This window comes from Propithecus coquereli, unplaced genomic scaffold (assembly GCF_000956105.1).
Source record: "Propithecus coquereli isolate 6110/MARCELLA unplaced genomic scaffold, Pcoq_1.0 Scaffold89, whole genome shotgun sequence".
NCBI classification, from domain to species: Eukaryota; Metazoa; Chordata; class Mammalia; order Primates; family Indriidae; genus Propithecus; species Propithecus coquereli.
In genome coordinates, this window is record NW_012155173.1 from 173,919 (window position 1) to 244,525 (window position 70,607).

The following is a 70,607-nucleotide window of genomic DNA, read 5'->3' on the forward strand; positions in this document are numbered from 1 at the left end:
GATGGCTCATTGTGGTTTTAATTTGCATTTCCCTAATGACTAACGATGTTGAGCATCTTTTCGTGTACTTATCAACTGTATTTTGCTTTTTAACAAGGAAAAAACCCTGTATATATAAAATCAGAGGTCCAATGAATGAGTATGCATCCCTGTCTGATGAGTGAAAGCTCTCCCTGCCCCTTTCCTGCCTCCCCCTCCCTGCCCCACCCCAACACCGGCAAACGCCCCATCTGGCTAGGGGAGGAGGCCAAGGCAGACCCAACAACGCCAGCACCTGTTCCCCAGCACAGGGACCCTGGAGGCTGAGGCTGATAATATAACGGGACCCTCTGCCCTGCCCCAGACTCTCTCCTCCTTCTGGGCACCTGCCCAGGGTCACCCAGTGGGAGCCCAGGGGATGCCATCTTGGAAGGTCACGGAAAGGGCGCCAACCCCTGGGGCCACTGTGGTGGTGCCCAGATGGAGAGTTTGGCCTAGTTGCCTCCTTCCCTCCATCCCGGGCCAGCAGCTCTACACTCAGGGTTGGCTCAGCCTGCAGCTGCCTGAGCCCACCCGGGGCTGCAGGACCCTTCAGGCAGGCACACGGGAGGGAACCGGAAACAGGGTGTTACAGGCAGGGTCATGCAGGGTCTCTGGAGGGATGCCTACCTGCGCAGGTGTGTGTGCGGCATATGGCGTGGCGGCAAAGAGCCAGACGACACATCAAACCCTGGCACTGGGCCCTGAGGACACAGAGAGGAAGGACATCCTGTCTGTCCCTCAAGAAGCCCCCACAGTGCAGCAGTCAGTCGCTGGTCCTCACAGGCTAGGTCCGTGGTCCCCAACCCCCGGGCCTCAGACTGGTACCAGTCAGTCTGTGGCCTGTGGAACCCGGCCGCACCGCAGGAGGTGAGCGGGAGAGCGAGAAGCTTCCTCCGTATTTACAGCTGCTCCCCAGGCCTCACATCACCGCATAAGCTCCGTCTCCCGTCAGATCAGCCGCAGCGTCAGGTTCTCATAGGAGCGAGCGCAGACGCTGCTGGAAACTGCGCATGCGAGGGATCTAGGCTGCGCGCTCCTCACAAGAATCTGATGCCTGCTGATCTGAGGTAGAGCTGAGGCGGTGATGCTAGCGCTGGGGAGCGGCTGCAAATACAGATTATCATTAGCAGAGAGGTCTGACTGCACAATAAATGCAATGTGCTTGAATCACCCTGAAACCATCCCCACCCCCCACCGGTCCTGGAAGAATTGTCTTCCATGAACCCAGTCCCTGGTGCCAAAAAGGTTGGGGACCACTGGGCTAAGTGACAAGTGCTAGGACAAACTGTACCAGGGGCCTGGGAGCACAGGGCAGCAGCCAGAGCTGCAATTCACTGAGGGCCCTCAGGGCTGGGCGAGAGACATAAGTTGTTCCTGATCATCCCAACAGCCTTGCTATGTGGGCCCAGGAGAGGTCAGCTGAGCTGACCTGCACTTAAACAACTTACTGCACTAATGGCTGCTCTCCAGGCCTTGAAAACATGCAGATGCTACCCCAAAATGCTGATGGCTCAAGCTTCTAGAGCATTCTCTACCCTGCCCAAGCTCTCCTCCCACTGACTGAGCTGTCAGCTCCCAGAATCAAGAGATTTTATACCCACAAACCTTTGGCCAATTTGTATTTATTGTTGTAATTATATAATTTAGCTAAATAAACAAAAAATAATGAAATCCAACTACAAAAACAAGTAATGTTTTGAGAAAAACTAAGTCTAATGCTTTGGAAATATGCAATAAAGACGAATTGCTAAAAATAAATCTGTTGATTTGGTTCTGGGAGAGGTTCAGGGTAGGAGGGGATAGTAACAATGTAGAATTCCAAATTCAAATTGCTTCCCAAGTGTCATTGCATTCCACTTAAAAAGAAAAAAAAGAACTGAAAATTGTTAGCAGTGCTCTGTGGGTGCGGTCAAAACCAACAAAGAACTCCAGCCAGGGCACTTGAACTCAAAGCAGCAGCTTTGGCCTAAACTGATCATTTTATGTTGGACCAAAGGTTTAAGGTCTGTGAATGTTTATGATTTCCTTTCTCTGCCAACCTTTAGTAAACTGATTAACTCTCTGGAACCAGTCAGGTCAGCCGAGAGGTTTCTACAAGATCAGTGTGCCCATTTTACAGATGAGGAGAGTAAGGCTGAGAGAGACGAAGTGTCTTATTCAAGATCACACAGCTGAGATATCCTGGTACTGAACCCCAGCCTGGGTGGGCACTGGGCCAGGACCTTCCCACCCAACTCGTGGCCTCTGGAATGCGGGTGTATGAGCGTGAGGCCAGACTGCATGTGAGGCCGTGGGTGACAGCGTGAGAGTGTGAGTCTAGGGTGTGTTAAGAGTATGAGGCTCAGAAGCCAGTCCTGGGCACGCCAGCACAGCCTCTGTCCCGTGGCCCTGTAGCACCTGATCTGTGCAGAGACAGATCAAAGTAACCCTGTGGCCGGAGCCGCAGAGATCTGGGCTCTAAGGAGGAGGCTTGCACATAATTAGGGCACAGCCCAGAAATGACCCCAAGAGAGCAGGAGATAGTCACCCTGGACCAACCCTAAACCCTAAGGCTGCCCATGTGGGTCCCACCCTTCCAGGTGGTAGCCTCACCCTTTCCCAGAGGGCAGGGGGTCTACATTCTGTCTGGGATTCCTGCAATTCGGAGCCCCTGAGCTCTGCAATTCTCCCCTAGAACATGAAGGACCTGGGGCGAAGTGGGACGGCGCAGAGGAAAAGGTCGGCCAGCTGGGCTGGAATTGCCACTGCTCACGCATGACCTGGGCAGTCTGGGCACTTGTCTGTCCTCTCCAAGCCTCAGTCTCCTCCTTTGTGGACTGGGAGTGGTACCATCCACCTTACGAACGGCAGGAAAGGCTCACACACAGGACTACCTGGTTCCAAACCCTTGTTCTGACACTTTCTGCCTGTGTGAGCTTGGGCAACTGACTTAACAACTCTGTGCTTTAGTTTTTCTCATCCACAAAATGGAGGAGCTAACACTACCTATCTGATAAGGTGCTTATGAGGCTTCAATGAGTCAGTATATGTAAAAGCACTTAGAAGATAGCCCACAAGAGGCATAAGCTCTCTCTGTGTCTGCTATTGTTATTCCTTATTATCACCGTTTGAACCTGGCGGGGTTTGAGTGAGCGTGCGACGGACTGCGCCAGCACAGTGCCCGCCGGAGCCCAGGTCATCGCCGCCCCTCCCAGCCTGGGCAGGAGGTGCAGACTGTGGCTAGACCTGGGCACCTCCCAGTGACCGTCCCAGCCTCTACATGCCTGTCCCGCCCACAGGCTCAGCTCTGTCCGCTGTGAGCACATTTACATCGCCCAGCTCGTCTAGTCTAGTGGCAGACCTCGGATGGGAGAGGGATTCTCATCCCCATTTTGCAGATGGGGTAACTGAGTTTCCAGGGTGTTTTACTGCCCCCTGGAGTTTGGAACGACAAACATTCACGTCAGAGAGACCCTGAGGTCTCAGCCACCCCAGGGATGGTTTCTTCTTTCTTGAGGCTGTGGCTGACTGGTCCCGGAGACATGCTGAAGCAGGAATTTGAGGCTACATGGGACCTCAGACAGAAAACGTGCTGCGATTGATTAGCGATGTCTTCCACAGATGCAGGAGTGTGACGTGGGGATGCACGACACCGTCCTCATCCATCCCCCTCACCTAGTGTGCGGCAGAAACGGGAGCCACTTGCTCATGTCTTGAAGGAGACAGTGCACGGTGGGGACAGACCCTACCCAGCCCAGGCCCTGCCCCCACCTAGCACCTGATTGGTTCTGCTTTCCTGGGGAAACATCGATGGTGTCTCTGCCATCTGTGGTCCTGGCTTCCAGGAAGCAAGTCGTTCAGAGTGGACTGAGGAGTCAGTGTGTGGGAGGCAGCCCCTGGCCCTGGCCTCCCACTGTGGAGGTATTTGTGTCGTCCAGGAAACTCCAGAGCTGCCCCAGGCAAAGGCAAGAAGAAAGCAGGTCTCTGATACACCATCGAGCTGTGTTCGTCACCCACGGTCACTGGGTAAAAACCCAACAAGGCTGCTCCCACGTCACCAAGGGGCACCACAACAGCTTATACAGCATTAGATGCTGGCCAGGCGGCCGGGCAAGCAGGAACGTGGGAAATGCACACACTCATTGAACAAATATTAGAAATTCACATATGCGCACAGGTGCATATATGGTCACAGATACACACTCAACAACAACAGAGAATCCAGACAATAAAATGTAAAAAATGCCCACGCACTCACCACCAGAGTTAACAAATGTTGACAGTTTGTTATTTTTGCTTTAGACTTTTTTTATAAAAGAAACAGATGTTGAAAATTTTGAAATCGAAGTCCCTTTTGTACACCTCCCCAGTTTCATTTCCCTTCTTTATACAGAAGCAACTATCATCAGAAATTTGGTATGTAACCTCCCAGCTCATTTTTTAAATCCATAAACAATATATAGCATTGCTGTTTGTGTGTTTTAAAATTTTACATAAATGGTGTCATATTATACTTTTCGACTTCCTTTTGTATTAGTTTCCCAGGGCTGCTGTACCAATATACTAGGTGGCCTCAAACAACAGAAATGTGTTCTCTCATGGTTCTAGGAGCTACAAGTCTGAAATCAGGTGTTAGCAGGGCCGTGCTCCCTCTGGAGGCTCTGGGTAGAACCTTTTCTTGCCTCTTCTAACTTCTGGTTGTGGCCAGCAACCCTTGGCATTCCTCAGCTTGCCACTGCGTCACTCTAATCTCTATCTTTGTCATTCCGTGGCATTCTCTGCTGTGTGTGTGTCTGCGTCCAGATCTTTTTTTTTTTTTTTTTTTTTTTGAGACAGAGTCTCACTCTGTTGCCCTGGCTAGAGTGAGTGCCGAGGCATCAGCCTAGCTCACAGCAACCTCAGACTACTGGGCTCGAGCAATCCTACCGCCTCAGCCTCCCGAGTAGCTGGGACTACAGGCATGCGCCACCATGCCCGGCTAATTTTTTCTATATATTTTTAGCTGTCCAATTAATTTCTTTCTATTTTTGGTAGAGACGGGGTCTCGCTCTTGCTCAGGCTGGTCTCGAATTCCCGAGCTCAAACAATCCACCCGCCTCGGCCTCCCAGAGTGCTAGGATTACAGGCGTGAGCTACCACGCCCGGCCCCAGATATCCCTTTTCTTACACGGACACCAGTCATATTGGATTAGGGCCCACCCGAAAGACCTCATTCATCTTGATTACATCTGCAAAGACCTTATTTCCAAAAAACGTCACATTCATAGGTACTTGGGGTTAGGACTTCAACATATCTTTTGGGGGATATAATTCAACCTATAACATTTTTAAAAATCAAAATTATACTTCTTTATAATTATCCAATGTTTATAAATAGAACTCAGGACATTTAGTTTACTGTATGGTGTTCTATTTTATAAACAGGCAACGCTGATTTATTTAGTTACTCTACTGATAGACATGTGGGTTATTTCCAACTGTAACATCCATAATGTTTCCTTCACCAATGTGCCAGGGTTTCTCCAGGGTTCATTCTTAGAAGCAGAACTGCTAGTCACATGGTATACATATTTCCAATTTTTGCCAAAGTCGGAAAGTGCCGAATTACAGTATCTGAGAATTTGCATTTCCCAACATCCTCACCAACACATAATAGTGTCAAACCTTCCAACTTTTGTGAATCTGATGGGTGTGAAATAGAATCTTTGTTGCTCAATCTGTATTTCTCTGATAAGTAGTGAGGTTAAGCATCTTTGTTTCTGCTTATTCACTATTCCTGTTTCCTTTTTTGTGAATTACTCATATCTTCTGCCCATTTTTCTATTGGGTTGTCTTCTTCTCATTGATTTACAGGAGCTCTTTATATATTTTGGACATTAGTCCTATATCTGTTATGTATGCTGCAAATGCCTTCCCATAGACTACGGCTGGAATTTTAGCTTTGCAAGTGGTATCTTTTATTGTACAGAAGTATTTGATTTGGTCGAGCTTAAACTTAACAGTATTTTCCTTTATGATTTCTAACTTTTGTGACTTAATGATTAAGGACTCTTTCCCTATCCCAAGCCATAAGGGAATTCTCCTATTTTCTTCTGTAAGTTTTTAAGATTGCTTTTCACATTTAGGTCATTAATTCTTCTGAAGTTTATCTTTGTGTATGGTGTGAGATAGGATCTAAGGTTATTTTTTCCATAGGGAAAGCTACTTGTCTAAACCCCATTTTTAAATAGTTCATCCTTTCCCTCCAGAGATTTATAGTGCATTTTGATCATACACCAAGGTCCCATATCACTTGGGTCTATTTCTGGGCTCTCTTTTCTGTTCCATTGATTTATTTGCCATCCGTGTGCTAATAACCAGGATGTGTTCATTATCAAAGCCTTATCATAAATTAGGATATTTTTTAGGACAAGACCCCCTACCTTGTTGTATGTCGGAATTGTTATAGCTATTTTTGTACTTTTACCCTCCTGTGCAAATTTTTAAAACAGTTTAACAAGTTTAATGAGAAATTTTATAGGAATTTTAATTGAGATTACATTGATTTAATGAATTAATTTGGGAAAAATTAAAGTATGTATTTATGATATTGCATCTTCTTTTCTACGAACATGGTACATATCTTCATTTATTCTTGAGGGTATGTGTGTTCTTCCATAATACTTCATGGAGTTATTAGACATCTTTTGTTAGTTGATTACTAGGCCTTGACAGTTTTCAAATCATATCTTTCTTACTGTTACATTTACATTTTCTAATTGGTCATTGCTGGTAGATGAGCACACTGTGGATTTCCTAGGTTGATTTCGTATCCAGCATCACCAGGTTCCTCACTTGCTAGTTTCAGCCAGAGGGGAGGGAGCTTGGAACTTGGTGAGATTACAGAGTTTCAAGGCAGGATGAAGTCTAGGCTAGGTATTTAGAGCATGGACTTTGCCATCTGACAGGTAAACCCGGGTTTGAATTCTAGATCTGCCACTGACAAGGTGGGTAAGTTATTTAACCTCTCTGAATTAATGATGATTAATTAATTAATCATCAGGTTATTGTGAGGAGTCAGGAAGATAGAATGTACACAAATGTCTAGCATGGTGCATGGCATGGAGAAAGTATTTAATTGACACTGGTTCTTGTAATTATTACTAACTGGCTTTTCCTGCATGACTGGTGAAATAATTATCTGTAGTAAAAGAAATCAGTTCCTGCTTCGATTCATCATGAAGAAGCTACGCAGAGTTGCCGGTGATCAGAAATTAACACCCATGTTAAGTGACTGCCCCGGCGACTGCCAATTTGGAGCTCACATTGGAAACCCATTTGTTTTCTCTGTCTACGCCATCCTAATACACATGGCCTCACAATCAGCAAGCTAATAGCCTGTCATTGACCAGTGATTTGAGAAACCCTGGAGGACCCCTGCCTGTCTCCTTCACCCTGCCCTCTGCTGCCACATCCTGAACCACTCCTAGTGACGTGGTGGACACCAAGTCAGATCACACCAAACATACCTCCAAACTGTTCACACAGCGACTTGCTCATGATGTGGAATCGAAGGGGCAAACAGAAATTAACTGTATTTATATTATCAGCAGTTTCACTACGACTTCTAATACACACTAATTACCTGTTTACACAGGGCCCAAGTCCAGCATCTCTGAAGCCCAGTGCCTAGAAAAGAACTTGGCAGTGGGCGTGGTCAATAAAGGGAGGGCGGAAAAACAGGAGGAAGGGATCTGGGTGTGAGTCGGGGCTTTCTACAACGCAGCCACGGGAGGGCCAGAAAGTACACTCTCGAAGGAGTCTGCAGGCTCAGGTAATGTTTCAAGCCACGAATAAAGCTCATGCACTGTGTTCATAGAAGCTGTCCCCGGCCAAAGCCCCTTCTCCCGGGATTGCCACCCCAAGGGCCGTGGCAATGCAGCAACAGGATCTGGAGGTCGGTAGATGCTGCTGAAAACCCACCGTGTGTCAGACACGCGCGTCAGCTCTTTCTCAGCACTATGGCTTTGCGTCCTCCCAACACTCCACAGAGGGAGTGGATATTTCTACAGAGGAACCCACGGCAAAGAAGGGCCGGGGCCAGGATATGAACTCAGACCATCACGAGGTCTTTAGTTCAGTTTCTGGGCTGTTTTCTCCCCAAATGAATGAATGCTACCGTAGGCTGATGAGTATCACTCCAGGTTTAGTGAGTAACTTCAGCCGGCCCTGTGAGTGCCGCCACTGGGCAGCTGAGTCATTCAAACACACTCCTGAGTGTTTTCACCAGCCTGAGTCTTACTTGACTGGGCTGGTAAGTACTTCTGCTCAGCTGCTGAGTATGGGGGCAAGGCCTGAGCTCATCGGGGGGTGATTTGATCACCCAGCCGTGGCCAGGGCCCTGGCGCTGGCTTTTCCCTTGGGGTACCCCCCTGGCAGAACAACAACTTCCCAAACTCTGGGCAGCAGCTGCTCTGACTTCATGGAAATAGCCGAGGCTGGCACACCTCTTCTCCCCCAGTTCCCAGGGAGCCTGAGGCACAGCTGGGGCCAGGGTGGGTGTGGGAGGGGACCTCTGGGACCCTCATCACAGAGTTCACCCTAGCAGAAGCACTGGGGCTCAGGGATCTTCCCCCACTCCTCAAAGGCTGCCGGAATTAGTTGTATGGCCGCACATAGCACTGTGGGGGCAGAGGAGAGGGGCTGAAAGAAGAGGCTCTCAGGCAGATGCCAAAGACCACCAGCCACTCAGAGGCCATTGAGTGCTCCAACCCACTGCACAGGTGAGGAGAATGAGGCCCCCAATCAGACTCTACAGGAGTGCCTATCAGACCTGCCCTTGGGGGTAACATCTTGGCAAATCTTACCCTCCTTCTGGGGGAGGGGGCCTGAGAGGGCCCAGGCACAGCCCCTCCCCACCCCAAAATGCCTGCGCTTGACTTCTAAGATACACACTCTGGAAGCTGGAACTGTGGCCCCAGAAGCTCTGGGCTCACCTCCCACACAAGCCACTCAGAGGAGCATTCAGCCACCAGTGGTTAGCAACTGGGCCTTCAGCCTGTCTCTGTGCTCTCCAGGGACCCTACAGCTTAGAACAAAGCAGGAATCCCACACCCCAAATTAAGATCACCCAGGAATCCCAAAAAAGAAGGGAGGGAAATAGAAAGTGAAAGTGTCCCCACTTCCTGCTTTTTATACCTCCCATGATGGGGAGCTCACTATCTACTAGGGCTGCCTCTCCCCTCCCTAGTTGGTCCTGACTATGAGAATCCTTGCTCACACAGAGAGGAAATCTGTGGCTTATGGCTCCACTGCTGGGATGATCAACTCATCCCAGTTTGGCCAGGGCTTTCCCAACTTTAACACTGAAAATCCAGTATTCCAGGAAACCCCTCAATCCCGAGCAAACCAGAACAGCCAGTTGCACTGTCCCACCCCTGCCCTCACTCTTAGCTCCACCCTCTGGGTCACTTATGAGGAATTATCTCAGGGCTCTCCTTAGCGGGTACCATGTCCAAGCCCAGCACCACCACCCCCAGCCTAGTTGTGTAGCATTTTTTCATTCATACAGTTACTGTATTTATAACCATTCAGAATGACCTGGAGACTTAAAAGCCTGAGGCCTAGAGCCAGACCAACCTGGGTTCCCATCCTGGCTGTGTGACTTTGTACATGTTAGTTAACCTCTCTGAAATTATATTTGCTTACCTCAAGGTGGAGATAATAAGCCTCTACCTCAGAAGGTGGTTGTAAGTATTAAATGAGATAATGAATGGAAAGTACTTAGCACAGGGCCTGGCACCTAGTAAGTACCTGGCAAATGTTAGCTTTTGTTCATATTTATCATGTGTTTACACTATTTGGGCCCCAGTCTAGGCACATAGGAATAACCCAGACATGCCATGCCACATACACACAAGATGCTCCCAGGCTGGCACAGAGAGTCGAGCGGGACGCAGGCCATTATAGTTGAGCATGAAAAGGGCTGTGAGGAGACAAGATAGAGGGGAGAACTGCCCGGGACAGTTCCCAGAGGAGATGACATTTTTCTGGGCCTTGCCTGAGAGAAGTCGGGGGAAGCGTACTCCATGAAGAGGGGCCGGCATAGGTGATGGCTAGAAAGCATGAAACAACACGATCCACTCAGGGAGGAAAGAGAAATTCAGTACTGCAGAGTCTGGGCTGTGCATGGAGAAGGCCAGAGAAGGAGACAGTTTAGAAAGAGCTTGTTTTATTTTTCCCTAATAAAATAGGAAAATATTTAAACACAATGAAATGTATTTATTTCAATCTAAAAGCCAGCATCATGCTTAAAGGGGAAACACTAAAGGCATGCCCATTACGATAAAGAATAAAAGTGTGTGTCTGTTTTTAACATTATTATTTAACATTGTCCTGGAAGTACTAGCCTACACAATTAGATAAGAAAAAGAAATGAGAAGTATAGTCCGGGCGTGGTGGCTCACGCCTGTAACCCTAGCACTCTGGGAGGCCGAGGTGGGAGGATTGCTTGGGCTCAGAAGTTCAAGACCAGCCTGAGCAAGAGTGAGACCCCATCTCTACAAAAAATAGAAAACTTAGCCGGGTGGGTGGTGCGCACCTGTAGTCCCAGCTACTCAGGAGGCTGAGGCAGGAGGATGGCTTGAGCCCAGGAGTTTGAGGTTGCAGTGAGCTATGATGAAACCACTGCACTCTACTAGGGTGACAGAGTGAGACTCTTGTCTCCAAACCAAAAAAAAAAAAAGAAATGAGAAGTATAAAAATTAGAAAGGAGGAGTAAAATTATTATTTACAGAATCAACTGAAAAACCATCATAAATAGCACAAGAACTCAGTTGGGTGGCTGGGTGCAAAATGAATACATTGAAATTAACAGCATTAATATAAAGAACCAGTTAGAAGAGGTCATTGAAAGAGAAGTTCCTGTATTCAAAAGCAGCCAAAAAAATAAAATATTGAGAAATCAATCTAACAAAAATAAAATGTACGTGATTTATTGGGAATGAACTTTAATAAACTGCTGAGGGGTATAAAAGAAGACCTGAGCTTGTAAGATGGTTTTGGATAGGATGACTCCACGTCACAAATACGCCAGTGCTTTCCTAGTTTGTGTATGTGTATGTATGCATTCAGATAAAAATATCAATAGGATTTTTAAAAATAAGCAAACTGATAAGCTGATTCTAAAGTCCACATGTCAATATAAACAAGGAAATTCTGAAAATTCTGAATTAAAAAGAATAATGAATATGGACTAGGCTTGCCATATGTATCCTATATTACAACATAGGATAAATCTATAATATTTTGAACACTGGTGCATTTTAGATAGATGGATCAATAGAACAGAAAATTTGGAAACCTACTTGTAGTAGGCAGAATTGTGTCTTAACCCCCAGTACTGTGAATGTGACCTTACTTCAAAATGCGATCTTTGCAGAGGAAATTAAATTAAGATGAGGTCATGCTGGATTAGGCCCTAATCCAATGGTGGTGGCCTTATAAGACACGTGGAATTTGGACACAGACATAAACAGAACGGAGAAGGCCACCTGAAGACAGAGGCAGAGTTTGGAGTTAAGCTGCCACAAATGCCAAGGACTGCTGGCAACCACCAGAAGCTAGGAGAGATGAGTGGAATGGTTTGTCCCACCAGAGTCACCAAGGGGAGTCTGTCCCTGCTGACGCCTTGATTTCAGACTTCCAATCTCCAGAACTTTAAGCTAATAAGTTTCTGTTGTTTTAAGCCGCTCAATTTGTGGTAATTTGTTAGGACAGTCCTAGGAAACTAACAGAGTACCCAAGTGCCTACAGGAATTTAGTATATGACAAAAGCGACATTGTTGATCACTAACAAAAAGAAGGATTTTTCAATAAACAGTGTTGAGACAACAAGGTGACCACCCAGAGAGAAACAGCTGAATCCCTACCTCACATCTTACACCAAAACAAATTCTGGAATGATGAAAACCTGGGAGTACTTTCAAAAGTATTCTTACAGTAAAGAAGGCCTTTTAAAGTATGAATTAAAAAAAAAAAATTGACTCCATCAACAAAAAGATTGATAAATTTGGCCACATAAAATTATTTTAAATTCTGCATGAAAAATATGTAAACAAAGTCAGAAGATACATATATTATAGACATATCATATGTTATCAACAAAGGGCTGATATCCTTATTATTTTAAGAGCGCCTACATATCAGGAAGAAAAAAAAACAACCTAATTAAAAGATAGGCAAAGAATATAAACAAACAGTTCCCAGGAAAGGAAATGTAAATGATTCTTAGTCATATGAAAACATGGTCAACCTCTCTTGTAGTAGGAGAAATGAGATTATGGCTACGAGATATCATTTTATATCTAACAGATTGACAAAGATCAGAAAGTTTGATAACATGCTGTGTTGGCAAGGGTGTGAGAAACAGGAATTCTCATTCATTGCAAGTGGGAGGGAAAATTGGTACAACCTCCCTGAAGAGCCATTTGGCAATATCTAAGTAAATTAAAAATCCACATACCCTTTAACCCAGCATCTCCATTTCTAGGAATTTTCTATACAAATATGCTTGCACATGTGCAAATTAATGTATGAATATGGATATTCATTGCAGCTTTGCTTATAATAACAATAGATTGTAAACAGCCTAACTTCCCATCCATAGGAGACCAGTAAATCAATTACGGAACAATCTGTTCAGTGGAATGCTATGCGCTGGCTTAAAAGAATGGAGCCATTTTATGTTGATGTTATATGGAGAAATCTCTGTGATATGTAGTTTAGGAGTGGGGGGAGGGAAAACAAAGTGCAGACCAATGTGTCCAGGACAATACCATTTGTGCAAAAAATATTTTATGGACACGTTTTCACAGGCATAGAGTGACTCTGGAAAGATACGTAAGAAACGGGTAACAAGGACTTGCCTTTAAGTGAGGAACTAGGGTGCTGGGTTAGGGAAACTGCATACTTTCCATCTACATATACTACGTATATGCGGTAACCATTCAAAAAGAGAGGAGAGAGAGAAATATATTTAACCCAAAAAAAATCACAAAGAAAGCAAAAACAGTAAAAGTTTTCATCTGAGACCCGAGTTTAAATGTCAGCTCCACCACCTTCTTGGACGAGTTATTTCAGCTCTCTAAACCTTAGTTTGCCCATCTGGAAAATGGGAATAATAGTGTCCACCTTAAGGGTGTGTGTGTGTGTGTGTGTGTGTGTGTGTGTGTGTGTGTGTGTGTGTAGAGAGCAAACGAGCACGCAAAAGTGTCAGAAGAGTATGTGGGAGTTCATTGTGTTATAACACCTTTTTTGGAATTTTGAAAATTTTTCGAAATGAAAAGTTTCATGTTTTTGTTTTCGTGTTGTCCTCATTCCTGGTCCCCTCCCACTCCTCCACCCCCAGGTGAGGTCGGTGAAACAATCTTTTTTCCAAGCACATTGTACTCTGAGCACCACTGGAGTAGCACAAATCTGAGGTCTGGGCCAGGTGACCCTGTTGACTGGGCCGCCCCAGCATCTCACTGCAGACCCCTTCCCCGACTCCGTGGGCACAGGTGAAGAGGGCCCTTTTCCTGGTGGGCGTGTGCAGGAATCAGACGTCGGAGGTTCGAGTCAGGATTGAGGGACAGAGACCAGCTGCCCCTGGTTGCATCTCTGGGGAGAAGCACCCAGCTCTCCCCATCAGGGACTGGGAGGTGGGGAGCGGAGCCCCAAGGTGCCAAGCCCCGCCCCCCACCCACCTCGCGAGCTCTCTCCGCGGGGCCTGTGCCGGGACACGCAGGGAACCCCGGCCCTGGCGGGGCCCCCATCAGATAAGGCCGCCTCCCCCGCGCTGGCAGCCCTCAGAGCCGGCGAGGAGTTTACGTAAGCCAGCTGTTGATGGAAAAACAAATGCACCAACAGGCGTTTCCTGGCCTGCTCCGAGGGAGCCGCGGGCCCCAGACGCTGGCTCACCCGCGAGAGGCTCCGTCCGGACAGCTCCCCCCAGGGGCTCTGGTTGAACTCTGGGGGTCCCACGTGCCACCCAGAGGTCCCCTACCCCCAAGCCCAGGCCACCCTGCAGGCGGGCCCTGCAAGCAGGAGGCAGATAGTGAATGCTTGTCCTTAACCCTTCTCCTGCCGGCCCAGCATCAGCCCGGGGGGAGGGGGAGGGGGGGGCCCTGGCCCCACCCCCGCCCCGGGCCCAGAGCCCAGGAGGGCCCATCCAGGCATCCATCAGCACCACTGCAGGAGAGCCTGCTGCGTGCCCGGCCCTGCTCAGGGGCGGCGGGGGTGACGGAGGTGTGGGAACACGGACTGGGCATGTGCTAAAAGGAAAGTGGGGTGGGGAGGGGGCCCATCCACACGTGGGGCTTGCTCTCCTGATTTTAAAACGGAGGGGGAGCTAAGGCCGACCTTCGAAGAGTTGCTGGAAGAATGAAATGAGACAACTGAGGGTGCATCTTACCCCCTACCCCATACTCATCTTTTCCAGGAGGGAGGCTGATGGCCCAGGTTCAAATCCCAGTTCTGCCAGCTGCATAACCTCATCGCCTTATGCCCAAATCTCTTTATCTGTGACAGGGGTTTGATACTTGTGCCAATCTCAAGTTTTGAGAATTAAGGGAGACATTTTGAGGATTAAAACAGATAAATACAAAGTCCTTAAATAATACCTAACATAATGTCTCACACAAAATATCACACAGGAACATGTCACTATAGATGCAAATATATTATTCCCACCTACCGTTTCCATCTCAGCACAGACACTTGCCTAGCAGGGTGGCCTCACTGACTCTCCCATGTGGGGTCAGGTGCCCCATTTACATTCCCTCACCTGTCCCCATCAACCCACTTCTCTTGGTAACCCCCTTACCCGTGGAACCACACACTCCCCACTACGCCGTGCACCCACTGTGTCTTCCCCACCACACTGTGCACCCACTGGGTGCCAGACCCAGTGCTGGTCCCAGGCACCTGGAAGTAAATCACATCTGGTCCTGTCCTCTAGGAGGTCCAAGCCGGGGGATACGTGCGTACACAGAGCAAGGATCGATGAACAAACCCAGTGGAATGTGGAATCACTATGAGAACATTAGAAGAATTACAGGAGATCGTGTGGGCCCAGGGTTAGCTAGCAGCCTGATGCACAGTAGGTGTACCCCAAAATCATAATTACATAAAATACTACTATTTAATAGTGGAGAGACCTGAAATCTAAAGGTGACTGTCCCACTTCCTTGCTATGCAACCTTAGACAAGGCATTGTCTCTTTCTGGGCCTCAACTTCCCCATTTATCCAAAGGAGACGCTAATATTAAACACCCATTCTAAGGCTCTGTTGAGATTCAAACAAGTCAGGGCATATGGAAGCACTTTCTGGACTATCAGAGGGTTAATCCCATCAGCTATGAAATATCCTATCAATGTCAGTAGGGGGGACACAGCCTGGGACAGGATTTGGTATTAGGCCTGGGGTCAGAACCCGGCCTGGACTTCTTTGCTTTGTGACCTATGGCAAATGGCTCTGCCTCAGTTTCCTCATCTGTAAAGTGGGGGTAACAATACCTGCCACCTAGGTCACCATGAAGAGCCAAGGAGATCACAAAAATAAGAGCTAATACTTGCTACACACTTATTCAATGTGAGGAAGGGTTTTTAAGTGATTTTAAATATTACTATCATTTTACAGTGGGGAAATTGAGGCAGAGAGAGGTTAAGCAACAAGCATCTCTGGGAAATAATCCTGCCAGTCCGGCTGGCATTGCAGCCCACAGTCCTCACCACGAACCTGGCTGAGGAGCCTAGCAATCGCACACAGTCAGGCCTCAGCAAACAGTGGCGATTATTATGACTCTATTAATGTATTGCGTGGATATCATCATGATCTTAATTACTCATCAATCCCTTCTCAGAGCAGGGCAAGCTGAAGCGCTTTGGGCCCAGGTGGCTGCCAGCTGAGAGCTGGTGCCAGGATCCCAAAATGCGGGCAGAGCTTTGTTTCCTCATCACACCCAACAAGAGTCAGCCCATGGGGTGGTGCGGGCACGTGGGTCCAGCGCTGGGGCTTGGCCCCAGGTGAGCACGAGTGTCACACGCCACTCTTTGCCCAGTCTGGCACTGGACACCCACCCGGCTCCTGGAGCAGGGCAGGGCAGGGAGCGGGAGGCGGGGCAGACACTGGGCCTTTTGTGTCCTGCTCCCCACGCAGCCCAGCCCGAACACCCGCCCCCGCCCCGGCCCCAGGCTGGGCAAAGGGTGTGCACTGCCCTCCTGGGAGAGGAAAGAATTCAGGCTGGAGTGGGGAGTCCAGCCAGGGCCCTGGCTCCACTGCTTTCTGGCAGAGCGTCCTTGGGCCAGTCCCCGTGGATTTAGGCCTGGCTTTCTTATCTCTAAAATAAGGCGTAGAGTGTTGGTCTTGGGTATGGGTAGGCGTCAGAGAGGGAGAAGAAAGGAAAATACTGACCCTGAGGGGGGTCAGGAAGGGAACAGGACAGGGGACCTGGCCACCCCTCTGTTGGGTGCAAATGTGATTAGGGCTTTCACCTCTTCCTCAGGCCCAGATCACCCTGAAGTCCCAACACACACACCCAACCTGCCTCACACGAGCAGATGCCACCTTGAACACCTGTGCACACCTGAATACTCATCCTTGTATGGACACACAGACCCACACAAACCTCTGAACACAGACACACACACAGCCCCCCGAACACAAACACTCAAACACACACCTCAAAACACACAGAGACTCCAACGCTGACACTCACACCAACATGACCACGCTCACAGATTCGCGACGCCAGAACGCACCCACAGACCTCGCCCGCCCACTCGCACGCTCCACAGCAGCCTCCGCCCCCCAGGCGGCCGCTGGGGCAGAGTGAGGCCCTCGGGGCGCCTGGCATGGGTGCCTGGAACTGCACGATCCTCGCCGCTCCCGGACTTAGGGAGCCCAACACCGCTGCCCAGGGGCCCGAGGAATGAGCTTAAAGGAAAGGAGGGCATTTGGGGGTTCCACTGTGCGCCAGGCCTTGTGTCCTGAGCTCCCATCCTGTCACCACCAGCCACTCAACGCTGCCTAATGCGGTACCGGGCACACGTTAGGGACTCAAAATCATCACTCCCAATTTTGAAGCCAGGATCTCCGGCCCCGCGGTGATTTCATCCGCATAGACCGAGAAGGCGAGCAGGGAGGGGCGGGAGGCCCGGGCGATGCCGCGGTGCACCGCCAGGGGGCGCCCTCCGGCCCCACACCCGGCGTCCCCCGCGTCCCCCTCCGATGCGCGGTGCCGGGCGGCTCCCCCGGGAGCCTGCCCAGGTCCCGGCGGCGAGCGCCCCCGCAGGATGTCGTCGCTCCCCACCCCGCCGGATCCGACCTGGCTCCGGCTTCCGCCCCCTCCCCAGTCCCCAGGGGCCTCCCCCTCTGCCCGGAACCGCCCCGAGGCCCAGAGTGGGGCCCCCTGCCTCGCCTCTTCCTGGAGCTGAGACGCTTGGAGGTGCCCGGCTTGAAAGACTGACCTGAATAAATAGCAACAGCTCCCACGAACACAGCACTCCCAAGGGCGCGGCGCCCCGGTAACCGCCTCGGCTGGGCGACTTGGACCAGTCGGCGAAGCTCCACGAAGAGGGGGTGTCGCTACCCCCGTTTTACAGATTACAAATCCTGGAAGCTCAGTGAGGTTAAGTACTTTGGCCAGGATCCCACGGCAGTAAGTGGCAGGGCAGAGTCTAGCACCAAAGCTCCGAAGACTAGACTCTGCCACAGTGAACGCCACGCTGACATTTACTCCCTCTGGGACTTAAGACATGTTTATTAGGGACCCACCACATGCCAGGCACTGTGCTAGGCTGGTGTAAAGATGAAGAGAGAGGCTGAGTCATGGAGCTGACCGTGGCAGGAAAGAGAGGGGGTCTAATACTTTGAAAACACGCACCTACAGATTCATCACGAATGTGCTCACTTACTAAAGACGTGTTACTAGGAACTCTGTGCCCAGCGCTGTGCTGGCCACATCGAGCCAAGCGGGCACAGGCAGCTTCCTGGCCCAGTTGGAGCGGGAGGGCGGGGGTGGGGACAATTCAGCCCTGCGTGGGGAGAAGGGTGGAAGCTACAGCAGGGTCCGGAGGGGAGAAGGCTAAGCAGGGAAGGCTCCAGAGAGGAGGGGGCATTTGAGCAGGAGTTTTTGAGGAGGAGAAGAGAGGTAGGACCTCCGGGCAGAGAGCCCACCCAGCATGCAAAGCATTGGTGAGTTTGGTGCACTTGGCTGGCTTTAAGCCCAGAGATGGGCAGGTCCTAAGTCCTGCAACAGAGAGGCGGGCAGGGACCAAGTTGTGACAGAGCCTCAGATGCCAGCTTAAGAACCCACTTGCTCAGGAAAGAAGCATTGGATAAGTGTCCCAGGTCCATTTCGTGCCTTCCCTGTGTGATTGGAGCCCCTTGAGGGGAGCGACTGGGCCAGCATTTGGGTGTGTTACAGCCATCAAAAAACCCTCAACAAATCTGAACTCCAAACCCCAATCATCTTCCTCCCTCTTCTTCCCATGACTTTTCCCATCCCAGTGAAGGAACCGCCATCCTCCCGGTTATGGGCCCAACTCCTCCTGGCCCTCCCTTCCTCATGGCTCTGCCTCCACCCAGTCAGATGTCCCATTACCTGGCTGACTTTAAGAGGCCTTCACAACCAGCCCTGTCCCCTCCTGCCCTGACTCATCGTTTCCAGCTTCTTGGAATTAAGACCCAGGCATGCTGCCTGGAGAGCCATGTCTCCAGCCCCACCTCCCACCACCGTGGCGCTTGCTCTGACAGCTCCAACCACAATAGCCACCTTGTAGCGCCTTGGACCTTCTGCCTCAGGGCCTTTGCACATGCCATTACTCCTTCCTCCCTCCTCCCTTCCCCTTGCAAGTTAATTCCCACTCGCTTATCTGATCTCAGTGATACCTTTCTCTGGGAAGCCGTCCTTTCTGTTGCCTGTGCATATACTCCAGTGGTCTCCCCTAGGCCTCACAAAAGACATCAAGTAGTTACTTTTGAGGCTCTTTGACATTTGTCTCCCCTACTAGACTCTGAGCTCCATGAGGGCAGGGACTGTCTTATTCCCAGTACCCAGCACAGGACCTGGCACTCACTAAGTGTCCTTCAGCCACGTGACCCTAACACTGTTGCTTCCTGGTGTGGTGCCCCTTTGCCTCTTTGAGCTTACCCTAAAATGAAGGGGCCAAGTGGGCAGTTCCCAACTCAGGCCGCCTATCAGAATCCCTGAGGGACTTTTTAAAAATGCACAGGTAGTCATCATCATCATCATCACCATCGGGTTGGGGGTGGGAGCGGGTGGAGGTGCAGATGTTACGAGAGCGAATGAATGTTAACAACTGCGGAAGCCGGGCAATGAGTACATGGGGGCTCCTCGTACTCCTCTGTTTACTTTGTATATGTTTGAAATTTTCCACAATCAAAAGTTTCTTATAAAACACATCGGCCCGGGCGCCTCCCTGGGAAGCGGTGGCGAGCCAGCAAGGGCGGTGTGGAAATGCCGGCACGGCTCTGATGAGCAGCTCTGGCTGGTGCTTCCTGAGGCTGCTTCCAGCTCCGGAGAATTGGCAGCAATTCTCTCGTGTCCACATGGGTGCTGCTCACTGGTGGAAAACACCACACCCTGAGCATGTGTCTCTGCCCTCTCCTGCGGTCCCTCCAACCGCCTCAAACACGTCTGGGTCAACTGCCTGATCTTCCAACTCAAAAAGTCCCCCAAACCCCAGTCTGTGTCCGCAGCCTCTTCTGGGCTCCCCTGGCTTCCCGAACACCTAGTTCCAGCTGCACTGGCACCTGGTCTGCTTCTGCAAGACCCCGGCCCGGATCCGAATTGCCTAGGTGCCCCCAGACGTGGTGCCTGGCGCCATGGCGGCATTGATTCGTGCTGGCTGACTTGAGCTGAATTTTCATGAAAACATCTTTGCAGCCCCCAAACTGTGTGATCCTGGGCAAGTGGCTCCTCCTCGGCGTCCTTCTCTGTGAAAGGGAATGAAAATTCCTGCTTCACGGGGCAGTGGGAAGGATTCGATGAGATAATGAATATAAAAAGGCATTGCAAGTTGCAGAGTGCTAGGTAGGACTTTCGCCGCATGCAGAGCCAGGCTCTCCGTCCTTGGGGCTCCTATAACCGCCCCCCCCGGCATCCCTCCCGCTGGACAGCGCTGGCTATTGGTACATCTGTCCCCCAGCAAGCCTGGGAGCCAGAGGGAAGGGCCGTTAAGCAAATCATCTCCATGTCCCCAGTGCCCAGCACTGGGCCGGGGAGAGAGGGAGGGATGGAGGGGGAAAGGGTAAAAAGGAAGGTATAAATAGCCCGCTGGCACTCCCAGAGTCCCCAGGGGCTAGAGAGCCCAGGGTGGCCCTCCCAGGGCCTCAGCTGGCAGATGAAGGCTGGAGGAGTCCATCCTTGCCAGCAGGACCACAATCCCCAGCAGCAAACACTTCTCTCCAGCATGAGTACAGGGGCGGAGGTGGGGGTTTCCTGCTGGACGGCACCCTGGGCCTGCAGCCCAGGAAAGGGCCAGGAGTCATGGTGGACCGCTGTGTCCCTGGCCTCATCGCCTCCCCTGGATGACTGCCCCAGCCGCTAAGTGGTCTCCCCGTCTCACTCTCTCCCCTGCCCCCCTGTCAGAGGAAGCTCCCCAAGGTCGCTAGGAAAAAGTTCCACTTGGTGTTCATGGCTCTGCACGAGCTGAACTTCACCCACTCCCCAGGGCCACCCCCAGCCATTCGACTCCTCTCCACCCCTGAGCCCGCCAGGCCTCCTCTGACCCGTGCCTCGGCCTCTCCTCTGCCAGCGACGCTGCCTGACTCCCCTCCTCCGTCCAGTCACCTCTCGTTCCTTCAAGAGCCCAACCAAACTATCATCTCCTCCTTCGAGCCTCTCCCAGCTTCTTGAGACACCTCCACTGTGGCTCCCCAAGGATTTAGAACATGAATAAAGCAGGTACCTATTCTCTCATCAAATCCTAACAATAACCCTGCGAGTGGAGTCCACTGGCTCCATTTTACAGATTAAGATACTGAGGTTCAGAGTGGCTAAGTACCTCGCCCAAACCCTTTCAGGGCAGAGAAGACTGTGGAAGTTCTCTTCCACCTGCCCCAGACCTTCCCAGGGAGGGGTAGAGCCGTGGAGACTCTACCCCACTTCACCCATTTCATTAGCACCCCTAATGCCAGGCCCAGATGTGGGGCCCAAGAACAAGGAGCCTCCCCCATATACAGAGGGTCAGATGGCCCCTCGATCCCCACCGTAGTCAGCATGCAGGGAGGTTCGGATAGGTCCTCAGAGCTGAAGGTGACAGTGAGGACAGCACCTTCTCCCTCCCTTCCCATCACAGTGGACAGAGCTGCCCTGCCAAGCACCCGCCTTCCTTTGCCTGCCTCTCACCCAGTCCGAGTGGCTGCTGACCCGTCTCTGGCTGTGATTTCGCCTCCTCCCTCTCCCAGCGTCTCTCTTTACCAGCCTTGAGAGACCATCTCTGCTTCTGCTGCTGTCTCTCCGTGCTGGGCCCTCTCAGCCTGCGTCTCTCCCAGGGTATCCCTTTCTAAGTCTTCCCTTCTCAATCTCCGTCTCATTGTCTCTGACACTGTCTCTTCATCTCCATCTCTGTGTCTCTCTGCCTCTTCATTATGTCTCTGTCACTGTTTTTCTCTTTCCCTCCCTTTCTCTGCCTACTGTCCTTCTCTCTCTCTGCCCCATGTCTCTGTCTCTCTCTGTCCTTGCCTCTGTGTATCTTTGCAACTGTCCTTTTCTGTCTCTGTGTCCCAATCTCTGACCCTGTCTCTGTCCATCTCTGTCTTTCTCAGTCTGTGTGTCTGTCTCAGTCTCCAAACCCGGGTCTCCTCCACGGTGTCCCCACCCCCACCCCAACAGCAGCCTTGGCTTCTAAACATGCTGCCATGTAGGGGGCGGGGGACCCCCAGGCACCATTCCAGGGCCCTCTCCATCTGGGTGGCAGTGCTGACAGACAAGATAGGGATCAGACTCGGCTCTGTCCGGGCCTGAGCAAGGGGCACAGCCGGGCTACGTATGCGGGGGCGTCTAGGTGCCTGCAAACGTTTGCCTGTGTGCGCATCTGGGTTTGTACGCGGGTCTCCCTGTGTGGGGTGGTCTGGGCGTCTGTCTAGGTAGATTTGTGTGCGTCTGGGCCTGTTTACGTCTGTCTGCAAACAAGCATCTGTGTGTGTGTGTTTGTGTGGTGCTGTCTGGGTGAGGGGACCTTAGCCTGTGGGCCTATCCATGCGTGAGAGCCTCAAGCATGTGCATGCACGCGTGTCTGTGGGCACACGTGAGTCGCTGGGGGAACTGGCGTCATGGTGTGTCTGGGGGGCTGAACGCGGGCGGGCCCTCTGCTTGCATTCTCTCGTGTAGTCATCAGTGAGATACACATTCCATTACCCCATTTGACAGGTAGAAAAGCTGAGGCTCTTACCCCCTTTGCTTGAATGTGTGGCTGTAGACGTCTGTGTCTCCTGGAGGCTGAGCGCCAGGGGTCTGGTGGCAGATAGACCTCGTTCAAATCCTGGCTTCTCCAATACTAGCTGCATGATCCCAGGCAAGTTGGCTATCTTGCTAAGTCTGAAATCATTCAGCAAGAATGTATGGATCAAAACAGATTAAAAAACATATGAGCTACCTTGGTAGGGGTTGACAGGAAGGGGGCCCAAGGAGACTTCTGGGTGCTGAGAACGTCCTATACCTTGATTTGGGTGGGAGTCACATGGGTGTGCTCATTTGAAAAACATTAATGAAGGTGTTCATTTCAGACGTTTGCACGTTACTTGCCAATATAAAAGTTTACACAAAATTTATTGGGCTCCTACTATTTGCCAGACATTAAATAGCATCAACAACAATAGCGTTGTGTGTATGTGCTCACTTTGGTTTTTTTTTTAACATTTCAGAAAGTGAGTCAGTCCAGGCTTGAAGCACTCAGCCCATTCCTGCCCACTCCCTCCCTCCACCCTGTCCCCAACAATGGCCCAGGGAGGAGGGGAGAGAGGCTTCAGTCCCAGGCTGGACTGGTCCCCTGCCCAATCTTGCTTGACTGTTTTCTCTTCAAGGTGGCTGTGATTGTCCCTCTGGATTTTCAAATTGTGGGCCCCTGCGGGGAGGGGGCGGCATTTGGGTGGGTGACTGCTGGCATCCAATGAGGCTGGTGACAGAGGACTCTGCATCAGAACTCAGAGCAAGAAATGAGGGTGTCAGATGTCGAGTGGCCAGACGCCACGCCTGCTTGGTGCATTCAGCGATGCCAGCCAATGCCTGGACACACACATTCCTGCTCTCTGCCTGCACAGTCTCACGTGTTACCTGGCATTCAATAAAATGCACAGAGCCCCTACTATATTCCAGGCCCTCTGCTGGGCCCTTTAACACATGTTACTTTGCCCCCCACAACTGCCATGTAAGAGTCGTTATCTTCACCTTATAGCCGAGGAAATTGAGGCCCACGGAGGTGAAATGAAGTCCTTCAGCCCATGCTGCCCAACAGTAGGAATTCCAAGCTCATAGAGTGTGGCTCTAAACCTCCAACCTCTCTGGGTGTGTCTTTTCTCTGGGTTTCTGAGGTTCCCTGAAGCTTTAGTAAAGAAACTGAATGCATTTGCTTTTGCCCTCTTGGGAGATTTTTAAATTTTGTGTCATTAGGAAAACTGGAGCTTCAGCTGCCCTTTGGTGACAGCATTCATTCCTCATAGCGAAAGGCTACAGGTTTCTCAGGAGGGACTCCCTCAATGCCTGACACATCTTCCAGCCCAGCCAGGAGCAGAAAAGACAGGTGTGAGGGCCTTTGACCTCTGCATTGCAAGCATCTAGCGAGCACGCTCATTAAATATTTGAAAGAACAAATGAGTGAATGAATGAATGGTACTTTGTTTACGTATCTTCCACTTGAGCACCTATCACGCCACGTTAAGTGTATCTCTTGTCACCTCTGTCACCACTCCGAATTCCTTGAGAGCAGGGACAGTCTGTCTCCGGATAGCAACAACCAGTCCAAAGCCTGGCACAAAAAAGGGGCCCCACGAATATTTGATAACTAAGTGAAGACCCAGAATTTACATCTGGGCTTCAATAAAACTCCAAAGTCATGTGAATTTCATACCCAACCAAATGGCAGCTGCACCAGGTAGTTTCGATAAGTGGTTTTATTACTGGTTAGATTTTACAAATTCTGATATTCGAACAGACTTCCACCTTAAAATTCTAAAACAACAAAGCGACCGTTGGAGGGGGTTTGATTTTTCCTTTTTTTTTTTCTTTTTTTCTTTTTAGGACTATTCAAAGTAACAAACTTTTTTTTGTTGTTTTTTGTTTTTTACATGTTTGCTCTGGTCATAAATATACAGAGAGAAAAAGAGGGAGAGAAAAAGGAACAAGTCGTCCAAAGTATGGAGATAGAACAGTATTCCTAAGGCACGTGGCAGTCTTTGAAAATACAGAAGCTCTAGCCAACTTAAATTATTTGTTGCTTTTCCTCGCTCAGTCCACAAAACTGTACAGTGACACAAATGTTGTGTTGCAGATAGATCTTCCAAGTAATTCCTCAGTCCACACCGCTGCATGAGCCTGACACGCAAGTATTTTTTTTTTCCTCTGTTTCCAGGCGAGATCCTAAAATGTGGTTAGTTAGTTGCTCAAAGCCTCTATTTTAAAATACACTTGGAATTCAACTAAAGATAATTTCTTTTTTAAAGAAATCGTGGGGCGGGAGGGGGGCTCGAGTCATTAGAAAAGGTTGGTAAGAGTCGTTTGTGAGGGGCTGTGAGGCTCGTGGCCCTCCAGGTTGCCAGGCACAGAAGTTAAGACGGACGTCACAGTTGGCAGGGTGGGGCTGGTCAAGTCTGTGAGGGTGGTGGGCGTGCTGGAGGGGCTGAGCGAGGCGTTGGAGAGCTCCGAGGCTGGGCCCGACGGCGTCCCAGTCTGCAGCGCCGCGTCGGCCGACTTGTCCACGCCAGTGTTTTCCTGCCGTAAGAGGTTGCGCCTGAACTTGGCTCGGGCGTTCTGAAACCAGACCTGCAGCAGGGCGACAGGGGGTGCTGGTTAGGGCAAAGCGGGTAGAGCATTCCCGGCCACTGCTCGACTCCCAGCTCTGCCGTCTCTGCGAGATGCTAAGCTGCGTTTTGCCAGGAGGGGTCCAAGACGTCAGACTGGCAATATTTCGCTCTTAATAAAATAAAGAATTTACTTCCCCTAAGAGGGGTTTCTCTTTCTGTCGGGGGGCTCCAGAGCTGAGCTGTTCTCTCCAGTATCACAGCCACCAGCCACATGTGGCTACTGAGCACTTGAAATGGCCCCAGCCCAAAATGCTGCTGGCCTGCAGGTGAAAACACACAGCAGGTTTGAAGGCTTAGTATGAAAAAAAAGTCTCAATAATAATTTTTATATTGATTACATGTCGAAATGATAATAGCTTGGCTATATTGGGTTAAACAAAATATATTATTAAAATTAATTTTACCAGTTTCTTTTTACTTCTTCAATGTGGCTAGTAGAAAATTTAAAATTTAAAATTACATGTGTGGCTCACATTGCTTTTCTATTGGACACACCGAACACACACACCAGACAAATCTTGATGATTTTTCATCATGGTTGTTTGAGACATTCTTTTTTTTTTTTTTTTTTTTTTGGCAGTCGCCTTTCAGCAGACAATAGATCCCACAAGTTCTTGTTGGTACGATTTTTGAAGTGTTTCATAGTCAGTAACTCTGGGAAATACAAGAATGGTATGAAGAACACACGGGAATCGGGCAGTTAGAATGCATTACTAGGAGAAAGAAAAAGACACAGATCCTATTCTCTGCCATCAGCTGGAGAAGCCACCAGGCATCCCAGGCCACTGGGTCTCAGGGCAGAGGTGGGCAGGGTGGAAACAGCTGCCAGAGTAAAGCAAGGCCAGGGAGGTTTCGATGAGGGGATTCCCTTTCCCAGCCTGCCACATCCCCGCATCCGGTGGGGCCGGGCACAGAGTTGGAACTGAGGGTGGTGTGAAAAGAATGCCAAAGAGAGAATATGGGTTTACTTTCATTTTTCCCTTGGGCGCAGACACGTGCACACATCCACACCCATACCTTTGCACACACACCTGTACACATTCAGGAAGACACACACTGAAATTCATCTACATAGCCGCCCCCCAAGTACACCCACCTGTCTAACTGCACAAACACAGAGACCCCACTACACCCAGAGGTCCATGAAGCACTCTGGGAGCGGCCTAGCAATCCAGGCCACAGTGGGGGCGGGGGGGTTGCACCTCCCAAAGAAAAAAGCTTGGAAGGCAGGGCCCCGTCACTTCCCTTTGCGTGCAGAAAACACCCGCCAGAAGCCTCCCCATAAAACAAAAGGCCTTGGGGAATTCTACAGATTCTGGGGTGTCCAGTTGCGGATTTCCAGATGTGCCTACATCTGCCTGTCTTCCCAGTGTCTCAGGCAGGAGTGGGAAGGGCCGACTCCTGGCCTCGCCCGCCCGTCAGGACCACCCAGCTGCAGGGGCCTGTGGCCTCAAACCCCCCTTTTTGGTGGCCTGACAATTTGGGCTCAATTAAAAGCACATCCGCGGGAGTCTTAGAATAAGGGAGGAGACACAGACCCTGTGAAGTGGGGCAACCGCGCTTTCTCCTCAGCATGCCGGATCTCCCCAGGAAGGAAGCACATTCTCCCTGGCTTTCTGCCCGAAGGAAGCCCATCACCCCTTCTGAGGGCTTGCAAGTAAGTACAGTGCTTCTAAGACCACCCTCAACATACTCTTCTTGGGGTAGGGAGGTCCTTCCCTGCCCAGCCTGCAGAAATTTGCAAGGGGCAGACTGTGTCCCTGTGGCCTAGGGAATGGCTAATAGAGAAAATGGATGGAAAAAGCCCCCAGAGGTCCTTAGGGAGAGGAAGTGACTTCCTCAAAGTCACATGCAGGACGGGGATGAGAACACCCGAGTCCTGGTGCCACCCCCTTGCCACTGTCCTGGCCTATGTGTGTGTGACCCGTGAGCCTGCCTGTGTGTCTGACTCCAAGCAGTAGCCGAAGCAGGGAGTCCCGGGGGTGGTGCTTTGCTCACTGCTCATTTGCTCATCCGTCCGGGGCTCCAAGACCTCAGCAAGGGCTGGAACTGGTTAGCTGCTGGCTGTTTGCTATTTCTCAGGCGTTGCCCCTAACAGTGGGTTTGTAAACAATGACGCCATCTTCCACAATCGCCTTCTCTGCTCTACCAGATCTAAGGCACTGGGAATCTGGTGGATGCAAAATTCAACAACTTAACTAAAAGCCAAGCTGCTCTGGGGTTGTATGTTGGGCTTGTTTTTCACCTTAAGGCAGGGCTTCTCCAGAATTCTCTCCCAGGTATTTAAAAAAGTCCCCTCCTGAGAGGTTGTGGGGGACAGGGACCCTGTCTACACTATCTTCATGGGGACATGACAGAGAATGGCAAAGATTAAGAATCAGTAATATGTGTTAATAGTGACAGCTAACATGTACATACCTCTTACTATGTGCTAGGCACCACGCCACCCTTTAACGTGCACTGTTCACAGGTTATTCCCATGATAAGCCAAGGCGGGTAGGTTGGTGCTATTATTACCCCTATTTATCGATTTAAAAACCAGAGAGGCTCAGAGAGATAAAGTCACTTGCCAAAGGTCAAACAGAAGACAAACTGAGATGGGAGTCCAGAACCATTTGTCATAAAAGTTCCATGCTCAGTCCGGGTGTGGTGGCTCATGCTTATAATCCAGCACTTTGGGAGGCCAAGGCAAGAGGATCACTTGAGGCCAGGAGTTGGAGACCAGCCTGGGCAACATAGTGAGATCTCATCTCTGCAAAAAATTTAAAAAATTATCCAGGCATGGTGGCTCACTCTTCTAGTCCTAGCTACTTGGCAGGCTGAGGCAGGAGGATCGCTTGAGTCCAGGAGTTCCATGTTACAGTGAGCTATGATTGTACCATTGCACTCTAGCCTGGGCAACAGAGCAAGACCCTATCTCTTTAAAAAAAAAAAGTCCATGCTCTTCCTACCACATGATCCTGAGGCAGCAAGTAAATGAATGAATGAATAAATAAATAAATGAGTGAACAATTGAGTTAATAAACAGAGAAGCACCATGGGGCAGTGGAAAGAGCACTGGATGTAGCTTCCAGCCCTAGTTCTGCCACTGACTAGCCAAGTAACCCTGGGCTAGTCCCTTATGTCTGGGCCTGCCTTGGTTTCCCCACTTGTACAAGAGGGTTAAACTGTACCACATGATCTCTGTGGCCTCTTGGGGTTCTGAAAGGCTGGGGTTCTAAGGCAGCCACAAGAAACAAGATGATGATCTGTCCCACCCATCCATCTTCTTCAACTGACAGCCCTCCCTCTCTTTTCCTGCCCCAAGCTCTCTGGAGTTGTGTGTCTGGGACAGCCAGTCCAAGTTCAGGCATAGACTCATCAGGATACAATTAATGCCAGGCCAGGAGTGCCTCAGCCTGGCGCACAGTGGATCCCCAATGAGCCCTGGGCAGATGAAGCAGCACACATTGTTGCTTGTTCCCTGCTTGGGCACTAATGGGTCCTGCAAGCTGTGTTTGGCCTGACAAACCTCCTTCCCCAAAATTCTTTCATCGAGAAGACCAGAAGGACCAATGGGAAACCCACTTTGGCCCAGCAAATCCTCTCTTGGGACACTAAGGAAACCAGCCAGAAGATGCAAGCTTCATGCCCAAAGATGTCCATCATGGCATTTTTTATAACATCAAACTAATGGCTTCATCCAAAGTGTTCAACGAGATGGGGGAAGTGGAGGTCATGACCCAGTCATGACTCCACGAAGCCACAGGGGAAACATCTTATGATGACTTATATGAGAAAAGGACAAAAAAACTATGTCCTCTGGTATTATAACTCCATAAAGAAAATAATAATGATAATAGTCACTCACTAGGTGCCAGGCATTTTCTAAGCAAAGTTGTAAACATTTTACATGTTAACTCCTTTAGTCCTTGTAACAACCCTATGAAGTAGACACTAATATTATGGCCGGTGGAGACTGAGGCACAGCCAATAAGAGGCGGATTTGACAAGTGCTATAATCTCCAAGAGAAAGACACAGTTAATCTTTAGCACTTCCTAAACTTATGTGATCCTGGAATCATTTAAAAAATATTTTTATTATGAAATATTTCAAACATACAGAAAAATAAAGAGATGAATCTTATCACCATTTCCAGTATTTAGACCACGCCTTGTTGCCCGTGCCCTCTAGATTGTATGTTCCAGCGGGGTCTTGTTCACTGTCTTGTCCCCCACTGAATCCTCAGTGCCGCAGCCCCGCCTGGCACATGGCAGGTCAGTATCTTTGTCCAGTAAGTGAGTGGTCAGAGGAAAGCTAGAGTTCTCTGCTCCTGAATTCTCACACAGGCTAATGACAACTAACTAGTCACCTGAAGAATGTTTTTTAAACTCTTGGTGGTTAAAATGTATATACTTACAAAGTCACACCAGGAACCCCTAAGGAGAACTTCAGTCACCCAAATCAACCAGCTCATCACCCCCTCCCCCAAGTCCAGAATCTTAATATTCTGCCTTCCTGGCCCTTCCACAGGAAGGAAGAGGGAACTCATAGAGGCATCTGTGTGCTGAGCAATGACCTCCACACCTTTACAAGGCTTAAAGTCTTAATGGACCTCTGTCCAAGGGACCACTGTCTCCCAGTCACCTTGCCCACTGATGGACAGTGAGGTATTGTGGTTACCATGTTGCTGCTGATGAATTTGAGCACCTTTTATGCAATGAGAGCTGTCCTGCAGGCTTTGCTTTCCTACCAAGACATGGCATCTCTCCTACACCTTCCCTCCTCGCCCACCGCACTGCTGCATTCTGCCGCTGGATCCAAGGCAGGGAAATCACAATCCCTACATTGTGTGATAGTGGAAAGAACTTTGGAATCAGACCAATCTGGGCTTGACCCCTGGCTTCATCACTTACTAGCTGTGAGACTCAGGGCAAGGGTCCTAGACTCTCGGAACCTCAGTCTCCTCATCTGCAAAATGAAGATAGTCGCATTTGTAACATGTGTGCAAAAGAGGTTGGTAGACTGTACTCTGTAAATATGTGCGTGAGATTAGTATGCATTGAGTTCCTAATATATACTTTGTATGTTGTACTTCGTGCCATCTCATTTACTCCTTGTAACTACCCAGTAAAGGTATCATCATCCTCATTTTAAAGCTGAGGCCACTAAGGCTCACAGAAATTAAGTCACTTACTCCAGGGTCGCTCAGTGAGTAAGCGGGAGAGCTGAGTTTGGACCTCGCATTGGCTGACTTCGAATTCCAATAGAGATGTTGCATGCCAGGCCCCCCATGTTAGTGGTGCTCATGCATTACAGATTCAGTACTAGTCTAGAACACCCCCCATACACACGCATGCACACACACCCCCTACATCACCCACCTCCAGGAACACAGCTAAACCACAACCCTAGCCTGCCGCGTAGCCTCTCTGAAGGGTTGAGGTGGGCCACAACTTTGTGGGGAGAACAGGGGGCACCCAAGGCACCCCATTAAGCTGGTGTAGACAAGTGATGAGGGACTGTTTAATGGACACCTACTGTGTACCAGCAGGCACCATGGCTATTATTATCCCCATTTCACAAAAAAAAAAAAAATCAGATTCAGAGAGGAGAAATTAAAGCATCCAAATCACCCTGTTGGTAAGTCAGAGAGGATTAGAACCAGTCTGTTACCTTCCAAAGCCATACCACCAGCTGCCTTGCCCAACATGCTCCCATCCCACGTCCCCCAGAATGTCCCATCAGCAGTCAGGGCACCTGGAAGCAAGCCCTACCCTTCCGATGCCTAGTTTCCAAAATTGAAGCAAGTCACTTCATCTTACTAGGTCTTAAGCTTCTCATCTGTAAAATGGGCAGGAGAATATTAAGGTAAGGAAGATGAGTGGCTGGAAAGATAGTGCTCTGTAAACTGCTACATAATCATGAGTAGCTGTGCTGCTGGGGAATTTTAAGGATTTGTGTAGGAGATTTGGAAGTCTGGGAAGAAGGGAGAACGGTGTTAAGGTATGCCCCACCTCCAACATACAGACCCTAAATGACACTCACACTCAGAGACAGTCAGTGCCGGGTTGGCTCAGAGGAGAAAGATCAGACAGGCCTGGATTTACATCCAGCTCTGCAACTTACTAGCAATGTGTGACTTTGGGCAAGTGGCAGTCATTTGGGGGCCTCCCTGCTCTCCTCTGTGCAGTGGGGGAAGAGAGATTGTGATGCCTGGCACATAGGGTGGTTGGTCCCTCCTCCAGGCTCCCTCAGTACCTCCCCTGACTGATCACACTCTGGGAAATCTGCCTGTGTGCAGGTCTGCCTCTATGCCTAACAGGTGAATTTCTTCTGGGCCAGGACCGTGGTTTGTTCACCTCTGGGCCCCCAGGGCCTGGTGTCCATAGATATTTAGTCAGATGAAAGAATAAAGGATAACTATCCTAGAAATCCTATTTGCTCCTAAGTTGGGGAACCAAGCCTCCTGCCTCACCAAGACCAGCAGAGGCTGGCACCTCACTCAAGAGTCACACTCAACTCTGGGTACTTACTCTGTATTTCATCTAATCTGAATAACTGCAAGAGACATGCGCTTAATGGTGCCCTTTTTACAGATGAGAAATCTATGGCTCAGAGATGGTGACCAATTTGTCCAAGATGCACAGCCAGGGAAACCCAGGTCTTCCTGAACCCAGCTCTACCCGCTTCATGCCCTCGCCAGCTCCCTGGCATCGATTCTCAGAACGCCTCCACCATGCCGATTCCATAGGTCATCTGGGGACGGGGAGGGACGAAGTATCCTACTAACTAGAGAAAAGGCAGCCACTCCGAGTCCTCAGTCCGAACTCACCCAAGGCTAAAGGGAGGAGGCGCCAAGGAGGGCGGCCAACCTAACCCCGAGAAGGTAAAGTCTGAAGGAAACAGATGTGGGGGACCCGAGACCCAGACACCCAGACGGACGCAGCCAGGTCCACCGGCTCCTCAGGAGCCCAGGCCCCAGGGACTAGAAGCTGACGCCCGAGCCGGAGGGGCGGGCCCAGAGAGGCGCATCGGCATCCCATTGGCCGGCCCTCCCCTCGTCGGCTACGTCACCCTCCTCCGAAGGGGCTGCGGGTTCCGCGGGCCATGGGCAGCGCTGCCTGCGGGACAAAGACGGGCTGGGGGCCCGGACTCCCAGCTTCCCGGGCATCTGCGGATGCGCCCACATCACAGTCCCAACCCGTCCCGCAAAAGGCGTTTTCTAAAAAAAATTCCTGACAGACTCCCAGGAACTTTCTTAGGGCGGCTGCGCAGCTCTCTGTCACTGTCACCCCCTCGATGTCACCTCCCCAGCCTTCAATCCCTGAGACCTGGAGCTGAAGGGTGGGTCAGGCTGGCCTAGATTCGAATCCCAGCGCCTCCCCTTGTGCTGTGAGACCGTGTCAGGTCCCTTCATCCCTTGGTTTTCGTACCTAAAAATGTGCACTGCTATCACTATGAACACCCGTCCTGAAGAATAAATTGGTTAAACTTGCTATAAAGGGAAGTATTCTCCTGCCTTATCTTTGTCTGGATGGGGAAACTGAGGTCCAGTAACCAGAATAATCATTCATACTAGTTAATTAATGCCAGCTAATTTAGCCAGTTAATGTATCATTAGCTACCATCCACTGAGCTGTCAGGTGTCCAACACTGCCCTAGACACTTACACCACCTCGGTGGCTCCTCCAGGAACCCTGTGGCATAGATAATTTCTTGTGTCCATTTCATATATGAGGAAACTAAGGCTCCAAAGAGTTAAGTGACCTGCACAGGACCATGAAATGTGAAAGAGGAGGAGCTGAAGGTTTGAGAATTTTGGCCCAAGGCTCTGCCACAAGTTTGGGTCATGCAAAAGCCTGGGACACCCCCCAGACTAGGGTTCTTAACATCTTTAGGGTCCTGGAAACCTGGTAAAAGTTCTGGATCCTCTCTATCAAGAAAGTGCCCTCACGCAAAAGTGCAATTCCACGCGGATTCACAGGCACCCAGCCACCTCCCCGCGACCCCACGGGCAGACCCATCAAGCAGCCAAGTAATCTGCCCACATACCCAGCACCACCAAACCTTGCTTCTGGGAGACAAGAAGTAAGAGGGCAGTGAGACACAGGCAGGCGGAAAGAAGAGAGACCAGAATGAGTGAGTGAGGCAGGAGCTAACACCCGGCATCTGGGCTGCAGGTCCTGCGGGGAGAGGCGAAGGGGGAGGGGCTTCTAGATTTACCTGAAATGTTTGAACTTTTACCACAGCAACAGATTTGAGTGTCACTTTTGTAATAAAAGTAACTAAGAATTGTTTACAAGAAAGAAAAGAGATTGAGTGTGGAGACAAAGAGGATAGAGGGACACAGAAAAACTGAGAGGCAAAAATGGAAAGAGAAGTGGTAAAGTTAGGGGAAAAAGATTGAAATGCAGATAAAGACAGACTGAAGAAAGAAGGAAAGAATGATAAGCAAAGAGAAAGGCAGACATAGGGGGAAGGTCCTTGCACGGTCCACCGCCAGCCATGTAAGGTTCCGCCCCAGCCCCTGGAGGAGGCAGCTGCTACCCCCCTGCCCCGCCCCTGGCTGACCTGGAGGACCCGCTTGGTGAGGCCCGTCTTTTGCGCGAGCTGCTTCAAGTCCTTGGCGTCGGGGTTGTGGTTAATGGCAAAGTAAGACTTCATGGTCCGAAGCTGGTGGTGCTTGAAGGAGGTGCGCATGCGCTTCGTCTTCTGGCTGCTCGGGTACGGCTGGTCACGGTCCAGGTGCTCTGCGTCGTTCTCGTTGCAGCTCAGCGCTGGGGAGGGGACGCAGAGGCGGCAGGTGAACTTCCCGACCCACCTCCCCCATGCCAAGTCCACACCTACCCCACCGGCTGCTGCAAAACGTTTCTGCCCTTAACCACAACCACGCTGCATGCAGGCACCACGCTGAAATGCAAGCATTATCCCCTTGTTATAGATGCAGAAACTGAGGCTGGGAGAGAGTGACCTGCCCAGGATCACTCAGCTAGAAATTGCAGGATTCGATCCCAGCTCTGGGAGAATCCAAAAACCATTCTGAGCCATCATGTTACAATTGAGATGTTGAAACTGAGGCTCAGGAAGGGGAGTTGATGGCCACACAGCAGCACAGGTCTCAGGGCCAGCACTCTCCCTGTTTCCCAAAGCACTCTTAGGAGCAGTGGCTGTCTCCGGGCTCCCCCTGCAGTGTCTGGGACTGGCACCTAGAAGTTGCTGACTGACAGACTCACTTTCATTTCACCCTCGTCAGTTCCCACACCCAAAAGTACCAAACGACCCTTGTGCCTTTGGCACTGGGCCGAAGGTCTGAAATTGCACTTGTAGCTTAATTCTCACCGCTGCCCTGTGAGGTGGTTGTTTCCCAGTTTTACAAACGGAGCAAATGAGGCTCAGGCAAGTTAAGTACTTTGTGCCAGTCTCACAGAGAGTGGCAGAGTTCTAACTGCAAAGGGAAGGAAGTTGGAGGAAGAAATTAACATGTAGTAGACACCTATGGTATACCTTTGGCTTTACATATGTCACTATACCTTACCACGAGAGGTGGCTACTACTGTTCCTATTTTAGAGGTGCAGAACACTAAGGGAAATGAAGCCACTTGCACACGGCCTCACCTCTGGCAACCGGCTGAGCCCATTTTCAACACTGGAGTCCACCCTGTTTCCTTCCACTATACCACGAAGGGAGGAGGAAGCCTCTCCCCATTCAGAAGGGTCCTCGCTGAGGCCTGGCTGCCAATGCCTGCATGGCATCAGGGTTGGGAGGTACAGGTGAAAACCTCAGGCCTCAAAAAGTTGTTCAGCAACCTTGCAGCTGAGAGGGACATGCAGGCTCCCTCTGACAGTCCCTCATCACACCCGGAACCAGCCCACACTTAAAGTCTTGCCTTGGGGAAAGCCTCACAGAAGATACAAATTCAGTCCCCATAAAACAGGGACTTGGGAAGATATCTTACACTCTTTCACATGCCCGTAATAGAGTTGCCAGATTTAGCAAATAAAAATACAGGTTGCCAGTTAAATATGAATTTCAGATAAATAAATTTTTAGTATTTGGACATACCTATACTAAAAATTTATTTGTTGTTTATCTAAAATTCAAATACTACATAGGATACATCTATACTAAAAATTTGTTTATCTGAAATTCAAATATTACATGAAATACATTTACACTAAAAATATTCATTGTCTATCTAAAATTTAAATATTGCATGGGATACACTTATACTAAAAACTTCTTCATTATTTACCCAAAATTCAAATTTAACTGGGTGTCTGCATTTTATCTGGCAACCCAACCTCCGAAGTACTCTCGTTCTCAGGGTAACTCACCCCTCCCTGTGCCCAGGCAGAGAGAATAGCCCCTTGGGGAAAGAATTTGCAAGATACAAGTCTTGCCCTTAACCTTGGAGCTATTAGCTAGGGGCTACACATCCTAAAGGCCCCTTTCCCCAACATCCAGGTACCCCACTCCACCCCACATTCCCACAGAGAGCACCTAGAGTGAAGAACAAGGGTCCGGCAATTTAAAGGGGATCAGAGGATGACTCTGAGCCCGATCCAGGGGAATTGGCACTGAACCCGCCCGAGGTGAGCAACCCTCTTCTTTCCCCATCCCCAGGTCCACTGGGGGTGGAGCAGGCCTCCCCATGGGGAATCTCTGGGCCCTTCCCTCCACCCGGCCCCGTCTGGGCCTGGCTGCTGTTAATGAGCTCCGTGGGGACCCCAGCGCCCCTGTGGGCCCAAGGGACCTGACCTGAGTGCCGCCTAGGTGGGGGGAGGTGGTGCAGGGGAGGGAGAGAGAAAGGGCAGAGAAAGGAGAAAAAAAGAGAGGTAGAAAGACAGAGAGAATGGAGAGAGAGAAAAGGAAGTGGGTAGGGAGGGAAAATGGACAGAGCCAGAAGAAAAGAGACGAGAGATGAGGAAAAGAAAGCGAAGGAGACTGGTAGAAGGGGAGAGACAGCTACAAAATCAGAAAGAAATAAGGAGAGACATTGAGAGCCAAGGAGAAAGCCCGGAAATAGGGGGAAAATGTGCGGTGGAGGGTCCGGGTGACAGAACTGAATCCCGGGGCTCGGGGAGCCCGGGTCCCTGCTGGGGAGGCCTCTCCCGAAGTCGTTACTGGCCGGGGAGTAGAGAAAGGGGGACAGGAGGGAAGAGGCTAGAGGGAAGGGAAGGAGCCGGCCCAAGGTAGTGAGGCCGAGGCCGCCCTGAGGCGGGGGCAGGAGGCCCCGGGGCTGGGGGGTGGGGAGGAGGCCGTCGGGCCTGGGTTTGGCCAGCGCCCCGGACGCCCTCACTCCCGCCCCCAGTGCCCGGCCCGGGCCGGGTCGAGATTCCCCAGGATCGGATCCGGGGAGGAGCGAGGGGCCGAGGGGAGGGGGAGGACCCGGGCTTTCTCTCTCCTTTTTTTTTTTTTCCTCTCAATTAGGCCGATTCAATGGAGCTAAAGAGCTCGTAAAATCATGAATAATTTACTCGTGATCTGTTATTAACCCATCGGGTTTCGAGCTCTTGTCGCTGGGACTGAACCTGTAATCAAATCTGACTTCGCCTCATTTTACTAAAGACGAGATTGTAGGTTCAATTGTCTAAATAATGGATTGGAATCAAATCAGTAATTACGCCGCCAGGCACACACACACAAAAAGCTGGGGCTGGGGGAGGCCCGGGCGTCCGGCCGGTCCGCGCGGGACTCCAGCGGCCGCGGCGCGCAAACCCCGGCGCAAAGTGCGCGGCCTGTGCCCCTCGCGGGCTCCGGCCGCGGTCGCGGAGCCCCCAGCCGGCCCGCAGCGCCGCTCGGGGTGGGGGGAGGTTTCAGTTCCGCCTCCCGGCCGGAGCCCCGGCCGCGCGCTCAGACCAGAGGGGCTGCGGAAGGAGGGCCGGGGCGCCCCCGCCCCGGAAGGACTTTCCGACCCTGCGGCCGGCGGCCCCACTGCCCTTCCCCAAGCCAAGCGCTGGGCGCACCGCCTGTGCCTCCTCCCCACTCTGCCCCCAGCTCACCGCCCTTTAATGAGGTGCCGCTGCTCCTCGGCTGGACCGTCCCCAGAGCGAGGGGCTTTGCAAGGGGTCGGGTTGGCTGGGCCCCTGGATGTGGGACACTTCCACAAACAAGCTCGTGTCCTCACAGTCGGAAACAGGCATGCACACGCACACAGACACTTGCCCGCACACACCGCCCACGGTCGCACCCTCCACGCTCCGGCTTTCCAGTCCCAGCTGTCCCACACTGCGGCCATCTCTCCCGCCAGTGCTGGAGGGGAGGGAGGGGCGGAAGCCTCCAGTGCGGAGCCTTGGCTGGGCTGGGAGAGAGGCCCCGGAGGCTCCCTCTTTTCCTAGTCCCAGGAGCCCCGAGGGAGCGAGCCGCACAGCCACCACCGGCGCAACGAACGCCGGTTCTCCCCGGACTGGGAACCCCGGCCAAGGCCGGAGACGCGCGCACGGGAACAAGGAAACAGGGAGGCAGATACAGAGACAGTGAGAAAGGGGACCCGAGAGAGCAGAAAGGAGAAAAAGAAAAGAGAGGGGCCAAAGAGAAAATGAGGTGGCTGAGTCGGGGGTGTCTTGTGGAAGTGCCATCTTCCCTGAAACAGCTCCAGCCGCATCTGGCTGGGGAAGGCAGCAGCTGAGCAGTAAAAAACACAAACAAATCTCCGCACCTTCTACCCTCTTTTTGCACAATTCCAAGCCTGGCCCAGAACCTGGGTGCCCAGGAAAACATAATACCGCTCCCTAACCACCAGGTGCCCTGGAGCCCAGTCCTGTAAGCTGCTTCCAGTAGGAAGCGGACCCTATTCGATACATAGACGCGGTTTGGTTTGAGGGGACACGGCCTGGACCCGGTGTAGCCTTTATTTTCGGGGTGGTGGGAGATGAGCAATGGAAGTTTCAGAAAGCGGCATCTGTGGTCGTGCCTTCAACAAATCTTAAATCCGCTGCCACAGACCGGCCTATAGCCACTTCGCCATTTACCAAACTGGGAGCTGCATTTTCCTCCCAGCTCTGCACACAGAGACACACGCCCCACGATCCCCTACCAAGCAATTTCGTTGGAGCGAACAGGGGGGTCCCTCCACCCTCTCCTCATTCCCTTCCATAGCCAGCTCCCACTCTTTAAAGATCAAAACAATTGTGACTTCTTCCCCGCAGCCACACTCTCTGCACAGTCTTGGGTTTGTTTTGGTTTTGTTTTTTCCCCCCACTTATGCATCAGACTAAGGGGAAAAGGAGGAAGAAAACAAAATCTCCGAATCCGATTCTGTTGCAAACGAAAGAAAAAAAATAATTTCAAATAAACTCTAGTTCGGAAGCTCAGAGAGTCATAAACCTTTCCGGGCTGTGCAGACTTTGGGCAGATGTTGATGGTTCAATTTGCCCGGCCTCAGAAGCTCTGCAGCTGTCCTGAGCGGGGAGGGGCGCGGGAGGGGGCAGAGCTCCTCCCGGAACGGCTGGGGGTTCAAAGACGCCGGAAGTGCGAACCGAGCCCCCCACCCCACCCCACCCCGGCGAGAGGCCAGGCTTGCTCCGGTCTCATCCTCAGGCATCGGCTTCCGAAGGTCGTCGCCCTCACCCCGGGAATTCTGAGGAAGAAGCCCTGGAAAACCGAGACCGGGCCTTGAAGGAGGATCGGGCCAGGCACGAGGACCTGCATCTTTTGCTCAGAAAAGGCTCCGGAGCCCGTTTCCCAAGTCTGCCGCCCTCGGGACATTTCACACAACCGGCCGCAGGCCAGGCCGAGCTCGGCGCCCCAGCCCTTTCTCTGGGGACCCTCGCCGCCCTGCCTTGCTCCTCCGCGGTTCCAGCTCCCCTCCCTCAGCCACGCCACCCCAGAGACTGTTTGGTGTTGGCGCCGCCTTAATTTCTCTATTCCTGCACTTTCTGCCCAGCAAAGCAGAGGAAAAGGCCCAAACCAAAAAGCCGCCTCCAAAAAACAATTTCTCAGCGACGAGGCCCAGCACCCAGGGCGGCAAGGGGACTAATGTAGCTTCTCGCCCCGCTGCAGCTGAGGGCAGGAGCCCAGGGAGCTAATGCCCCTTCTTCCAGGTTGTCTGGTGCTTAGGGCAGGGGAAGCTGAGGCTCAGAGTACCCCCTATATGCCCAGTTCACTGAGATTCACTCCAGCTCCCGGCGGTCGATGCCCCGCGCTTTCCCCCAACCCGACGGGGGCGCTCGGTGCGCCTTGCACTCACCAGCGTTGTAGGCCGCCAGATCTGCCCCGGGGCCCGGGCTCTTGCGCTTCCTAGGCCGCCCCTTCTGCACAGTGCCCACGCCGTTGTAGTAGGGAAGACCCAGCGGGTTGGCCCCCGCTGCGCCCAGCCCGGCGCTCTTGGCCGCCGCGGCTGCCGCCGCCGCAGCCGCCACATCCGCGTGGTTGAAGTGCGCGGGGTACTCCCCCTGCAGCAGCGCCTCGAAGTGCAAGCGGCAGTAGACCAGGCTGTCCTTCATGCCGAAGTGGTCGCCGGTGGTCAGCATCTTGTTACATGTGGTGCAGGTGAAGCAGTTGAGGTGATAAACCAAGTCCCGAGCGCGCATCACCATCTCCGAGGCCGAGATGCCCAGGTGGCAGCGGGCGCAGCGCTGCACAGAGAACCGCCTGTGGAGACCATGGAGGGAGGGGCTGTGGGGACACACAGTTGGGTACCCCCCATATTCCTCCTCCAGGTGCCGCTGCAGCCGCTGGGGGCAATCCCCTCCTCAAGGACGACCTGGCCTTCATTTGGAGGATGAGGGGAGAAGGATCTAGATTTTGACACAGGCCTGGTCCTACCCTGAAATACAGCTTCCCTTAACCATTTTCATGCCTACAAAGGCTTCTACTTAACCCAGAGCCTGAGCAAGCCGTAGGAAAGCCTTTGTGGGGAGGAGGAAGAGAAACTTACCACTTAGTCCTTCCTCCTCCATCTTTACCCCTGCCCTCCAAACCAGGCCTGGGAATCCCACACTCTTTTGTAATTTGGAAGAAACAGAGAGGGAAAGAGAGCAAGAGACAGAGAGAGAATATAAATGGATCCTAAAACCTAATCCTAAACCTGGAGAGAAGGAGAAACAGGGAACTTGGAGCCTGCTAGTGATTCCGGTTCTTTAATCCTGGCCAGCTTTCACTCCCATCTCCCCAAAGACCCGGAAATGCACCCACTCCCCTAGCTCTCCCTCCTGCTTTGCTCCACACCAGCCTAGCCTGCCTGAGTTTGGGGGTGCCTATTTCTATCCCCTCTGATTGAGCCAAGAAACTTCAGAGAGAGGGGTGCAAGGATTCCAACCCAAGCTTATGGTCTAAGCTCAGAGCGGCAGGCAGCTTCCGCTTTTCTCTGGTCCCCGCACTTCGCAGACCTTTCCAAGAGCTGCCCAAATTGCTGCTTCAAAAGGTTGTCACCCCATTCACGCCGGCTTGGAGAACGGGAGTCCTAAGCAGTGAAACTTCTCCTGGGACTACAGGGAAAGGAGAGGGGCAAGATTGTGCCTGAGAATGCCGGGAGGGTCCTGAGGGGCAGTGGGTCCCTGGGTGGGGGTCTACCTGTAGTAGTCTTCCTTGCAGTAGATGCTGCCGTCCTTGCTGAAACAGGTGAGCTCCGACTCCAGGTTGAGCTTGCACTCGCAGCACTTGAGGCAGCGCATGTGCCACTGCTTGTCCACCGCCAGCAGGTAGTAGCGGTCCGAGATCTTGCCCCCGCAGCCGGCGCACAGCGCGGCGCGGTCACTGCTGATGGACGGCATGGTCTGGGAAGGGAGGGAGGCGGAAGACGGCAGCAACTGCGTCAGCCTGCGGCCCCGCCGCCGCTGAGAAACCGGCACCCGACGCTCCCTCCGTGGACCCCGCTGGCCCTGAAGGCGGAGGGGGCTGCCAGGGCATGCGACAAGCTTCCCCCACCCCAAAGGCCCACTTCCATTTCCGGAAGTGGCCGACGCAGAACCCAGGCCTGCCTGCCCTAGCCGCCGAGCCCAGGCTGGGCTCCTGGCCTAGATGGCTCTCCCGCCTTACTTCTCCCCCTTCCTGTCCCCCCTGCCCTTTCCCCCAAAATGCTCAGGCTATGTTTAGGGGCTGGGACAGCAATTCTAGTCAAGCCCTCTAAGAGCTTTCCCCAAACTGTTTCTTAAAGGAGCCACTCGGCCGGGCCTCGTAAGGGGGCAAGGTGACCATTAAAAGTCACCCTCCACACAGACTCCTCTTCAGAGAGGCAGCAGAGTTCCTGGCCCCCAGCTCCAGTGATCTCTGGATCCTTAGGCCAAAGGTTTAGGCCAGGACAGGTCGGTCAACTTCTGGCTCATCTGCCACACTGGCTGGGGCCCTCGGGTCCCGGGAGATGGTGAATGGGGTACAGGGGCACCCTCAAAGTCTCTGGGTGCAGGACAGGTCCAACCCAAATCCTCCCCTAACCAAACTGACGAGTTGAGAAGGTTTAAGCGAGGAAAAAGGGCTTGGAGGCCGGGAGGCCACTGGGGCTGCCGCTCTTGCTCTCGGAGCAGAGGAGCTTAGCCCGCGCTCCCCACCGCCTGGGCCTCTAAAGGTCACTTCTGCGCCCGCTGTTTGGGCAGCGTCTGCTCGTCCGGCCCCGAGGGAGGTCTGAGGCCAGGAACTGGCTATTTGGGGCTGGGCCGGCGGAGCCAGGTGTTGAGAGCCGAATGCTGTCTCCTTCCGCAAGAGCCAGGCCGGAGCCTGAACTCCGAGTCCTGGCCTGGCCAAGTCGGGCCGGCCGAGGGACTGGGGGCGATCAACGAAAAGTGCTGTCCCGGAAGACTTCGGCCCCTAAAACCGCGCTAGGGAGGGATCCCCGCCGGTCGGGAGGCTGGGAACGGCCCAAGGCCGCTGGAGCCCCAGTGCTGCCGGCTGGTTCACCCTTCTCGGGCGCCGCGGGCGGCGCCGGCTGTAGCCAAAGCCAAGCGCTGGAGCAGAGCGCGGGGCTGTCGACCCAAGCGCCCGGCAAGGTAAAAAGAGAGCCGCCTCGGGCCGCGGGTGGGACTTCGCTTCCACTTGGAGAGACACGCTCTTCTCTACCCTTGGAGTCCGAGATTTCGGTTCAACCTTGTTTCCCTTCTCCGCCCCAGCAGCCGGGTTTCCCCCAGCCGGGAGCTGCGGGCCTTGCATCCTATCCGAGGATCCCCAGCGCCCAGTGCCGTGCAGCACGAAGGACGCTCCCCAAACTTCGGGGAGAGGAGGCGCTGACTGGCCCGGCCCGGTCCCAGCTCTCAGCCCCGAACACACAGCCGCGCGCCTACCGTCTCCGTGTCGCCGCGGTCGATGGCTGAGCTGATGGCGGGAGCCTCGCTCTTGGCCCTGCGGTCCATCTCGTCGATGACCCCGTGCACCTCGGGGCCCGACAGACTGTGGAACAGCATCGCGGCGGGACCGGCGGGGCCGGGGGCGCGGCTCCTCCGAGGGAGGGCTTGCCCCCCGCCTCAGCTGCCTGGCGCTCCCGGCGCTAACGGGCCCGGTGCATCGCCACCGCGGCCCCGGCCCCGCCCGAGCTCGGCTGCGCCCCCAGGCCGGGCTCTGGGCCCCGGGCGCCCGCGGGCCAGGACGCCTCCCGCCGAGGCGCGGGGGCAGCTACATCGCGGGACGCCTGGGCGACGGCGCCAAAGCCAGGGTCACAAGGGCACGGGGCAGGGGGGCAGCGGGAGACGAGGGCAGAGGTCGGCGCCCGCCGCGGGCGTTTTCACGCCGCGGGCATCGCCTTCCGGGCTTCGGCGCCCGGGGCGCAAAGCAGGGGCGCAAACTCCGCCAGAGGCGGCTACGGCTGCGGTCGGGGTTCGCCCAGGAGCAGCTAGGTGCCCGCGGCGGCCCAGCTGCCTGGACCCCTCCCCTCCCTGAGGCGCGCCCCCAGCCCAAGGCGACCCTCTTGGGCGCTGAGTCGGCGACTGGAGTAGGGGTATCTCCGAAGCCAGCGAGCCGAGCCGAGCCACCAGGAGAATTGAAGAGGAGGAGGAGGAAGAAGAGGAGGAGGCGGAGGAGGAGGTGGAGGAGGAGAAAAAGGAGGAGGAGCAGAGTGGGAGGAGGAGCCGCCGGCCGCGGGCCCAGCCGCGCGCAATGCTCTCCAAGCGCGCGCCGAGCCCAGCCCCGGCTCTGCAGTCCGCGCCAGCGCAAGCCTCCGCGCCTTTTCTACAGCCGCGCCTGACATCACGTCCTGCCGCCGCGCCATTGGCCGCCCGGCGCCCCGGGCCCTGGCAGCGCGTGCTCCGGGAAGGCGGGAGACCCGAGAGGGAGGGCAGGCAAGAGGAGGAGAGCGGAGACGAGACGGTGGGAGCTGGTGGGCGAGGCTGGAGGGAGGGGGCAGACGGGAGGGAGGAGGGAGAGCGCGGGGTTTGGAGTTTTTAAGCTACGAACAGTTTCCTTAGATTTCTTCGTAAAAGAAAATTAGACCCTCTCTCCCCGCCATCTCCATCCTAAGAAGGCGCAGCCAGAGGATGCACGAGGAGGTCTCACTGCGTTCTCCCCTTGGCCCGAAGCCGCGGCCTCTGGCACCCGCTGGGGAGGCCCGGGAAGGCAGGCCTGGGGCAGAGTTGCAAGAGCCTTGGGCCGCTTCCCGTGGAGCTCCGCCTTCGCCCGGGCTCTGCACCGCGGGCTGTGGGCGGCTGTGCAGGCCTCCTGGAGACCCCGCTGAGCTCAAGAGACGAGACTGGCCATAGCTGTGACTCCCAGGGAGGGGGCCAGCCAGCATATCCTGACTCCATGCGAGCTAGGGCCCAATCTACGGCCCAGCGAGTAGCTCCCTCTCGCTCTTCCCAGTCTGTCTCCAGCCTGGAAGAGTAGGGGCGAGCGTGGCTTTAGGAACTCAGAAAGGAGAGGGTTCAAATTCTGACTCTGCCATGTACATGCCCTGTAGTCTTAGGCAACTGACTTAACCTCCCTTAGCCTGTTTCTGACCTTTTCAGTGGGAGACAAGAAGGTCCCCTCCACATGGATGTGATGAACGAAAGAGATCGCTGATGATGTAATCCTGGAACGTAGTAGACACTTAGCAAATTCTTTAATCTCTCCCCTTTCCCCCTTTTCCATTAAAAACTTTCTCACTCCAAGATACATTCAGCATTGTCGAGGTTCTTAAAGACCACAGGCCCATTCTCTACCCACTGGGTGCCCCATGCCACAGACCCTGCTGATGTCACAGGTCCACCCTGCCCGCCTGGTCGCACCACTTCTCCAAACACCAATATCCTAGCCTGCTGGGTAAATCTCAACTGCCACCCTCAACCTCCAGACTTCAAGCTCAACCTAGAGTCTCTTGGGGACCCAGGGGCAATACCCAGGTTTCTGGTGGAGAGGGAATTAGGAAATAAAAGTGATTGTAAAGAAAAACTGAATGAGCAAGTCAGTTAGAGTCCCATCTCCTGGGTCTGCTTTGGAGGCAGGTTTAAATCCATCTGAAAGAGGCAAGAAGTGTCAGTCTTCAGTGACCTGCTTGCCAGGACTCGGTGAGGGGAATAGCCAGGATCTCTATGATTTATCTTACATGGCACAGAGTTGAGGCAGCACAAAATCATGTTTTCCACATGTGTACATAATTTTCACATAAATATATGTATGCTTGTAACGCCCAAGCACATGTACTCGTGTTCACGTGTGCAAATGCACATGTTCATCTCTGTTGGCAAAACACGGGCAGCACCAATATAGGAGTAGGGTCTACACCTGTGCATCAGGTATAAGTATTCAGTGTCGGGAAGGCAGATGCATCTGTAAAGGAGGAGGATGCATCTGCAAAGCGGTAAATTGCACGTTTTACCTGCATTTGCGTGCTCAAGCAATTTCACTTAAATCACTGAGTGTGCTTCTACGAGGCCATGTTTTGCATATTTGAAAAAACTCTTGGAGTTACAAGTATGTGTGTACATGCTGCACGTGTACAGATGCCCCAATGCGAGGGAAGTACCATAAACCCAAAGACGCGCGTGCGCGTGTGTTCACACAGAAGTGTGCTTCGGTGCCTGCACACGGCCGGCGCCCAGGCACGCGGACGCCTACGCGAATACACAGGCATGTTTTACTGACGCATCTGGGGCACTTTCTTTCAAAGAAAGTAGGGAATGAAAATCTAATCTGAGAGTCACCAGGGTTCATCTGGAGGTCGCCCAAGGGGTAGAAAAAAATTTGTAACAACGCTGGAGTGTTTGTCCTTGGCGCAGCTCCGCTCCGGGGCTGGCTGGATACAATACGTTTTCGAAAGCTCGAGGGGCTGCCGTAGGAGCTAGGCGCGCGCGGGGATGGGGGGACTCAGTAACTCTTGCCGCGGGCTTCTCACGAAACGTGGCAACACATCCTGCGGCTCTTCACTCCTCCCATACATAATATGCACGCTATCCCTCCCCTCTGACCAGCAGCCCATATCCCTCGTTGGGCCGACCCCAAATTCCCTGGCAGTCAGGATTCCCGCCCGATGCGCTCGTCCATTTATCCCCCTGCGTCAGGCTGGGGCGCGCTCGGGTCTGTAAGAGGCTCAGACGCATCTCCAGCCGCTGGGCGGGATTTGGGCGCCTCCGGCCCGGGGTTCACAGGCCGGTAACTTTGCTAATCTCCCCTAGCGGCAGGGGATGTCGCGCAACCGCTGAGCCCTGTCCGCGGAGACTAAACAAGGAGAGGAACAGGCTGTAAACACACATCCTGACACGTGAGTGACATTTACACGGTGCGAGAAGCCGCAGCGCAGGGAAAGGCAGGGGGTGGGGTGAGCGGGCACCGACAGGTAAATGGAACATTCACAGGCACCGGAAACCGCGGCCCCGCGACCCTCCTCCCCCGGTGGGCGAAGAGCATCCCTAAGTCCCCCAACCTGGCTTTTGCGGGAGGTGACAGGTGAACTGAATTCAGGTCTGGCCACTCTCGCCACTGCCTACCTCCCCACCATCTGCTTCCTCGCAGACAGGCAGACCCGGCGCATAATGAGGTAGCAGCCTCCAGCCGGCCACCGTGACTAACTCAGAACAAAAGCGCTCCCTCCACGCCTCCTCCAACAAAGGGGCCACCAGCCCCGGCGCTCCCCGAAGGCTGCGGGGCTCCCGGCTGCCGGCTGCGGAGCTGCGGCGCGCAAACTTCCCGGGGCTCCCGGGGCTGCAGGCGCCACCGAGCCGGGGCCGCGGAGGGAGGAAGCGCCCGCCGCCCGGAGAAAGTGAGGCCAGGCCGGGCGGGGGGAGAAAGGGAGGGAGCAGGGGAGCCGCGGAAGGAGGGTGATTGATCAGTGCGCTGTTCCCGGCGCTCTGTCCCGTTATTAGAGGCGGCCAAAGCAGGGCCACGCAATAACCTTAGAATCGCCAACTAATTGACGCTGCAGGCAACTACTTCATTGTGCTCGCTGGTTTTATGTCTTCATAGCCGGTGATTGACAAGGTGTAATTAGTCATCTCACTCGGTGATAAACATGGGCACCCTCCTCCCGCGGCATCAGGCCGTGTGTACCAGCAGAGGAAGCGATAGTTGACGCTGATATACCATTAAATCAAAATGAAGACGTTCAGAAGTGTGTGTTTGCTGTGACGCTGTGATGGTTTATTTCTCAAATACGGCACCAACAGATTTACTTGATTTGCAAGTTAACTACAACATTAACTGGTTTTATTTATTTTGCCTCTTCCTTCCTCTTCCTAGGCAGGGATGTTGCTCTTGGAGAATGTGAAGACAGTTTGCTTCTTGACAAGCGAGCGAGCGGGCGCCCAGATTTTTGCAGCCTTTCCGAGTCTCCCCCGAGGGAAAAGCAGGCAGAGAAAACGCCGGATTTGGGAGCCACCGGGGAAGGATTCCACGCAGGGGAACCGCCTTCCTTGGCCCTGGACCCGCCTGCCTGGGGCCCCCTTTTGGGCACTGCCAGTGGATGACCTGAAACTCTCAGGATGGTGCTGGGGACTGGGGTCGGGGGAAGCCTCCTGAATAGTAATTGTGAAGAAGAAAGAGGAAAAAACCTTTCTTCCCCACCTTGAAGCAGGAAGGACTGTGTTCTTAAATCTGCTGGCTACAGTCACAGGGCCAGTTGCCCACCTCTGTTCCCTGAGTAGAGTGTAACCTCTTCTGTCCTCCTAGCTTGCTTGCACCATTCAGCAAATTATACTCCTTGCTCACCAAAGTGGGTCTTTCTCAGGAAAATATGTGCATGTGTGTGTGTGTGTGTGTGTGTGTGTGTGTTTCCCCCTCTACATTGAGGCTGATGTTAGAGAAGCTGGTTACTCCTTCCAGAAACCTGGAGGTTTAAATTTTTAAAAGACAGGGGCACCCCTGGTCTGTCTCAACCCTAATTCTGGTTAGAGAGTGGCAGGGACTGAACAAAGCCACCAACATTTGAAAGTCCATTTCCGGGGTATCATGCATTCCCCCAAGAAACGCCCAGTTAGGTTTGCTTCCCGCACTTTCTCCTTCTTTCTAACCTCTGGCTCCTGTTTGTATAGGAGAGGAATGGTGATTCCTTGCCACAGCACAGGAATGTGGGGGTCTGGTTATCTCCAAGAAAGGGCAGGGTGAGGCTGAGTCACAGGGACAGCAGAAAAGCCCCATATCTTCAATGAGGACCCCCCCCTCTTCCCAGGCTTGTGGGCCTCATGGGGGGGAGTATTTTATATTGATGTGAGAGACTGTCGGTCAGTAGCAAATCAGCTCAGGCATAGCTATCTCTTTCTTTATGAAATTAGCTCATTACCCTGGTCACATCATACAGAAAATCTGCTGATCACCACTATCGGCAATAAAAATTAGTGGGGCCTTAGTTGTTTCCAAGAGGAACCCCATGTCTGTGACACTAGAATAGATGAGTGGCTTGGCCCATTGCAGACAGTGAGGAGCCCAATTCCTCCCCTTCTCCCTGCAGCGATCTGAACAATTCCAAAACCGCCTCCCTGGGCGTCAGCTGAGCAGGTTGGGGAACTAACCAGGGCTCTCTCTCTAGGGCCCTGTTAAATGCACTGAACTTAAAATGAAACACGAAGTGTGAATTTCAGGTTTGAACATGATGCATCAGGAAACGTGGAGGTTGGCAGCCCTTTTCCTCCCTCCTGTCTTTCGGTAGCAGGTATTAATATTGTATTAAATGTTATGAGAAAGTAAGGGCTGCGGAGAGGAATGTGCTCAGATGCAATTTTGTCAAGGTTTTTATCTGTGATTATGATTCCAGATGTAGAAACTCCCGGAGGAGGAAATGAGGGGCCTGCTGGCGTGTGACATGTGTTTTAAGGTGTTTGGCAGTGTTTCTCAAAGTGGTGACAAAATGTTCAATTTTATTACAGGGAATTGGTAAAAAGAAATATGAATACTAGGTCAGAAATTGTTCACCTCAGCAAAAGGATTTACCATTATTGATTAGGGTGGGGAAAGTTTGTATCTGGGCCCTGCTTAAATCACATTGTCAACACTATAAATCTGTCAGATCAGATTGTTCTTAAAGAATAATTGTAACAACATACACAATAGCTAATTGTATTTCGCCACAGCTAATTTCCACACAAAGATGTAAATTGCCCTGGGAGGGAAAAAAAAGTAAATATTGCAAAAAGATGCCATTTTTTTTTACAACTGGTATAACTACAGCCATTTCTTGGGGGTAATTTCTTTTTAATCTAGCCCAGAATAATATCCAGCCCTGGAAGGGCCATTTTGCTAACCTGGCTGCTCTGCAAGCCTTTCGGGTTAAGGCACAAAAAAACAGCAATAAATTTCCTCACACAGGAAACCACATTTTGCTTAAAGGAGAATCAGAAAGAATTTGTATTGAAAAAGTGGGGATGGGGTGGGGAAGGAAGCGGATGAACTCTTGACTAGCTGACAACTCTTACATCTCCGTGCACTTGAGACTGGAAATTTTCCTATCACAGTCCTTCTTCATTCAAAGGCATCTCTGCCATCTCTCTCTGACAGCAGGACACCCCTAAACTTCATTTCTAAGCACAGGTTTCCTCATAAACCTTTTATGAGCTTCACATACACTAATAGTAATCGACTCCAGTGCCCAGCCAGCGCTGACTAGACTGGAGGTGAGTTTGGTAAACATTTCCACAGAACAAAAAGGGGTTTTTGGCTAAAGATGTTGAACTTGGCTTCTCCCTGGGTCCCCAACCAGAGGACAAGGGTCTCTACCCACTTGCTGAAGCCATTGCCTTACAGATCACCCCAAGTCTAGCACAGGCAGCCTTTCCTTAATCCAGGCTGAAGAATGTTGATTTTGGCTTCCCAGCTGCTGGCACTATTTTACCATCACAAAGCATACTAGGATCCCAGTATGCTGCACCTTCGTTGGAAGTAAGATGGTTCCTCTCCTAGGAGGTGATATAGGACAGGATACTTTTCCAAGGGGAACAGTGAGGTTGCAGAGGAGGGAAAATGCCCAGCGTGGTCACCATCTCTCACCCTGCGCTTTTAGCAGGACGCTTCCCCTACCCTAGCCCAACTTTCCACTGTTCTGATTAGCAACTCCCTACTGCTATTTGGGAAGTTGGCATTGTCTCTTTAGGTGAGGAATGAGTCATTTCCCACACATGCTTCGGCTGAAGCCCAGTCCCTTGGCACCCCTCCCCAACATTTTTATTCTTCCATTAATTAAAACAACTAATGTCCCATCGATTATCTTTGCATGAATGAAAATCATTACAAGCCCTTGCAGGTATATGGGAAATTCTGTTTGCTTAAGTATTCACACTTTGATTTCCTATAGACTCATTTTCTCAGGCATAAAGAAATTCAAACAAAACAAAACAAAAAACCAAACCAAAATCTCCTGACATTTTGCAATAAAACATGAAGACTCGTTGTAATAAGCTTGTGCCGATCTCTTGCAGGAAGAAATGTTCAGATGGCCCTGTTTTAGAGCTGAATTTTACTATCTGGTAAAGGATTCTAGACAGTTAAGGCTAACAGCGATAGGTCCTCAGACTCAGGTTTTGAATTTGTGCTTGTGTTGAGTCAGACGAGCTCATCCAAATTTACTTTTAAGATACCGTGTCAGCTCTCAAAAGTAAAAAAGGCAGGGGGCAATCAACACTATTTGAAATTTCCCAGCTAGTTGGCCATTTCAGCCTGTGTCTCCATTTCTGAGGGCTGCCATAATTAGAGCGATCTATTTTGCATTTACTTCTCTTTGCAAGCACTACATTATTCACTCTTTCCTGTGCTTATTAAACAGTGCCACCTGCACCAAATTCAACAAAGCTCCTCCATCAGTCGGGCCCAGCTAAGGATCCCAGACCATATATTATCATTAATTGAAGCTCAATTGAATCGTTGACGATCGAGGCATGAGTAAAAGCAACATATTTTCTAGGACTTGTTTATAAAAATGCAAAAAAAAAATTATTCCCCAAATTGTCATCTTTTACAGACTCATCTCATTCTCTCTGTACAGTAATTCAAGAAGCAATTAGCAAGTCTTTTAATTACTGAACTATTCCCTGTATATCACCAAGGTGCCTCCAGTACAAATATCCTCCTTCATAGGTACTAGCAGATGCAGTCAATATTTTGTCACCCAAAGCCTTCGAACCTGACCATCTCGATAACCCTAATGCTGTAAGAAGGATCTGAAGAGCCAAAGACAAGGCTGGAAAGCAGAGGACAATTTTCAGGAAACTAGCCATGGACAGTCTGAATCCAGAGAGAGGGGGAGGCAGAAAGAAAGGGAATCAGAAGCAGAGAGGGGAGAGGTGGAAAATGAATGTATAGAGACATCAGTGGTCAAAGAAAGGCACAGAAAGTTTCTAGCAAAGATGGGACCGTGTCTGAACTTCAGCTATATCATAACGAACCCTACATCCTAATGCTGATGATTTACACATTTTTAAGAACCTCAAACCTCACTGTGACTTGTTCTTTTAAAAGCTTCCTGCTTTGTTCAAAATACTGCTTATCTTTGGCATTGTCAACAGCTCCGCTCTGGGAGAGATTAATTAAGTGATAGGTCAGACACAATGAGGTGAAAGGGCATGTCCACCCAATCAGGACTGATTCATCCATTTCTAGGTGGATCAACTTTTTTGAGGAATGTCAATTTTGGGTCCATTTCCAGAGGGATTTATCAATAGAGACGCCTCTGGTGAGGGGCACTTAGCTGGAAAAGATTGTTCTGCAGATAGAGAAATATAAAATCTACATTCTCTTTCTTTTTAAGATGTGAAAACAAGACATAACCACCAATTGTATGCTTAAGTTTTACCGATCTGGGAGAAGGCTGCTTTTCTTGAACACAATCTTTTTACAAAATAGCTAAATTGGATGGTTACAAATTAAGATTGCCATCTCTTACAATAAAAAAATTAAAAGTTTGCTTTCTCTCCTCCCCGTTTCCACTGTTTCTCATTGCCCCTTCCTTTCAAGCCCACTTTTAATTTCTACAAGGTGAAAAGAGAGAAGGGAAAGGGAGTGGGGGAGAGGACAGAGAGAGAAAGAAAGAGAAAAAGAGAGGTTTTCAAGGTGTCATCAACTGAATTTTTCCAGACCAATTAGAGGTTATCTTTAAATCTCCACCCTTCACCCCCTCCACACCTCTCTAAATAGATCTTCAGATTAGTGAGAAATTAGTTAATTGGGAAAGGCCATGTAGTCAGTTCACCCTGTTCCTAACCAGAAGGGTTTTAGGGACCTTAGACCCCGTTCCCAGAAATGGCACTCTCTCCATCTCTTCAGCAGCATGTCAGTCTGGTCAAAATCATGGTTGCAAAATTATGGTGTGTGTGTGTGTGTGTGTGTGTGTGTGTAAGAGAGAAAGAAAGAGAAGTAAACTCCCAGACTGTGAACGAGGCTAGGCTCAGGTAAAGTGCCTGTTATTGGCAGACCCCAAACAAAACATTTGGAATACTTTTACTCTATTCTTGAACACTCCTGCAAGTGAACTTCACATTTCCTAAGGTATTTGGGGGAAGAGGGAGGAAGTGTGAGGGTAAACAATGGTTTGGGTTTTTTGTAAGTGACCAGCCATTTCCCCGTCTCCAAAGAAATGTAGAATGCTAGTTTCTTAACTGTCCAATTCTTTAAATCATCTGGGATCTATCTATATTTATAAAACTGAGCAGAAATACTTAACAGCCTGATCAATAGCCATTGACCGTCAGTGCACCTCACACCCTGACATGCACAGCTTGATCATGTATATTTGATCATTGAAAAATTCAAAGCATCTTGCAGCAGTGTATCAAGCTTCCCATAAAATAGTCTGTCTCTTTCTGTGGTCTTTAAAAGAGTGTGAGTTTCTGTCTCCCCTGCATTCATCTATCTACCCATCTATTTATCTACACACACATACACACAAACGCACGCACACACCTCCCTTCCTGAAGAATTTATTGCTCATATATTTGATGAAGAACAAGGTAATTAACTTTGAGCCTGTGCATCTGGGTGGCACTTCATATCCACTGCAATAATAAAACACTTTTTTCACATTTTAGCAGAAGAAAAGCTAGTCCTGCCCGCAGATTCAGAGGACCCCAGAGTCTCCCTCTGCAAAGCCTCCTTGTTATAAATCCTGCCTCCCTCTTAAGTGATGGCATGCACAATTGCACCAAGGGGCACTAAGTTTATCTCTGCAAAAGCATCATTGAAAAGCTTGTCCCTTCTCAGAGCTTCAGCATCAGCTTGTGGGGTTTGAAATAGACACAGCTGGCTCCTCCATCCCCGGTCTGCTTGGCAGCAAACAGGAGCAAGGGTCCAAAGGACTCGTCCTGTGAAGGACCACAGGTAGAAGGGGTATATTTTGGGATCCCAGGGGTTGGTGTCCAAGCATGTGTCATTAAGATCTAGTACTTCAAAAAGGACCCAGTCCTGCAGATTTTCCTGATATTCTGGGGTCAAAAAGCTGATTCCAAGTTTCTCCATAAGGTATCCCAGATCTATCCAAACCACTCCAGAGTCTGGTCAGAGGAACACAAGCTGGCAACCCTACTCCAAGACCCCAGCAGTCCTTATAACTCCAGCCCCAGAGACCGTCCCCACCCCCACCAGCCAGCAAAACAAATTACCTGCAGAACCTCCCATCTCGGGAGTCCCCTGCTCTGTATTCCAAACCGTGCCCAGCACAAATTATTCGGGGGGCCCTTCCTTCTAAAAGCAGCAGCATCTGGGCTGAGGCTCCCTCCTTTAAAGGGGGGGAGATTTCATATGATAATACATGTAATATGATATGGAATGACAGAATGCATGACAGTTGCCCATAATACAGAGAAGTCAGTCAAAGGACAGAGGGGACATTTGGATAATTACCATCCATTGGCTAGTCAATCACGCGAACAGAGAGAAACTGCACAAAACCCACAATGGAGTTGGGAAACAAAAGAGACCCGAGCCAGACTCAGGATTAACCGGTCTAAAGCGATCTAAATGCTTTTGTATCTGAAGAACTGAGGCTCCCGTGTTGCCCCCCCCAATCCCAGGGAACTAATTGCGGGGATCAGAGTTAAAGCTCTCTCCCTCCTTTCCCATTTCTCTTTGTAGACTGCTCACCACGTAGGGGAAAAAAATGATTTCTCTCTGTGTTCGTTAAACTATTTTAAAGTTAAAGGGGTGGGGGAAGGGGGTTAGATGTAGCCCCTCAGTCCAGGAGCTGGGATTCTTCAGCCTTCAAAGAGGCTGGGACAATCTCAGTTGGCCTCAATTCTTTGTTTCGGGGTAAAGTCTTCCCTCCTTGCCCCCGTAGAAACAAATGCCCCATCCACCTGGACTGAGTCTGGGCAGCTGCCCTTCCCCTCGAGGCTGACATGGATTGCTGGTACCCTGCTTGGGTGAGGAGTCCCCATAGCTGGCCCCTGCACCAGAAAAACACAAGGTACAACCCCCAGTTAAAGACTCCGATTGAATCTGCACACCCAGAATTAAGTGGGGTAAAAGGGCAACGGAGAAGCGGTCTAGTCTTCAAAATGGGACAGTGATCTAGAAGAAGATGGTTGTAAATTGTGGGGAGAAAGAATTTCCTTCTAAACTAGGGAGTGAGGAAGAGAAAAAAATCTTTCTAAATTGGGGGAGGGAGAGAATATGCTTAACTGAGGAGAAGAATGAGAAAAGACCCCCGCTTGCGGAAGAGAGGCAAAGGGCTGATTCCTCAAAAGAGACATAGGAAAATGATGCCTACGAATTTTTAGAGACTCAGAGAGGATGTCGAGAGAGGAAGAGAATTCCTCAAAAGATAAAAGATATGGACGGAAGATCTCCGTGCCTGAGAGCGAGACCCCTACTCCCAGGACAGAGAGACCAGTAACTAACACCTAATTCCCACCGGGTCCACCCGTGCAATTCCAACTCGCCCAAAGCACTCCCGGCTCCGGCGGGGCCCTCGCGTGCTCCCGGCTCGGTGGCAGCCGCAGTTCCCGGTCCCGGTCCCGGGCGCCCGCTGTGGCCCTGCCCGCGCCCCCAGCGCAGCCCCCCAGGCCCCCGGGGCGCTCTGAGGCGCCTTCTTACCTTCCCGAGTCCTCCGCAGCGGGTGTGGCCGGCTCTGCGGGCGGCCCCGGGCCCGGGCCGGGGGGCGGGGGGCTCCCTTCTGGGGCCGGCGCGGCGCTCCAGCCTGCGGGCCGGCCCGGGAGCCGGGGGAGCGCGCGGGAGGGAGGCCCGGCGCCCGGGAAGCGAGGACGGGGCGCGCGGATCAGAGGGGCTGCCTTCTCGCCTCGGCTGACAAATCAGTCAGGGCCGGCCGAGCCGGGGGAGCTGCCACCCGGGCTGCGGCGCGCGGCTCCCCGCTCGCCCCGCGCTGCCAGCTGCCGGCCGCCTGGAGCGGGCGCGGGCCGCGTCGCGGGCTGGGCTGCGGTCATTAGGCTGCGGGCGCGTGCGGCCGGGGCGGGGGCGCGGGCGGCGGCGGAGCCCGGGAGGAGGCGGCGGCGCGGGCGGCGTCCCTCGGCCTCCCCGCCCCGCCCGCCGCCGTCCCGCGCCCGCTCGGCGCCCCCGCCCCCGCTGTCACTGGCACCCGCTCCGGCGGCCGGTCGCTGCGTCCGTCTCGGCCCGCCTCCCTCCGTCTCTCTCCATCTCCCGGTCTCTGTCGCGTTTCTCTGTCTCCCCTCCTCTCCGCGACTCTCCGCGCGTCCCCCGCTCTCTTCCTCACTGCGCCTCTCCTTTTCTGTCGGTGGTGCCGACTCTCTTACCCCTGTCCTCCGTTGCTCTCACCATTTTCTCCCTCCCTCTCTCATTTCTGTCTACCTCCCCTCGCTCCCCCCCTTCTCCCTTACCCGGAGGACTTGCTATCTCTCCCTCTGTCTCTCCTTGGAACAGTGGCCCCCAGGATCCAGCTTAGGCCATTTCCCTGCTCTGAGACTTGGACAAGTCACTTTCTCCCTCCCAGCTGCAGTTTCCTTGCCTCTAAAAGGAGTTAGTAAGCAGCTCTTAGTGGGGCTGTTGGGGACGGGGTACCCCCCCCACACACCAGGAGGTGCCCAGTGACTGGTTCACCTCTGAAGTTCACCCATATTCAAATGCAGCAGCCACTGTGGCAGCTGCCTGGCGAGCAGGGCTCAGTGGGTGCCATGTGTGCCCCGTGAAACACCTGTCCTCAGCCATGAGCACAAGTACCAGAGGCCAGTTGAGCAGGAAAAGTCAAGGGTGGTTTCCTCTGGAGCCCCTAAAGCCCCTCCTGGGAAGTGACCATGGCTCCCCTCTCCCCCTTCCCCCAGGTTTTGGTTGGGCACAACCCAGAGCTCTATCTGACATCTCAGGCCCCGTCACCAGTTCCTCCCTCCAGACAGCAAGGAGAGGGGCAATGCTCTCCCCTGTTCTTAGACCCAAGTAAGAGAAATCCTATTCCTGCTCCCTCAATCCGCCTCCCCCCTCCCAACATCATGATTGGCTTTTAAGCTTCAAAGATGCTTCCTGGATGGGCAAGTCACACACTCTAAGCTTCAGTTTCCTCCTCTGTGAAATGGGAACAGAACTACCCCCCTTTTTAGGGTGGTAGGCATAAATTTATGGTTAGGCATAAATTGCCAGCCTATAGAAGGGTATTCATTCAGTCCACTTTTGTTCAGGCTTTTTGCTTGACACTGAGGAGACAGCAATTCACAAGGCAGGCATGGTCTCTGCCTTCACGCAACTTGCATTCTAGTTAGTGAGACAGACCATCATCGTGCACATACACGGTGACTTAATGACATATGTACAAGTGCCGTGGAGGAGTAGAGAGTGCAATGAGACTAAGCATCCAGGGAAACTAACCTGGGCTGGGAGCTCAGGAAGGGCTTTCTCAAGGTGTGATGACATGGAAGCTGAGACCTGAAGTCAGGTGTGGGGCCAGGGTTGTGGCTGGCAGGAAGTGGGAAGGGGCTGCTGAAAGGGGTAGTGGAGGGAGAGTGTTCCTGGCAGAGGCAGGAGGGAGCACGGCCAGTAGGAAGGCCAGCGTGGCTGGGGGCTGGAGAGGTGGGGAGATGAGGATGCAGAGGTGGGTGGGACCAGACGGGTGTGTGTGGGGGGAAGGGTCTTGTAGACTGTGCAGACGTGCAGAGGAGTCTGGGCCTCAGTACGCAGGAACCGCTCTTATCAACCCTCAACTCAACCACGTATGTCCTGATTTCCCCTTTTCTGAACCAGAAGGAAGAAGCCAGGCCCAGGTCTCAGATATGTCCTTTGCCTTTGGTCCTTCTTGGGCACTGTCATCTCTTGTCCTTCCACCACTCTGTCCCAGCATTGTCCACCCAGAAATGTCATTGCCTACCTTGGCATCTGTGCCCCCACTTGAGTGTGGCCTCCCTGAGAGCACACACCCAGGCTTGGTTCTTCTCTGTGCCCTTAAAGTTGGGCCCATAGGAGGTGTCCTCAGCTGGCCTTTGTTGCTCAAGTGAACAATCAGTAGCCATTACACCTGCTGTGTGCCAGGCTGTGTTGGCATTGCCCCTGCCCTCACAAAGCAATCGTTTTCCAGGGAAGACCCCTTTGAACACACAGGGCCACGGTGACCGGTGTGAAGGAGTCCCACAGGGGCCTCGAGGCATGGGACCGGAAACTCTTTGAGAGCAGGCCTATTCTGAGTGTGCTCACCTAGTGCGGTGCTCAGGGTGCGGCACAGTACCTGGCGCAAGGTGGGCACTCAGAAACACATATCGAGAGGATGAAAAAGAAAGTGCAGTTTAAATGCAGAAGGATGAAGTCAAAGTAGGAGTGCAGTGAGCTGAGGGAGAGGATGAGGAGACTTGCCTCTGAAAGTCCAGGTGGGAGGAGGCAGGGGCCAGCAGAGGGGGAGGAGCTAATGCTTATGGAGCTCCTCCCCCAGCCAGACAGGTGCTGGGCACTTTTGTGCAGTTACCTCAGCCAACCTGCACAGCGCCCTGGCCTCATGGGCGCCATCGCCCTCCCTTTTCTGATAAAGCGATAGGGTCCAGAGGAGTTAAGTCACTGGCCCAAGGTCACACAGCCAGTCAGAGCCTGCATCCGGATTTGAACCCAGGTCTGCCTGCTCCTCTTCACTAAAAGGAAGAAGCAAAAGAGGAGGAGACGGCAGAGGAAGGCGATGACTGAGAACAAAAGAAGAGCAGTGGCAAAGGAGTGAGCTCCACAAGTAATTTTTCAACTTAAAAACAATTCCCATTTCCCAGCCCTGCGGAGGCAGGCGCGGTGGATCTGAGGCGAGGCCGGCCCTCTGACTCACAGGAGCCTGCCGAGGGGCCCCAGCGAGCTGCTTCAAAGCCGGCCTCTCCAGCACAGGCGCTTTTAAACTTCATAGGGAAACTTTCCAGGGCTGACTTTCTGCACTTTGTTTCCAAATCAAGAGATGGGGAAGTCCCGCTCAGCCCAGCGGGGAGGAGATCTTACTGAGAGACTTGCCCTAGGGTTCCGGGCTTGGCACCAGCCTCCCCAACAGGGCAACTAGCTTGTCCCCAAATGGAGGGGTGGGGGGAGGTGTCCCCTGCCCACAGCGGGTTCCCAGGGAGAATTCAGGGTGCGGGCTTGGCAGCCGCTCCCTCCCAGGGGATGAGGCCTCTCTTCCTGTGTTCCCCGTCTTATTCTACCTGGGTTCCCCGTGGCATTTGTTGACAAGGTGCAACCATCTCGCAAAGACCATAAAGTGCGCCTTGCCCTCGTCTGCACAGCAGTCTCAAAGCCACTCGTCTGTCATCCTCTGATCACCATTTCGAGAGGCAGCGAGGGTCTTCCTAATACTCATCTCCCTCTGATTTTTGGAATTCAGATTTGGATTTTGGATGTACATCAAGAGGCTGGCTCCATGCATTTTAATTAAGCTGTCTTTTTTCATTTATTACTAATACACTCCTCTTAACTATGATTTATTTGTTAAACAAAACACCATAAGCCGTCACTTATTCATCTTAATTTCAACAAAATTAAAGTAGTCGCTGTTAGATTGCACCTAATTGCACTTGCAATGAAAAGAATGGAGATGTTAATCAAAATAAATTGAAGATAAACAATAAAATCATTACATCTTTGCGGCTGTAAGTGTAACTAATCAGTTTTGACTCAAAGCGACCGAACAGGAATAATGAATGTGTCACTGAAGGCGCGCTCATTAAGGGAAGCTGCCAGGACCTGGTCCTCGAGGCAGCAGGGAGTCACCCTGCCCATGTGGCCCTGAGGTTCCTGCCCCTTGGGCTGGGCAGAGGGACCATGAGGAGCAAGGGGCACCAGGAAGAGGCTCACAGAATGGGAGAGAGTCAAGGGTGGAGTCCCTGAGGCTGCCCTGCCATGGAGAGATTCTCTCACTCTGATGAGAAAGCAAGAGGTCCTGGGCTCATTTCTGGACATCCCAGGTAACTGAGGATGGAGTGAAAGGGGCTGGAAGATGCACAGACAGCCAAGGGACACAAACGGGCAGACACACCCCAGGGGACACAGCAGAGAAAAGTCAAGCAGCAAGAGACAGAAAGAGGCAGGCAGACAGAAAGAGACCAAGAAGAGGGCCAGGCCAGGCTAGAGGTGGGCACTCAGACAGGGACAGAGTGAAGAGCCCTGAGGGTGGGAAAGCGAGGCAGCTCGGACGGTGTGATGGAGGAGGGGCGGGGGACCGGCGAGCGGGGAGAGGAGGCAGAAGAGAGAGAACCAGGAGGATCCACAGAAGTGGGGGCTGCTGGTCTTAATTAAATATCGTCTCCTGTGAGAATAAGACATGCACATTTTAATTTCGAGCCCGCTGAAGCTCAGGAGGCTTCAGGTTAGGATTCTGGGGACGAGGTGGTTCTCCAGAGTCTGTGCAGGTAATTGACTGTCAGGATGGATTCCTGGCCTGGGCCCTGGGAACACAGGGGGTGATAAGGAGTGCTGAGCTGGGGGAGGCAGAGGGCCCTCCGGGGGTCTCCCAGGCTCATCCTCCAACAGCAAGTATTTCATAGGCCCGAAGGGCCCAGATCGGGGCCCCTTCCTCATGTCCCAGGCCTCTGTGCCAGCCCTTGGGTCACTGGCCTGGACGCCAGATGCTCAGCCAGAGTTGCTGTGGTCTGCTTCGGCAGCGCCCCCTTTCCTGGGAAGATGCAGGATGTGAGCGAGATTGGGAACAGAGACCAGGAGAGACAATCTGAAAGACACGTATGATTACAACACCTGCCATGTGCTTAGCCCCGGGCTGGGCTTGGGAAATGCATGCATGAATCAGATATGTTCTCTCCGAACCTCGGTTTCCCCGTTTAAAGCAGGGTTAATAATAGAACCTACTTCATGTGTTTATCATGAGGATTAAATGAGTTAATATTTGTAAAGAGCTTAGAATGGTAGTTTGCCCTTGGAAAGGGCCTTATGTGTTTGCTTGAAAATAAAAATGAAATAAATCTCTGCCCTCATGGAGTGCAGAGTTCAGTGGAGGAGGCAGACTCATTAGCAGTCAAGTTCAGTCGAAGGGGGCAAGGGATATGAGAGACGCGCTTCAGGATGCTTTGTGGCGCAGGGTGGAGACAAAGCCTCCCACTGAGCAAAATCTTGAAGAAGGAGTAGAAATTAGTCAGATAAGGGTGAGGGGAAGGGGAAAGGAAAAGAGTGTTCCAGGCAGAGGGGACCACGTGAGCAAAGGTGCACAGGCAAGAAGTGGCAGCATGTGCCTTGGGATGTCAAGGGACTTGGAGGCGAGGTTGGAGACCAGGGGCTTAGATTTTTTTTTTTTGACACAGAGTCTGGCTCTGTTGCCCTGGCTAGAGTGCCGTGGCGTCAGCCTAGCTCACAGCAACTCAAACTCCTGGGCTCAAGCGATCCTCCTGCCTCAGCCTCCCGAGTAGCTGGGACTACAGGCATGCGCCACCATGCCCGGCTAATTTTTTCTATATATGTATTTTTAGTTGTCCAGATAATTTCTTTCTATTTTTTTTTTTTAGTAGAGACAGGGTCTCGCTGTTGCTCAGGCTGGTCTCGAATCCTGACCTTGAGCGATCCACCCGCCTCGGGTGCTGTGCTAGGATTACAGGCGTGAGCCACCACGCGGGCCAGGGACTTAGATCTTGATGAACCTTTCCAGGGACCAATGAAGAGCATCTGGGCGGACACTGCTGATTTTTTTTTTTTTTCCTGCTCTGCATGCATTTGCTATATTTGGGGTGGGACTTTTCTTTTGAAATCGTGTCTTACTCCTTTCTTCCCCTTCTTCCCTCCCAGTCCACACGGTTCTGGTAGAAGCAATTCCCCCAGCACGCCAGGGGAAGGAACATGTGACCCAGACCTAAGCCAATCAGTGCATTCCACTCCTGTGGCCACAGTGATTGGCTGAGGGTCGCGCAATCTGGTCCAATGGGAGCCAATCCACGGCTTTGGCTTGAGGACCTGGGAGAGGTCTTTGATCCCGTCTGCTGGTCTGTAATCCGACAGGATGTAGGGGCTGGAGCTGCTGTCACCATCGCACTACCATGGGGATTCTGAGACCAAAGCCAACACAGCAGAAGGCAGCATGATGGAGCAAAATGAGTTCCAGTGACATCGTTTGAGCCCCAAATCCAGCCGAGATGAAGCCAGCGCTAGTCTCTGCCCTTTTTGGTTTTATGAGCCAATAAATTCTTTTTTGTTTAAGCCAGTTTGGATTCGGTTTTCTGTTATTTGGAACAGAAAGTGTTCTAGCTGATAGTGACTTCAAACAGGCATGGGACATTGTCGTGTGTGTTAGTAACATCACTCTGGCAGCCACGGTGTGGCAGAGGGACTGGAGGGAGTAAGTTTGGAGGCAGCGAGGCCAGTGGGGAGGCTCACGTGGTTGTCCCAAAGAAGGCTCAGGACGAGGGGCAGGCAGAGCTAGGGGCTTTGGTCTCCACCAGTATATTCCTTTCCTGGGACTGCCAGAACAAATCACTACGAATTGGGTGGCTTCAAAACAACAGAAATTTATTTTCTCACAGTTCTGGAGGCCAGGAGTGCAGCGAGGCTGCATCACCCTGAAGGCTCTGAGGGAGAGTTCTTAAGAAAGAATTCCTCGTCCAGCTTCTGGTGGCTCCGTGAGTTCCCTGGCTTGTAGCTGCAGAACTCTGATTTCTGCTTTCATCTTCTGGGGCTTTCGCCTCCTCTGTGTCTGTGTCTTCTCCTCTTCTGTCTCTGTAACAACCCTTGTTAATGGATTTAGGGCCCACCTATGTGATCCAGGATAATATCATCTCAAGATCCCTAACTTAATTACTTCTGCAAAGATCCTTTTTTGAAATGAGGTCACATTCGCAGTTTCCAGGACATGGACATATCTTTTTAGGGGTTACCATTCAACCCACCACAAGTAGCACTGGTCATCAGACCGACAAGACCAGAATGAATGGTAAGAGGCACCTGGAGACACAGAGTTTATACCTTCTGGCTGGGAGGAATTCCTTTTAGCAGTGGTCCCCAACATTTTTGGCACCAGGGACCGGTTCCATGGAAGACAATTTCTCCATGGGCTGAGGATGGGGGTGGGGTGGGGTGCTGTTGGGGGGTGGGGTGTGGTGCAGAGCTCAGGCGCTGATGTGAGGCACATTTCCTAACACTCCACAGACCGGTAATGGGCTGCGGCCTGGGGGTTGGGGACTACAGCCTTTTAGGGCACCAAGAGAACTTGCACACAGGATTCCTGAGGGAATCTCAGGAAACCAGAGAAGAGTCAAGAGCCTACTAAGGAATGGACAAGGGTACTTTGCATGTTTGAAATCTGAAACCCAAGAGATTCTGCAAATGCATGGGGTGTTGAGCTTAGTGTCACTTTGGGCAAGATTCCAGAAAACTTGGTACTTGAGAGAACACCTAGAGGGAAAGCAGTACTTCCCAGGACACCACACCGATTCCCTGAGAAGTCGTGCCAGATCAGCCCCATTTCTTTCTTTGCCAGGGTAGCTGGATAGGTCGATTTAGGAAGGGTGTGATGAGTGATCAGAGTGAGCCCAGCCTCTCATGGTCTTCTCGTAGACAGGACACAGAAAATATGCGATGAATTCAAAGATGATTAGGAAGTTGATTGTCCATAATAAAAGGGAATGACTGATAGATCTCTGCCTCCTGGGACAAGACCTCTAGTGAGGTAGCCTAGATCCTTTACTAGATCGTTCTGCCCATCCAAGTTACATGAGACGATGATAAACAGTGCAAGGCCTGCTTGTCCAATTAGCAGATGGTTTAAAGGAGGAAGAACCAGAGATTATGTTGGATAATAGAGCTCTTTTTTTTTTCAGTGCCTACTCTGCCAGGCACCGAGCTAGGCTTGGCAGAACAATGGTGAATGAGACACAGAGAGGGGTACCTGCCTTCGTGGAGCTTGCCATTCTGCAGGGGTATCGGGCAAGCACGTTCAGTGTAATAAGCGTCCCAAGTGATCTTGACAGGATGGGTGTATGACATGAGAGGAGACAGGGAAAAATATAAATGCCTGCTCCTGGTTCCAAAAACCCAATGGCATCCACTCAGGTGAAGGGAGACCTGGGTCAGCAGCCGCTGGGGTGAAGTGAGGGGGCAGCGATGTGGGAGGGGGCATATGGCCCTGCCCAGCTCAGATTTCACGCGTAGCCTTTCAGCTGTACATGGCAGCAAAGGGGAGGGCTTGGGAGTGGGGGTGGGAAGTGGAGAAGATCCTACAGACAATTAGAGGCAAGAATAGAAAGAGTTTTGAATGGAACCACGCTGTTTTACCTGGTGGGAACTGGAAAGCCAAGAGTTGGAGTGGGGACGGCTCTCAGGGAGGCCGTGCAGTGCCCCCACCCCACCCCAGGTCCAGTCACAGCTGACTGTGACTCAGGAGCCCTGGGAACCACGCCGGAGCAGCGTGTGGGGTAGAGAGGATCGGGGATGCAGAGCAGCTGCCACTGCTGGGAACTTTGTCTACTCCCAGGCCAAGGCTAGAAGAAATCATACAAACACGGGAGGGAGGAAGAGGGTGCACCCACATTAGCCCCATCTCCCAGACGCTGTTCCTAGCTTGGTGCCTGGAACATGACAGGCTCTCAGGGAGGAATATGTAAGACAGGAAGAGCTCTTTCCAACTTCACTTCTCTATGGTGTCCTTTTTCCTTCTCAGGGCCTCAGTTTCTCTATCTGTAAAGTGGATCAAGATGATCAATGCACCATGTGAAAAAATTGTGTGAACACTAGACACAGAGTTATAAAGAAAGATGTTGAAGCAACCTCCATACTGCTGCTTCCTATACATGCTCTTTAGGGATATTTTAGTGGCAAAAAACAGGATCAATTTTCTCATAAATATTCTTTTATTCAATTACAAAAGGATAAACTAAGGTATAATGATTGACTCTTTTTCCATGAGACACAATAAGGCACACCAATGATATTTCATAAGTGTGTTCTTTCTTTCCCACCTTAAACTCATATACTAAGGAAAGGAAATGTAAATGAAGGTAGACCCATGAGAAGGGGAACAGTTTGGCTTGGATCTCTTCCCAAGTGTCCTCAGCTAGGACCCTGAAGACAGTGCTCAGAAGTACCACACCACCCCAAATCCCCTCCATCCTCGGCTCTGGAAGCTCTGCCTCCTTCAGTCTTGTGCCTAACTGTGTGACAACCATGGTCACGACAGCTCCATCTTCTGACCACTTGCTCTGTGCCAGGCAGAGGGCTCAGGGATTCCCATGCATTAGCTCAATTTTCCTATTAACAGAGTCTGATACTATCCCCTTTTGTAGAGGAGAAAACTGAGGCTCAGAGGGGAGAAGTGGCTTTCTCAAACTCACACAGCTAGCAACTGCCAGAGCCAGGGCTCAAGTCCGGATCTGTCTGATCCCAAAGTCTGTGTGACTAGGACATTAACCTGCCCGGGTGCAGACTCTGGAGGGCCAGTGGGCTGGGGAGACACTCATGCCTGGAGCAGGGGTCCCCCAGGCTGGCAGCAGGCAGAGGTAATCCTCCCAGACGGTGCTGCTCCAAGGTGGCACACTCCCAGGAGGTGGTGCTTCATCTAGGGAGCTCCATGAAATGGGAGGTGGCTCCAAATTCCTCTTTGAAGTGGGAGCCAGGCAGGAGCTGCACCACTAGGAATGGCGGGCTGTGTGTCGGTGGAGGGCCAGGAACACAACAACTACACCCACAATCATGGAAGCTAGCAGAGCTCAGAGGAGCCTTGGGTTGGGTGCCAGAGCTTTGAGGTGACTCCACGCTGGGAGAGGGAGGAGCCCCCATCTGCCCATGGCACTCCTGTTTAAGCTGAAGAAATGGAGGCTTTAAAACTTACTATACAAAAATTACATATAGTATTACAATATGATCCAGCAATTCCACTCTTAAGCATGTATTCAAAAGAATTGAAAGCAGAGACTCAAACAGGTATTTGCACACTCATGTACGTAGCAGCATTGTTCACAATAGCCGAGAGGTGGAGGCGACCCAAGTGTCCACTGGTGGATGCGTGGATAAACACAATGTGGTGTATACATACAACATAATATTATTCAGCCCTGAAAAGGAAGGGAATTCTGACACATGCTACAACTTGACTGCACGTTGAGGACATTATGCAAAGTGAAATAAGCCAGTTACACAAAGGCAAGTACTGTAGGATTCCACTGATACGAGATTCATAGAATGGTCAAATTCTTCGAGACAGGAAAGTAGAATGGTGGTTGACAGGGACTGGGGGGAGGGAGGAATGGGAAGTTATTGCTTATTGGGTACAGAGTTTCAGTTTGGGAAGATGAAAAAGCTCTAGAGATGGGTGGTGGCGATGGTTGTACAACAATGTGAATGTATTTAATGCCACTGAATTATACACTTAAAAATGGTTAAGCTGGTAAATTTTATGTTATGCATATTTTGCCATAATAAAAAACCCAACATTTTCCCCCACTTCTAATAAAAATTCTTCCTAGACTAAAAACAAAAACAAAACCAAAAATGCTACATAATCTTTGTTGTGTGCTCACCGTGTGCCAGCAACTTGCTGAGCACATTCCATTCATCATCTATTCAATCCTTTGCAACAATCACAGTGGTAATTATGTCTCCCATTTTCCAGATGAGTAAATCGAGTCTCACAGAGGCTCCCCCAGGCCTTATAGCTAGGAAGTAGCTTGAACCCATACCCTTAACTGCTATGCTCAGACAGGGAAGTGACTTGCTCAGAAACACATGGCTGGAGAGTGGTGGGTGGCACTGGGCTTGTCCGACTGTCCTTGGCACAGAGGCAGAGCACAAGAGTAAGAAAAACCAAAGCCCTTGGTGTGCTCGACCTCTCTGCAGAGTGGAGAGGCAGCCCACAGGCTGGCAAACGGGCCATAGGAGAACAGAAGGGAGCCTTCCTCACCGAGGACACCCTTTCATCTTAGCAAGTCCCTGGGACAGCTTCTCCGCCCTGCATTTAACTGCCTGCTGGGAGTTGCAAGGAATCTGAGCATACCCAATAAATGTTTTATTTCACCCTGAACTGGCCCTCTTGGGCAAAATAAGCTCCTTTCTCCAGGAGGAAATGAAGGGGCAAGTGTTTCTAGCACACTTACATAGGGATTTGTCTCTTCATTTCACACAGAATAACCTTTGGCTCAGAGAGGCAAAGCAACTTGCCCAGGCCCACACTGCAGTTTGGCGCCCAAGGTCCAAGCTTCTGGCTCAGCACCCAGCAGATACTCCACTCCAGAGCTTTCTGAGAGCTGGGGTTGCCTCCCTCCCAGTCTCAGAGGGCCCCCTTCTCTGGTCTTCTAATGGAAGAACACCCAGCAGGGCTGCGGGCACAGGAAATCCTCATGGCATCGAATTGGCGGAAATCCTCTCCCTGCCCTGGGGGGCCTTGGCTTACTGGGTCATTAGAAATCTGTGTGGGTGACTCTTCTCGGGAAGGCCCTCCAAGATCTGAGCCCGCCTCCCTCTCCGGACGCATCTCTCACCCTCCTCCGGCCCCTCCTGCAGCCCCTCCCAGCCCCAGTGCCCCCTGTCACCCAGACCTCGGTCTCTGCTCCTTCCTCGGGGCTCCCTACCCCACTTCTGCCTTTGCCAGCCCGACCCCTGCACACACCTTCCTCAGGTCTTGGCTTCGGCTTCTCCTGGGAAGCGTACCTGATGCTCAGCGTGGCCGCCTTCCACCACGCTCACACCCACTCACACTCACACTCACACTCGCCTTACCTGCTGTTCCTGGCTGCATCCCCAGTGCCCAGCACAGAGCAGACCCTACGTCAATTTTGATTGACTGAAGAAATCCATAAAAATACATTCAGATTCAGGTAACAGTCTGGGATTTGCCACTAAGCACCTGAAAAGGGCTTGGGCAAGATACTTAAGTTCCCCAGGACTCAGTTTCTCATGGGTAAAATGGGTATAATAAAAGAACCTTCCTCAAGAGGTGTGTGGAGTTAATGAGAGATTCTACGTCAAGTGCTTAGCACCGCACCTGGGTCGTGGCGGGGCCTCAGTGAACGTCAGGTGCTGTTACTGCCTGGAAGGGTGTGCCCTGGCCTATCGAGGAGGAAAAGAACATGTGCAGAGATTCGTATCTGCTTAAGAAATCTGTGTCTCCTGAACTAGAAGTTCGATGCATATATGTACCTTGACCATCAAGGACTTCACGGTCCAATGCTGGAGAAAGGCACCAAATAGACAATAACAGAGTGGCCAGGGCTTCCCAGACAGGTGATGCCTGAGCTTTGCTAAGAGGGCAAAGTAAGTGTTTCCCAGGCAGAGATCTGGGGTGGGGCGGGGTGGGGAGCCCGGCAGGCAGAGGGAAGACACAGGCAAAAGCATGGAGTTATTTCTGGAGAATGGTGACTGGATCAGAAGGAATCTGGTGGGCTGGAAGAGGCCGGAGGGAGGGTGGGGACCAGCTAGTGAAGGGCAAGGGGAGCCCCCATCCTAAGGAAGCTTTGTCCTTTAGACCAGGGTGGGGGGCCATCGCCAAACTCCAAGCAGATTGAGGGTGAGGATTAGAGGGTGACATCGTCAGACATACTCTCTGGGAAGAGAGCGTGGACAGGGCTTAGCCTGGCAGAAGAGATCCCTCAGGAGGGATTTGAAATGTTCCCCATTAGAAATGTTATTTTTAAAAAATAAGAGTCATTGGATTTCAGAGTGCGGTGGGCGTTGCTTCCTACTTGGCTTCCCTCCTTACAGCTGTGTGACAAGTGGCTGGCCCTTCCTAACCTCCAGTGCTCCTCTGTAAGTCAGGGACAGTAGGACTGACTTGCAAGGGCGCTGAGAGGATTTGGTGAGATTCTGGATGTGCAAGTGCCCAGCACGTAGCAGGCACACAACCAAGACTAGCGTCTTTCCTCTTTGGGCCTAAGGGGCAATTTAACCCCAGTTATCTGAAGGATTGGGTGTCACCAGTGCTCCAAATTTGTTCTGTGCCCACAGTAACTAGGCTCATTCCAGAAGTGACCCTTTGGGACTTTCCAGAGCACACCCTGGCATCTCCAACACCCCTTACCAAAGACATCCTCTGAAATGGGTGGTGTGTCATCTCTGTGCAGACCTGACATCTCGGGCAGGGGCAGCTGGACCTTTGTAGCTTCACATCAAAGCTGCCCATCCCTGGTCCCAGGGTTTATAGACAGAGTGACCCAGACCCAAGACCTTTTGCTCAGGGAGGCATCCCTGCTGCAAATCTTCCATTCACCTGGCTAGTCCACCCTCCAGGATACAGGGAGATGAGGGCCTTCGAGAAGATTCAAGGCATACTGGGTTCAAGCTGTAAGGGTCTAAAAAGTTTACAATGTAGCTGGGAAAATGCAACATAACCTTGCTGATCACACATTAAACATCACTCTTGTCCTCTGCAATATCACACTTTGTTAATAATAATCTCATCTACCATTCCCTGAGCCTTACTATGCGCCAGGCATCTTGCTAAGTGCTTTCCTTAGAATATTTCTCTTTACAACATTATGAGGTTTATACAATTATCAGTCCCATTTTACAGGTGAAGAAACTGAGGCACACAGAAGTTACATCACTTGCCAAGGCATCTAGCTGGAAAGCGGTGGCTGGTACTTCCCACAACCAAAACTCAGCTCTCACCAGCTCCCTCCTCCACCCAGAGATCTTTGCTGGCTCCCTACTGACATTAGAACAAAGTCCAAATCCCTCAGCCTGGCATTCTAGACCCCTCCCGAGCTCTCCATGCCTAACTCTCCCCTGCCACTCAGCCCGCCTGAGAGCGTCACTTCTCTTTCACGATCCTGCAGGGATGCGCACCTTGATCCCGCTGCCGAATATCCTTCCCGCCTTTTCCACTTGATGAACTCTGGCCCCTTCTTCAGCGCAATGCTCCTCTAGCTCGAGCATTAGAGAAGCTGGCTCAGTCTGACTTGGGACCCCTTCCCCTTCCCCTTCACGCGTGCACACCCTTTCGTGTTGCAGTGCATTTGGTTACACGTCTGGGTTGTTCTCCAGGCCCTGAGCTTCCTGAGACCAGGAGACCAGGTCACCCCAGCACAGAGTAGGTCACAAGAAATGTTTGGGAAAAAACAAAGGACTGGTGGAATGAACAAAGGCTGCAGATGAGATAACGGGAGGCTCAAATGCTGTCCCTGGGAGAAAAGGAGTGAGAGCCGGTGGGAGAGGTCAGCGTGCTGGAGGGACATTCCTGCTCCCTTTGACCGGCTGAATGAAGAGCATGGCCCCAAGATTCTTTCCTCTAGAAATATCTCTAATGAGCTTCAGGATGACTCATTTCTTGACAGCCTATTCACATCTATGACTTCCAAAGGGGCCTCATCCCCTGCCTGGACTCAGAAATCTTCCCTGGGATCCATCCACTCCCTCATTCTACAAGTCAGGACAGGACAGGTTCTGCCGCAGTAGCGACCACCCCAGAATCTCAGCAGCCCCTACTATGTGCCATGGCAGGTTGGAGGGGACCTCTACTCTATCGTGTCCTCCCTCAGGGGCCCAAACTCAGGGAGTCTCCTCTGTGCTTCTGTGATGGCCGAGGTAGAGAAAAAGGACATGGTAAATCGCTCACTAGCTCTTAAAATTTCTGTTCGGAGTTGACCCACGTCACTTCTGCTCATACGTCACAGTCAAGGCAAATCGCATGACCACACAAAACTTTACAGGCAGCAGTGAAGTGCTATCCTAACATGTGCCTGGAAAGCAGAGAGACCAAAATATTTAACAAATAGCACTAAATACCACCACACCCATCAACATTTACCGTGTACCTACTATGTGCCTCGCATAGTAGGAGTTCCAGAACAGGAGATGGGACAGGTTCTGCTCATGTGTTACCTCTGGGAAGTCTGCTGTGACTGCCGGCTACCCCTTCTCCACACTGTCTCAGTCGCCAAAACTCCGCACGTATTGTTCCTTCTGTTTCAAATGCCCTTTCTCTCTTCAGCACTTGGCAAATTCTCATCCTTCCTTCTTCCTTCTCTTCCTCCCTTCCTTCTTTCGTTTAACGAATATATACCAAGCACCTCGACGTGCCAGCACTGTGCTCAGCGTTTCAAGATCCAGCTCGAATATCATGTATTCTTGGAGGCCTTCCCTGGTCCTCCCACTTAGAAACAAATGCTCCCTGCTCTACTTCCCAGCACCTTGAGTGTCCCTCTGCTGATCATTTTGGATTTTTCTGTTCTGTTTTTCTGAGACAGAGTCTCACTTATTGCCCAGGGTAGAGGGCAGCGGCATCATCACAGCTCACTGCAGCCTCAAACTCCTGTGCTTAAGTGATCCTCCTGCCTCAGCCTCCTCCAGTAGCTGGGACTATAGGTGCGTGCCACCACACCTGACTAATTTTTAAAAATTTTTAGTAGGGACAGCGTCTTGCTATGTTGCCCAGATTAGTCTTGAACTCCTGGCCTCAAGCAATCCGCCCACCTCGGCCTCCCCAAGTGTTGGGATTACAGGTGTGAGCTACCACACCTGGCCTGTTTGGGATTTTAAGTGTCTTCATCCACACCCACTTTGCCCACTAGGCAATGAGCCTTGCTAGGGTGGGGACTGTGTCTCATTCATCTGTATGTCCCCAGTCTCTGCACTTGTGCTCAGAAAAGTATTGTTAACTGACTGGCCAACTGCCCGAATTACTGACTGAGTGAGCGAATGAATGGATGTTCGGTAATGACCTGCACACAAGGTAGGAAATCACTTCCTGCTGCACTTTATAGTCCAGACTCTTTCCCACAGCCCCCATGTCCCTGCCTGGTCTGGCTCCCACTTACCAAGTTCCAGTTCTGGTCATCGTTCAGATCATCAGATGCACCAAGTTCATTCTTGCGTCAGGGCCTTTGCACCTGTCATGCCCTCCTCCTGGAACATTCTGTTTCCAGTTCATCACTAGGCTGGCTCCCTCTCCTCATTCTAACCCCAGCTCAAATGTTACC

General features: G+C 51.8%; 1 protein-coding gene across 3 annotated transcripts; it reads right to left on the bottom strand.

Moving 5' to 3' along the window:
* Nucleotides 1–24,273: 24,273 nt before the first annotated feature.
* On the bottom strand, nt 24,274–43,112 carry LHX2 (LIM homeobox 2). Of its 3 annotated transcripts, none has more exons than XM_012664395.1 (5): nt 42,261–43,112; nt 40,561–40,763; nt 39,236–39,639; nt 33,618–33,823; nt 24,274–25,022 (listed from the first exon to the last, which is right to left on the bottom strand). In XM_012664395.1, exons 1-5 carry the CDS (start codon nt 42,378–42,380, stop codon nt 24,735–24,737), a joined length of 1,221 nt encoding a protein of 406 aa, XP_012519849.1. In that variant the 5' UTR covers nt 42,381–43,112; the 3' UTR covers nt 24,274–24,734. The 3 variants fall into 3 exon arrangements, with proteins under 3 accessions (XP_012519849.1, XP_012519851.1, XP_012519850.1); XM_012664397.1 differs by having other exon boundaries at nt 24,280–25,022; nt 39,236–39,663; nt 42,261–42,366; XM_012664396.1 differs by having other exon boundaries at nt 24,457–25,022; nt 33,618–33,816; nt 39,232–39,639; nt 42,261–42,886.
* Nucleotides 43,113–70,607: the final 27,495 nt, after the last annotated feature.

Excerpts from the sequence above, each read along its gene's own strand:
- LHX2 (XM_012664395.1), bottom strand. The coding sequence starts at position 42,380 with ATGCTGTTCCACAGTCTGTCGGGCCCCGAGGTGCACGGGGTCATCGAC. Across the intron at positions 40,764-42,260 it reads ACCGCGGCGACACGGAGACG|ACCATGCCGTCCATCAGCAG; the intron begins GTAGGCGCGCGG and ends CTCCCTTCCCAG. Across the intron at positions 25,023-33,617 it reads TCACCAAGCGGGTCCTCCAG|GTCTGGTTTCAGAACGCCCG; the intron begins GTCAGCCAGGGG and ends GCCCTGCTGCAG.